The 72,089-nt window shown below is 41.3% G+C and overlaps 1 protein-coding gene across 2 annotated transcripts; it reads right to left on the reverse strand.

The window, feature by feature from the left end:
* Positions 1-22,433: 22,433 nt before the first annotated feature.
* TLE5 (TLE family member 5, transcriptional modulator) lies at positions 22,434-54,886 on the reverse strand. 2 transcript variants are annotated; one of them, XM_089667115.1, is made up of 7 exons: positions 54,581-54,886; positions 49,807-49,904; positions 45,294-45,357; positions 40,669-40,713; positions 33,378-33,440; positions 33,084-33,158; positions 22,434-26,451 (listed from the first exon to the last, which is right to left on the reverse strand). In XM_089667115.1, exons 1-7 carry the CDS (start codon positions 54,611-54,613, stop codon positions 26,236-26,238), a joined length of 594 nt encoding a protein of 197 aa, XP_089523241.1. In that variant the 5' UTR covers positions 54,614-54,886; the 3' UTR covers positions 22,434-26,235. The 2 variants fall into 2 exon arrangements, with proteins under 2 accessions (XP_089523241.1, XP_089523233.1); XM_089667107.1 differs by having other exon boundaries at positions 22,434-26,454; positions 54,581-54,882.
* Between the last annotated feature and the right edge of the window lie 17,203 nt (positions 54,887-72,089).

Genomic DNA, 72,089 nt, shown 5'->3' on the forward strand with positions numbered 1-72,089 from the left:
AAACATTGCTTTTAGGACAGAAATACATTTAATTGCAATAATGGTATGATAATTCTATTGCTACACAATTTTGGCTATAATCTGCAGATTTTATAAAGATATACATTTACAGTATACCTTGTAAATATAACATTTTTTATTATGTTTAATCCATTTCTATCGGTTTTTGCAAAGTAGAACAGTGCAATACACACAGAAAATTCTAGTACAAAATAGGACAAGCTGAAAAAGCTCATGAAAAAAAGAAAACAAACGGCGCCCTACAGGGCACAATAAAGAGTCAACACAGCATATCTTGGGAGGTAACAATACAGGACACCAAGGACAGAAACACAGAGAAATGTTGTAATGATGGCCACATCCAGTGTAACCAAATACAATATGTACAGACAGTACAGTAGTCTCCTACAAGGGAGTGATAAACATATGATCTAGCAGGGTAAGCCCATAACCTTTCAAAAGGGTCAGGGAGACAATCCTGTCTGGAGGCATGGCTATATCATACCTCCCAATGAGGGACACCTATTAACAAAAGTATGTAGACATAGGATACATCCCTTGTCACACCCCCTTAAAGGAGAATTATTCAAAAAAATGATTCATTAAACCCACACATGCTTTTTCTTTAACCACTACTATTTCAATACTATTTATCAATGCAGAAATTTAAAAACTGGATGAATTATTTAGTACTGTGAAACACTTTTTGATAGATATGCATTTTATATACAACTATATAGATTAGACCAAAATGAGGGACAAATGAGGAGGGAAGAGGAACAGATGGACTTTGGTCCTAATCATGGGCAGTCCCTCGAAATCAGGGACCGTTGGGAGCTATGGCTATATCAGTAAGAAACGTACTGTGGATATAGTAGATGAGAAAAGATAGACATGGTAGAAAAATAGGACATAAAACAAAAAAAAGAAGGGGAAGGGGGAGAAGAAGGGGAGAGTGGAAATAGAAGGAGGAAAGGGAAGGGAGAAAGGACCTCAGCACTACCCCAAGAGCTCCCAAACTATGGAACAACACCGGGGTTCAGGACACCTATTCCCAGAAAGCCTGTCAATTAAAATAGTAAGCAAGGAAGTGTACCTGAAATAAGTCCACATGGTCCATGTTAAATTATAGCCCTCTGACTTGCCGTTTTCCCAGGAGACTTTCTGCTCTAAGTGGTATAAGGAGCCCATCTCACAAGCCCAGTCAAGTAGAGAGAGGGAACCCAATTTTTGCTGGATATAACTGTACGTGCAGCAGTTGAAAAGTGGTGGAGTAAGCCCCTCTTATTTTGTTTGAAAGATCCCGATAGCATAGATAACAGAGTAATAGTAGGAATGTTAGGAACTCAGTCACCTACCAGCTTGTAATACAGTTAGAGAATTTTATCCCAAAAGGGTGTGATTAAGGGGCACATGCCCCAGATATGGGTCATAGTACCTGGGGCTGACAGGCATTGCCAGCAGGTATCAGGAATAGAAGCGTCCATGTTGTGGAGTACAGTGGGGCAATGATACCATCTGGAAAGAATTTTATAGTTGAGCTCCTGTGCCCTGATGGATATACAGGCTTTGTGGGTATATGTCAGTATCTTTCCCCAGTCTGTCTTGTCCTCCGAGGTGTTAGGTTCCTCTTGCCATTTAGAGAAAAGATGTGGGTCGGATTGATAGGCTTCTTTCATGAGAAGCTAGTACATCTGAGATAAAACATGCACAGGTCTATCAGATTGTAGGAGCACGGATTCAAAGTCAGAAATAGGTCGAAGGAGTGCCTCTCGTGGAAGTATAGATTAAAGATAGTGCTGTAGTTGGTAATCATTAGTAAGACATCATCTGAAATATGCAGTTCAATTTTGGGCACCAATTCACAAAAAGAACATTGGTTGCCCCTCTCTATACTTTGTCCAGGTCCCCAAACTGTTAAGAGGCATGGAGCAGCTCAGCTATGAAGAAAGATTAGAGGACCTGAATTTATTCTCTCTTGAGAAGAGGAGATTAAGGGGGGATATGATCAACATGTATAAATACATCAGTGGTTCATATAGTGAACTCTGTGTAGAGTTATTCACCTTGAGGTCATCACAGAGGACAAGGGGGCACTCTTTACGTCTGGAGGAAAATAAATTTAATCTCCAAATACGGAAAGGTTTCTTCACAGTAAGAGCTGTGAAAATGGGGAATAGACTCTCTCAAGAGTTGGTTCTGGCCAGCTCAGTGGATTGCTTTAAAAAAGGCCTGGGTTGTTTCTTGGATACACAGAATATAACTACATACTAACATTTATAGGTAAAGTTGATCCAGGGAATATCTGATTGCTCCTGCAGGGGAAAAAATTCCTTCTTGATCCCCCGAAAGGCAAATTGGATCATGCTTTGCTGGGTCTTTTGCCTTCCTCTGGATCAACGGGATGGACTTTTGTCTTTTTTCAACCAGACTAATTATGTAAGTTGTCAATATTTAAGCCGTGTGGTTGAAGGATTGTGACAAAGAGGTAAAAGCCTAGTGAGAGGTGGCAGGGTGCCTGTGTGCTTGGTTCATGATAAAAAGTGAGAGAGATAAAGGGCTGGGGGGAAGGCGGTATCACCCAAATAACAATATCAAGGGTCTTGGCCTAGAAGATAATAGGCCCTTACGTAGGTAGGTATCCCACACACATAGGGTAGATGTCACAAGGAAGGAGATATCTTCCATAAGGGGTCTGTAAGTGTGTGTGTGGAGGGGGCGGGGACGGTTCAGTGGGGACAATGAGGTCATCGGATCGGGGACAATGAGGTCATTTTCAAGTGTTGCACAATCAATTTACCATGAAACCAATCTACAAGGTGGATCAGAAAGGAGGCATGCATGTATGTCAGGTGAGGGAGTGCCACACCTCCCCTATGTTTAGGAAGTGATAGGATAGTAGATTTAATCCTAGGCTTCCTACACCGCCAGATAAAGTTACAGATAGTCTTTGTGACACATTGGGGAAAGCCCCGAGGAGGAGGAGGAACTGGGACTGTCTAAAATGCATAGAGCAATTTGAGTAATATATCCGTTTTTATGATTTTTTTTTTTTTATAACGTGGACATCACTCTGCTTAAGCACGGACGAAGTTGTTCTGGATTGTACAATAATTTTCTTATGCTTAGTAGAACTCTTGTATTCGATATGAGAGTAGCATGTGTAGCACCCTCTAGTGTGCTACTTGAATAGTGTAGTGTATTGCAGGTAAAATCATTGTGTATGAGGTTGGGTTATTGCAGGTCAGCTAGATGTCGTAACAGTTTGTAGCGCTATTGTCTTCTCCTGACTCTGGAGGACCATAGAACCTTCCACAAGTCAGTCAGCAGAAAGGAGTGGAGACCTAATCTGCATGTTTATGGGAGTCTGGCCAGTCCCAGGTTTGGAGGCCCTGGTAGATTGGTGGACTGGCCCATAAATATGGGAGTCTCGGGCTGACAGAGGAGTTAGGTGGAAGATGGAGTGCTGAGGAGACTGTCAGTGCCTGGGAGGGGTGCCCTAGATCTGGGGGGGGGGAGCGGCCACCAGGCTGGCTCAGGAGGATACATTCAGCAGTGCAGCATGAATGGGATCAAGACCTGGAGCAGCGGGAGAAGAGAGGACAGAATGAGTACAGTATGTAGCAAACTTTGAGCGCTGGGCTCAATCCTGTATCATTGTCCCAGGAAATCATCAGAGGAGCCAGGAGGGCTGGTAGTGTCTGCAAGCTGTGGAGCTGGGAGCAGTTCTACAGAGGGAGAGGAGACATCTCTGCAAGTAGCTACAAGAAGCTAAGCTGATTTGTTTCTGTACATAGGAAGGAAGTTATCTCCCCTTCATTGATTCAAGCCAAACTGGGCATCCCATAATCCCTATCTAAGTTATTTTCCCTTAATAAAATAACAAAACCAAGCTCACGGACTGTTCACTGACTGTGGAAGAAAGTGTGAAAAATACTTGTTGCTTGGCTCTGCAGAGCTTAGGGGTTCCCACAACACAATGGCCCTCACAAGGGTAGCGCTACACATGCAATTAAACAGGAATGATCACTCAGCAGATTTTCTCATTGTGTGTATTATGCATAAGAGTGATACAGAGCTTAAGTTATAATGAAAGCAAACCTTTGTTTTTTTTTTTTGGTTTTTTTTTAGTTTTGGATAGAATAGAGAGGGATTAGACCCCCTGTCAAATTTGTATGTGCCCCCATTAGGAGATTCACCCTCTCTATTTGATCTGTTTACTATCGAATGTGAAAGAAAATCCCAAATTTTGGGTTGCCCCAAAAACAGTAATAGAGGGAAAATCTTCCAATGGGGATACTAGTTCTATGGACAACCAGGAATTCACTCACTATGGAAAAATTTCTTCTCACTTTCTGAGACCATTGTGTAGCACCCTGCCCCAGTTAGGCTAAATTTAGTTTTTGGCTCTGCTGTAGTCAGTGAAGTAAAAATTCATTTTCTAGGTCTGATCAGGTTTCCCTAAGTTTGATGGTCAATTGCTCCTGTTTGCCTCTGGAAGAAGCTTCAAGCGATAGAGTGGAAAGGTCAGCCCCTTAAGTTATGTATATTAATTTGACTTCAGCCAGTCACTGGAAGGGGGCACCCAGAAGGTGGCTGGGGAGAAGATAAATGTCTGGGAGGACTGTTCAGCAGTGTTATTCTCTTGGGGCAGTTGAACACTTTAAAGCGGAGTTCCAGTTAGTTTTGTGTTTAATAAAAGTTAGCAACTACAAAAACTAAATAAATACACTCATATGTCCCAGGATCCAGCAATGCGCTCACTCGCACTATCCATTCTCTCCCTCTTCTCCCCTTGGTGCCGGCATCTCAACAGTGGGCACCTGGTTGTGACAGTTTGCGGCTTCACAACCGGGTGCCCACTGCACATGCACGAATCACGCTGCGCCTCCTGAATGGTTCAGCAGTCTTCTAGGACCTGTGAAATGTCTCAGAAGAGTGAGGAGGGGGGCCGAAGAGGCCAAACCTGTCAAAACCAGGTACCAGCTCCCCCCAAAAAGTGCCAAATGTGGCAGGGGGGGGGGGGGGGGAGGGAGTAGGCATACCACTGGATATTCCCCTTTTGGGTGAAACTCCACTTTAGGCTGGATATACACTAGTATACACTGTGGTTTTTGTTTGCTTTTAACATTCGAATTTTGGAATGCATACAATTTTGAACTACTTTAGAACGAAATTTGTCAAGCTGTCAAATGTACTGAGAAATTTTGTACAAATATTCGTATGAACGTTCATTCTTACAGATAGGAAAGTCCATGTTAATGCGATATTATAGTAGTATTAGTTAATTATAGTGTCTGGGAAGGGGTGCTTTCCAGGGCTGGTGTCATATTTGAATGTGTGCTGCTCTCCTCCTTTCCTACCCCTTGCCAGAGCAGAGATCATAGTGCAAGCAGACTGTAACGAATGATGTGAAAAAGAGACTACTGGAGATTCTCCTGTTGACTGCTTATAGGAATGCAGAATATATGGCTATAATTTTTAATGTTTGCATAGCTAAAAATACATTTTTTTTAGCCCTGACTCCTGACCATATAAATGATTTTTCTTTTAGTCCTGACCGTAATAAACAAAGAAGGAAAACATGTACAAAATTACTAAACTGCTTACAAATTTTAGAACAAATTTGTTGAAATAATTCACTGGGTTTCTGCACACGAAGTTCAGTGTACTTGAAAGATCTCTAAAGTTAAAGTGGTAGTAAACTACACTGCTCAATGAAATTAAAGTAACACTTTTTAATCAGAGTATAGCATCAAGTCAATTAAACTCCTGGGATCACAGCCGTGGATAAGGGGGTACCACCAGTCCTCCTGTATGGGGCCCATGCCAGCAGAGGGGGTGAATCGGATGTGGGCCGGGAGAGTGATTGGCACGGCAAAGGGGCAATTACTGTAATCGATCCCCTGTATATGGCTCTCTGCTGTAGCTGAAAGCTGGCTTCTTCTCTCTCCCTCCTGCTGGCTTTCAGGTGCTGAAAAGAGAGTCATACAGGGAAACGGTTACTGTAAATGCCCCACACCGGAGCACCCATCACCCTCCCTGTACACCATACATTTCCCTCTGCTGCCCCCACCCCTGTAATGTTTCCCGCCTCCCTCCTCTCATTCCCTCTGGCAGCTGCAAGCACACAATAGGATCCTTCAGGATGGAGAGTGGGGAAAGGGTCTGGTAAATATGTCAAATTTACCAGCCCATTCCTTTCCTGAATGATTGGTACCAATCATTGTGCTCAGTCATAATTGAAGCATAGTAAACTGTGTTTTCTTGTGGTAATGGGGGGGGGGGTCAGGTTGGCTGTATGGGGCCCCGTGGTTTTGGGGGCCCTGTCAGGTTGGCTGTATGGGACCCCATGGTTTCTAACAGCAGCCCTGCCTGGAATATTGATCTGGTCAGTTAAGTAGCAGAGGGGGGTTGTTAATCAGTTTCGGCTGCTTTGATGTTAATTAAATTAACAACAGGTGCACTAAATAGGCAACAATGAGACGACCCCCGTTTTGGTGGTGGGTCAGTGATGGTCTAGGGAGGCATATCCATGGAGGGATGCACAGACCTCTACAGGCTAGACAATGGCACCCTGACTGCCATTAGGTATCTGGATGAAATCCTTGGACCCATTGTCAGACCCTACACTGGTGCAGTGGGTCCTGGGTTCCTCCTGGTGCACGATAATGCCTGACCTCATGTGGCGAGAGTACGCAGGCAGTTCCTGGAGGATGAAGGAATTGATACCATTGAATGGCCCCCATGCTCACCTGACCTAAATCCAATAGAACACCTCTGGGATATAATGTTTCGGTTCATCTGACACTGTCAGGTTGCACCTCACGCTGTCCAGGAGCACTGTCATTGATGCCCTGGTCCAGATCTGTGAGGAAATACCCCAGGACACTATCCGTCATCTCATTAGTCACATGCCCCGATGTTGTCAGGCATGAATACAAGTATGGGGGGGCCATACAAACTACTGAGTACCATTTTGAGTTGCTGCAATGAAATTTAAGCAACATAGACTAGTCTGATGCATAATTTTTTCACTTTTGAATTCAGTCCTCTGTAGGTTGACAATTTTCATTTCCATCAAACGATGGGACACCCTTACGTTAACACATTACCCAGTCCATGTCAGTATAGATATCCAGCATGATATTTTTCCTCATTGAGATCTGATGTATTTTTAAAGTGTTCCTTTATTTTTTTGATCAGTGTATAACAGTTGTTGTGAATTAATGCAGATCCACATAGAATGCAGTACAGAGGTAGCTGCTTCTATAGTAATCAGAGAGTTAAAGCATTTGTATCTTCCTGCCAAAAAAAGCTTAATCAGGAGGTCTGAGAAGGCACTGCCAGCCCTTTGAGGATTCCTTGGCTCAGCCTTGTGGTTTAATGGTTGTGCTCTGCCAGCCAAAGCTGTGAGCTGGGCAGGACCTAAACCCACCCTCCAAGAAAGGTTGTGAACCATCAGGACAGTGGGAAAGGAGGCAGGAGGAATAAGGGTAGGCCTTGGGACATTAGACTAGCAAAAGCTACTGCAAAGCCTCTCCATGAACAGAAGACAAATGCCAAGGCAACAACTGTGATTCCAGTTATTAGGGTTCAGTCATTGGAGACACACATGTGCAGTATAGAGTACCAACCTCAGCTGTACATTTATGCTCCATTTAATCGGAATATAGATATTGGCACATGCTACTTTAAAGTGGTCTTAATATGAAACACAAAATACATTTATAGATCTGTTGCACTGCTTTTCAGGGCAGACAGTACATTTCATTATCCTGGTTATGTGCCTGCTGTACCATGTTCTTGTGTGAAAAAGTATCTTTTTTTCTTTGTGTGAAATTCTTAGTGTTCCTGCCAGTCCCTCTGCTTTTCTATAAAAAACTGACCAAACTAGGCCCAGCTTGGTCAGATTTCTAGCTGTGATAAGAACTCAGCCTGCTCTCCTCCAATGATCAGACATATGCACAGCCATTCACTGCAGACCAGTGTGATTCTGTTTCTCTTCCACTAGCTCTTTTCAGTTGACAATAGCGGGTATATGATCACTTATAAAAAAGGGGAAAAAAGGTATTTATAATGTTTTTTATATCTATCCACAAATTGTTTGCTTTTCATTTCTATTCAAACTGGCTTGGTTGTTTTACAAGGTGAGGGTTCACATATAATTTAAAAAAAATGAACTTAGTGACCTGAGGCAAGGGCTGTGAACTGCTCTGCTCATTTACTGAACCTGTGCACCAGTGGAAGAGAACCTTTCTGTACCTGTACAAGTCTGCATGATTTCCTGATGTCACAGTATGTTTTTTTCTTTATTTTTTAAATGAAAAACATTACAGCTTTAAAAAAAAAAAAAAAAAAAAAAAATCAGTAATTGAGCTCCGGTCTGGGGATTTTTGCCTGTGGTGAGGCGATGTCATCATTCTGCTGCAGGCAAAAACATATTTCATCAGTCTCCTCTTTTCCAGTTATAACAAGCAGCAACGATGTAGCTATTGACAAAATGGGAGTCTACAGAAGGGACTGTGATCTCTGAAAAATATTTGGGAACAATACTGCACAGGCAGCAGTTTTTGTGTCATCACAGAGCCAGCAATTCAGTCCAGGAACTGGATGTTGACTCTGGATAATGCTTAGCAAAGTTGGTTCTGTCCTCCTATTACACATGCACTTTTTTAACTACAACTAAAACCACACATTTGCACTTTAAAAATAAATGACCCCCCAAATACACTCTGACCCATGTCTGGCTGCTGCTTTATTGTTTAAAAAGTTTTACTTTTATTAACCCTGAATGGAGCATTGAACTTCCGGTGCTGAAATTTTCAGCAGGAAATGTTCAGAACATGTCCTGAAACACCTCTAGGGATCACTACCCAGGGTTCAGGTGTTGCTGGCTGAAAAAATCTTCCTGCCTGTTGTCTATATCTGAAATGCACACAGCAGAAGCCTGGCAGGGAAGATCTGCTCAGGACAGATTTAATTTTCCTGTTGAAGCAGACTTCTGGTTCCTCCCTGATGACAGATGTATGCCTAACAGACATCTTATACCTAGAAATAAACATGTTGGAACCATGTGGTAGTAATGAATTTAATAGACCCACGGTAAGTAGCAAGCCCTCTGGTACTCATAAAACATGGATAGCTGGTAGCAGGTGAGGGGTGGATAGCTGGAGGTGACCAAATTGTAGGAGGGAAGCAGGAACAGATCAAAGATCAACATTATATGTGGTTCTTCCCAAGTAGGAGCAGTAGTAGGGTGATGCTTCCTCAGCCCTGTAAAATGGGAAGTAGTGCAGAGTAAGCACATGTAACAATCAAACCAGCAGGTGGTGTTAATTCTAAATCCAACAGCATTAACCCTTTTAGCAGCAAAACCACCAGGAACGGAAAAATTTAGGTGCCCAGCAAGTCTATGCAAGTATAGTAACTCAGTGTTTGGCCCCACCAGCCCACTAATGGCGTCTTCAGAGACAAGGCAAGCGCTAAGGCCAATCCAGTGGCTCTGGGCCTAGTGAACATTCTGCAGTTGATATTTCTCAGAGTCTGAAAAAATTATGCCCTATCCCTGTAACATCCAGCTCAACAGATTCCAGGTGCACAAAAAAAAAATATGCAAGAAAAAAAGTGCTAGCAAAAAGAAAGGATTTTGACTTACCTGTAAATTCCATATCTTGCAGTATAGCACAAGACAGAAGCTATTCATACACCATATGTTCTAGACTTGTACCTTCAGCTCATTGGACACTGGAGTCCCCCCCCCCCGGGACTCTACCCACTCTCTGTGAATCCTCAGTGTTGTAGCAAGTAATGCAGAGTGACTAGGAGCGTTTAGGGAATGTGGCCTGTATGTTTGCTGTACTCCACATAGTTAGTCTAGTTGAGGGTGGGCAACAACTAGGCAAAACAAAACTGTACCAAAAGTCCCAAAAAACAACACTGCTCAAAAATCCAAGTTCAGAGGGCAAGAACCTTGCACCCAAAAGCTGCATGTACAGAAGAATGGACATCAGGTAAAATTTTGAGAAAGTATGAGTGGAACACCAGGAGGTGGCCTGACACAGTTGGGCAACATACCCTATATTCTCGTATGGAAAAGAAGTAATAGAACAATGCAGAGTGGGTGGGTTTAAACGGGGGGAGGGAGGTTTTATTTAGGGAGGGGGGGAAATTAGATAGAGGGGGGGTGGTAAATGGGAATAAAGATAGTCAGAAATGTTATTAATGATATGGAAATGGGTTTTTTTGTATGAGAACAATGATGAAATATGTATTATACATGGAAAATAAATCAAAATTTAAATTAAAAAAAAAAAAAGGAGGCGGCCTGACACAGTTGGGCAACAGAGTCTTTGCTATTGGTGCATGAAAAGGAAAGTGGCGGCTCTCTAATGTACAGTTATTTTATCTTCAAGGAATGTACAATACAGGACAGAAACGCACAGATCTTGGAACATCAGTAGATGCGTTTCACACTCCTTTAGTGCGTAATCATTACAACAGAGTTTTAAAGGCCCAGGGTATGCCTACAGATCTGGTAGAGTGAGTGCACAATAGTGCAGGAGAAGGCTAAGCTCTTATAATCAAATTTTTAATGAGCCGAGCAACAGTGGATTTTTAAGGAGGGTGCCCTTTGGGAGGTCCCATGGAAAGAACAAACAGGAAATCCACTTGTCTTACAGCAGCAGTAGCTTTTAGGTACACTATAATGGCACTTGTAATTGTTGAGTGTACTAGGCACCTGAATAGCTGTGTGTGTGTGGCAGCCATGTTGTTCAGAGTTCACCCATGACGGTTTGTAACACAAGGAGGCCAAATGGCAGCAGTGGTCTCCTTTTACATCCCGCCAGGAAGCCAACTGTTAACTGACTTCATTATCAATCCATTGATTGGACACACAGACCTCTCCATTACCCAAAGCACAATTTCAGTCTGGAAACCCTAATAAAACTGTCACCCTCACAAGCTTGAGCAATCTGGAGAACTAACAGACATTGGGTCATAAATACCTTAGTCTGTGGAATACACATTTCTGATAGACTGGTTATCAGCCAAGACTCTAAAACATCAGCATTTTTCAAAACTCATGAAAGAATGACAGCACAGCCATAGTATAGACATATTTACCTCCCTCAGTTATCGAGTAGCATTTTGAACCCAAACACCCCTATGCTAGGAGGTACCAGAGTGGATTAGGCCTCCACACATCTCCTATGAGAAATAGCTTCACAATGGATATAGATATGACAAGTCTTGGATATCTAATTTCATGATGGACAATAATCTGTATGGTAGCAGACTGTAATGGTAGGTATTAGGAAATATGAATTCTTAAAAGAAACTGTATTAGGGACTTGGTCATAAACATGGTGACCTCCCAGCACCCACCCATTAAACCAGATGATTGGTCGGATGGTCTCTGTCAACACCCCTTGGATAGCACAGAAAAAGGGAGTGCCAGGACCTTTTGACTAACTCTCTCTTACCATCAACCAAGGAACATCTGTCAATTTCCCTCCTCACTGGCCTGCCTCGCCACAGGCTAACCCCGCTTCAGTCGATCCTGAATACGGCAGCCAGACTCATTCACCTTACCAACCACTCCGTTTCCGCCACCCCCCTCTGCCAATCCCTCCACTGGCTTCCGATTGCGCAACGGATCAAATTCAAAATCCTAACACTGATGTACTAAGCTGTCCACCATACTGCCCCAAATTACATCACCGACCTAATATCCAAGTACCACCCAACACGCACAGTCCGCTCCTCACAAGACCTTCTCTCTAGTTCCCTGGTCTCCTCCTCCCATGATCGCCTCCAGGATTTCTCCAGGGTGTCACCCATCCTCTGGAACTCCCTGCCCCAACCCATCAGACTATCACCTACTCTCCTCTCCTTTAGGCGCACCCTGAAAACCACCTCTTCAGGGAAGCCTACCCCACCGCCTGCTAATTTGCCGACCTCCTCCACTCTTCCTACCACTCCATCCCCCACAGCTATCTCCTCCTGTACCACTATCCCCTCCCTCCTAGATTGTAAGCTCGAAAGAGCAGGGCCCTTGAACCCCTCGTGTATCGCATTGCACTGTTATTGTACTGTTGCATGTTCTGTCCCCCTTTGTAATGTAAAGCGCTGAGTGAACTGTTGGCGCTTTATAAATACTGTATAATAATAATTTATGAGAGCCGATAACACCTTGCTTATTGACCGAACTCTGCTAAAACCAAGGACTTTGTACATATTCTTCATTTGCAACTCCTTTTCATTTTCTTTGTTGCTATTTTTTTGTAACACCTTTTTTCTGTAAATATTTTATTTACACCATTTTGACCTTTTCATTATTAAACCCTATTTTGAAAAGTGTTAAAACTGTTCCTAAGGCTTTTAATGTAAGCTATAAGAACCCCAGTCTGAGAGTGCTATTGTCTTACAATTCTCTGAACATACCTGTCTGTGGTGACAGTGCCTGTTGCAGATGTTTATTCTAAAATCATAGTTGTTATTGCTAAGATTTTAAGTTTCCTCCTTCTCTGTAAAAAGTTGGTGGTGGCATTTAAAGAGTTATCTGCTTAATTAACTTAGCTCAGTGACAATTGCTGTCAGGCTGCTGGCGCCTAGACTGTGGTCCCACAAGTTGGAAAATCTTTGTGCAGGGTGCAGCTGAGAGTGGCATTGTTACACAAGTGACAGTGCAGATTGTGATTGGTCAGTCCTTTGTCACAAGTTTTTGGTAAGAAGGGCAGGGGTCGGGCACCGTGTTCCTCAGAGCACTGACTTTGGCCAGGCAATGTAGAGTCTTCCTTTGTTCTGCTATCCTTGTGCCCTGCCTCCTAAGCATTCAATGTCCTAATTGAGATAGAATGTTGAAACCACCTTTGAAAGAAAGGAGTGTCTTGAGTGTAATACAACCTTATCAGTAAGGCTGCTAGTTCAGAGACAGATCTGACACGATGGCAAGAAAAAAAAAGGTAAGGGTCATAGTTTAACTATGCTTTACAAACACTTTAACACTTGGGTCTCAACAGTTATGCTGTTAGATTAGGTTCACCTTTAGTAACATGTTACTAAAGAACACCTGCCTACAACCCCCCTCCCCAATTACACCATGACAGTAGGTGGGGCACCTTCTCCCCGCACCTACTGTCACAATTTAACAACAGCACGGCTTTGTGGGACTCCTCCCACATAGCTGCTACATTCATTCACACAAATCTGTGAATGAACGAATGACAAGTCCTGTCATTATGGCAGATGGCTTGTAGTTCTCCGTGAACTGCGAGGATGTTGAGTGTTCACATAGTTCATTGACACTTTCTACACTTCTGTAGCTGTCTGCCCGTATGGGAGGTATGGGCAGACAGCTGTACTGAGTGTCTGCAGGAGACTGCCATTGCACCCACAATCTGCCTATTGTAGGTGCAATGCTCTGCAGACTCCTGGAAAAAAAAATGCATTTTTTTTACCTGCAAAAATATTTTTTATCTTTTTTTTTTTTTTTAAAGGTGAACCAGAGTCTTTAAAGCCAGAGACTGAAGCTGCGTGGAATAGGGGGTCATGACCTGACGGGAAGAGACCAGGGATCATCTGCTAGAAGTCTGATTATGTATGTGTACCAGGCTTTCGTTAGGTAGGCTACTTATTGCATACCTGAAATGGAGCTACAATTGCAAGAAAAAGTATGTGAACCCTTTGGGATTACGTGGAGTTTTGCATGAATTGGGCATAAAATGTGCTCTGAACGTCATCTAAGTCACAACAATAGAACACAGTCTGCTGAACATAATACTACACAAACATTAAATGTTGCCATGGTTTAATTGCACATAACATGTAAACATTCACAGTGCAGGGAGGAAAAAGTATGTGAACCTTTGGACTTAATAACTGGTTGACCCTCCTTTGGCAGCGATAACCTCAACCAAACGTTTCCTGTAGTTGCAGATCAGACCTGCACAACGATCTGGAGTAATTTTGGACCACTCCTCTTCACAAAACTGTTTCAGTGTAGCAATATTCTTGGGATGTCCAGTGTGAATCGCTCTCTTAAGGTCAAGCCACAGCATTTCAATTGGGTTGAGGTCAGGACTCTGACTGGGCCACTCCAGAAGGCGTATTCTGTGCTGTTGCTGCCATTGTTTTGTTGAATTACTTGTATGCTTTGGGTCATTGTCCTGTTGCATCACCCATCCTCTACGAAGCTTCAGTTGGCGGACAGATGGTCGTACATTTTCCTACAAAATGTCTTGATAAACTCTGTAATTCATTTTCCCATCAATGACAACAATCCGTCTAGGCCCTGAGGCAGCAAAGCAGCCCCAAACCATGATGCTCCCTCCGCCATGTTTTACAGTGGGGGTGAGGTTTTGATGTTGGTGTGCTGTGCCTTTTTTTTCTCCACACATAATGTTGTGTGTTCTTCCCAAACAACTCATTCTTGGTTTCATCTGTCCACAGTATATTTTGCCAGTAGTGTTGTGGAACATCCAGGTGCTCTTTTGCAAACTTCAAACGTGCTGCAATATTCTTTTTGGACAGCAATGGCTTCCTCCGTGGTGTCCTCCCATGTACTCCATTCTTGTTTAACGTTTTCCTTGTTGTAGATGTGTCAACAAAAATGTTAGCATGTGCCAGAGATTTCTGTAGGTCTTTAGCTGACACTCGGATTCTTCTTTACCTCATGCAGCATTCTGCGCTGTGCTCTTGCAGTCATTTTTACAGGACGACCACACCTAGGGAGAGTAGCAACAGTGCTAAACTTTCTCCATTTGTAGACAGTCTGTCTTACCGTGGACACATGAACATCAAGGCTTTTGGAGATACTTTTGTAACCCTTTCCAGCTTCATGCAAGTCAACAATTCTTGATCGTAGGTCTTCTGAGAGCTCTTTTCTGCGAGGCATGGTTCACATCAGACAGTGCTTCTTGAAACCAGTAAACCCAAAACAGGTGTGTGTTTTTTAAGGGCAGGACAGCTGTCAGCAACACATCCAATATCATCACACTGATTGGAGTCAAGGTTGGCCCTTCTCCTGGCTCCAATTAGCTCTGGGAGAAGTCATTAAGCTAGGGCCTCTTATACTTTTTCCTCCCTGCACTGTGAATGTTTACATGTTATGTGCAATTAAACCATGGCAACATCTGTTTGTGTAGTATTATGTTCAGCAGACTGTGTTCTTCTATTGTTGTGACTTAGATGACATTCAGAGCACATTTTATGCTCAATTCATGCACAACTCCAAGTAATCCAAAGGGGGTTAACATACTTTTTCTTGCAACTGTAGAATTGGATGCTGACATCAGTGTTAAAACCTGCTCCAGTGCAAGGGATGCATCATCACTGAGTGTTGCGCAGGCTTTCGGCAGAGTGAATGTTCACCCTTTTTGAATTCGCTCCCTTTCACATAAGTTTCTGTCCTAGCTACAAGTAAGGTTATTCCCCTGTGGGGTACATACAGAATAGTGTGTGGGAGGGTAAGAATGGGGAAGGAGTATGCGAAAACCCAAGCGTAGACCTTATGGGAGAAAGCACCTGAGTACTGTACCATATAACAGCTCTAGGCAGAAGTGGCTTTAAACCATGTGACCAGTGGTGAGCTCTGAGTCACCATTCAACTCTTGAGTTAAAGTGTGCGAGCAACTGAAATTGAGCTGAGTGGTTGAATTTAATGCCAAGCTTGAAAAATTTTACATTGTGAAGTGACTACAAACCCCGTTTTACACAATAACTGTCAGAGATACAGGATGTCTTACCTGTGCTTGATGCTGCACTGTATATAAAAGTCCAGGCTTCACCCATCATGGAGTCAATCTGTTCGCCTCATAGGAAGAAATGGTAATGATACAGAGTTTCCAATAAGCTGTGCTTTTAATAAACAATTACACCTTCTTCCTGCTCTTTACCAGCGTGATTTGTGCAAATGGTCCCTAAAAACACAGTTAATTGGAAGTTCGGCAAGGAGCTTGGAGTGTCTTTGGCGAAGTGATACACTTGATGGATCCTTCTAAGATAATTAATGGGAACGCGCAGTTAATATATTATGCGAGTGGCTATCTGGGAGAGATTTTTAGAAAACAGCACTATATTGGTATTTTGGGTGAAATCATGCGGATTTTGATGTGAGACGACCACTGAAGGACCAGACACAAGGAGACACAGAGCTGAAGCGAATCCGAGAATAATTGATTGGATATACACCAAGTATATGAAGGGTAAGGGTAGAGCTGAAGCGAATCCGAGAATAATTGATTGGATATACACCAAGTATATGAAGGGTAAGGGTAGAGCTGAAGTGAATTTGAGAATAATTGACTGGATATACACCAAGTATATGAAGGGTAAGGGTAGAGCTGAAGTAAATCCAAGAATAATTGATTGGATATACACCAAGTATATTAAAGGTAGAGCTGAAGTGAATCTGAGAATAATTGATTGGATATACACCAAGTATATGAAGGGTTAGGGTAGAGCTGAAGTGAATCTGAGAATAATTGATTGGATATACACCAAGTACAGTTGTGGCCAAAATTATTCAACCCCCACTGAAATTGAGTGTTTTGGCCAGTTTGACATTGCTTTTGATCATTCAGTCATCTTGCTTACATTTACATTAAAGAGGCACTTGTAGGTCAGACAAATATAACATAACAGTTATAATGAAATAACCACAAATGTCTTTTCTGTGCTCACAGCATTATCAGTTTTATTCAACCCCCAAGTGACATTCAATCTTAGTACTTAGTACAGCATCCTTTTACAGTTATAACAGCTTTTAAACGTGAAGCATAGCTTGACACAAGTGTCTTGCAGCGATCTACGGGTATCTTCGCCCATTCTTCATGGGCAAAGGCCTCCAGTTCAGTCACATTCTTAGGCTTGCGCACTGCAACTGCTTTCTTTAAGTCCCACCAGAGGTTCTCAATCGGATTTAAGTCTGGTGACTGCGATGGCCACTCCAAAATGTTCCAGCCTTTCCTCTGCAACCATGCTCTAGTGGACTTGGAGGTATGCTTGGGATCATTGTCCTGTTGAAAGGTCCAACGTCTCCCAAGCCTCAGGTGTGTGACGGACTGCATCACGTTTCCATCCAATATCTCCTGGTACTGAAGAGAATTCATGGTACCTTGCACACGCTGAAGCTTCCCTGTACCTGCAGAAGCAAAACAGCCCCAAAGCATGATTGACCCTCCACCATGCTTCACAGTAGGCAAGGTGTTCTTTTCATCATAGGCCTTGTTCTTCCTCCTCCAAACATAGCGTTGATCCATGGGCCCAAACAGTTCTAATTTTGTTTCATCAGTCCACAGAACACTATCCCACAACTTTTGTGGTTTGTCCACATGGCTTTTGGCATACTGCAGTCGACTCTTCTTATTCTTTGGAGACAGCAAGGGGGTACGCCTGGGAGTTCTGGCACGGAGGCCTTCATTACGCAGTGTGCGTCTTATTGTCTGGGCTGAAACTTCTGTACCCACATCTGACAAATCTTTTCTCAGTTCCTCAGCAGTCACACGGGGACTTCTCTCCACTCTACGCTTCAGGTAGCGCACAGCAGTCGAAGTCAGCATCTTCTTTCTGCCACGACCAGGTAGCGTTTCAACAGTGCCCTTTGCCTTGAATTTGCGAATGATGCTTCCTAAGGTGTCTCTTGGTATGTTTAACATCTTTGCAATCTTCTTATAGCCATTGCCCTTCCTGTGAAGAGAAATCACCTCTTCTCTTGTCTTCCTGGACCATTCTCTTGCCTTCACCATGTTTGTAACCACACCAGTAAATGTCTAGAAGGAGCTGAGTATCACAGTCATTTTAAAGCTGCCTAATTGGTGCTTATTATGCTTGATTGCTGCTCGGTGACATCCACAGGTGTTTTCAATACCTGATGGAAAGCACCTGTATGAACCTCTGTTCTTCAGAGTGGTAGTCTTTAAGGGGTTGAATAATTGTGGCAATGAAGAAACCACATAAGAACCATTTACTACTGTATTACATAAACAATTGATGTCATTTTAGTTGCATTTGGGTAGTTACAACGTCCTTGTAGGATTTGATTCTGAATACAATTCCAAATGTACACTATAGTCCCTAAACCCCTTTACAGCATTGGGGGTTGAATAATTTTGGCCACAACTGTATATGAAGGGTAAGGGTAAATATAGAACACTGAACAAATACACATATGGTTATTTATTATAAATGTCACTGTATAGGAAGATTGGATTCATAGGAAGAAGTTGATGGATGTATGGTATCTGAGCTTCAGTTACAGAGACAATATTGAACATATTATATTGAGGGCGCTGGTCACTTCCATCATTTCCATACTGGTAGACCCTATCCTAGAATTCTATAGCATCCTGCAGCTAACTCAACGTGTTTCACTAAGTGCCAAGGAAAGGAACCCATACAGGATCCAGTGACCAAAGCAAGATCACAGGTTATCCTCACAGCATGGATCTGGGTATAGTTCCCAAGGTTCTATTGAGACTGCACTGATCCAAATACACTACTTAGGTGTAGGCTTTAGAAGACAGCAAGGGTTGACGAATCGAAAGACAAAATACAGAAAAATAATAAACTAGTACAAAGAGGTCCATCACCTTCCAACACTAGGGAAAAAAAACTAAGGACTCATGGAGTGGCTGGGGTCGGGGGGCATGCCTTCAAAAGCCAGTGTCTAATCACCTTAAGGTGGGAGTCTATAACCTATGGTTTATGAATAGGTTACCTGTGACCTGTACAATTAAATCAGTATTAAGCCCAAAAATGTACTGCATAACTGCAGCTTACCAATGCTTAAGCCTGGTTCACATCTATGTAGTTTGCATTTGATCTGTTTCTGCAGTGCTTTGGAAGGTGCATTTTTGCACTTTTTTTTTATGGGGGGTGTTTTGGGCAAAATAAAAGATGCAAAACACACTACATGCTTTTTCTACTGCATTTCCACCCGCTGAAAAAGCATAGAGGTGAACATGTCCCATAAGAAACTATATTAAATGGACTGTAGTGCATTTCTGCAAAAAGCACTAAAAAAACAAAAACAAAATTAGTTTGAACCAGGACTTCGCTTTAAAAAAAAAAAAAAAGAAAACAAATGCAGATATCACAGCTTTTTTTCCCCCTCTGTTTGCATCTGGTGACCTGGCCAGTAACTCATCTCCTGTATTAGAGTGCCCCCAACTCTGGATGAAGGGACACAGAAGACACATTTGAAGAGCAGCATTTGTTAGTGAGGGGGAGGGGAGTGTTAGGTCTCAATTTGTTAGATGTGCTAGCAGATTTGGATACACTAACACTTCATAAGCAATTACAGCAGTTTTTATCTTTTTAGGATAAAGGTTTTACATAAGAGCTGATCATGTAACCCTCCCTTGTCAGTGGTAAATAGTTTGCCTCATCAATGTAACTGTTACATTCTGAAAGATTGTTCTTTTGAAAAACAGCCTTGCTGGCCAGATCCCCAGGTAAAAATAGAAGACAGAAAGACTAAGAGAAAACAAATGCAGCCATCGCATCTAAAAATTGCTATGCTGCAATATAAATGTTTTCTTTTGGGTTTAGTACCACTTTAAGATAATAGGTTGTCATTACCACAGCTGAGCTAAAGAAAAGACATCCATCCTTCTAGGACACTAGAGGGGGAGAGAAAAAAAAAAGCTGAAACATGCTGGGAGAGGTGAACCTTACCTTCCACCTTGCATATTGTACATGCTTCTCTCCTTCACTTACTCTGATTTCTCTGCACACTGTAAGCTTGTCAGTTATTCAGGGTAGACCAATATTGCCTTGTGATAGGCCATCCCTTTCAGCAGGGATGCACGCACCCAAGTTCCCTTGTCACCTTCTCACTTCAGGAAGACATCAAATAAGCTTGCCCAGATAAATGATGTCCTTTCCTCATACCCAGATGCTGTGATAGTGCAGGGAGGTGGCAAGATGATGGCATCTGAGTAGAAATTATTTCATTGCATAGATGTACAGTAATTCAGATCCATTCCAAAACAACCTTTGATAATTTTATTATTCATTTTTTTTCCCAATTCCTCAAACACCACAAGAGAATTAATATAGCACATTCCCAATGGTTCCTACTAGTCTCTGTTCCTGTAGTAAAAAGCATGTATTTTACAGCATGAAAATGAATTTGGTTATAGGAAGGTCACTCAATGAGGCTCAGTCACATCTATGCAATAATGCTTAGTGGGTTTTTAATATATTGCTTTCTTGCATGTTTACACACACTGATCAGGCTCACAGAACTAAATGCTAAAACACACCTATCACACATACACAATGGAAAATCTTGATTCTGAAATTTCTCCCTTTCATCACATTATTAATGCAAATATACATGAATTGAAAACACATCAAACTCATCTTTGCATTTTTGTGCATTGAGGCCATTTGCTCCCTTTAATAATTGAATTTTATTTATTTTAATTAAAGAAATATATGGTCACAGCATACACTCATTCTATAACATCAACATTGCCATCGCAATACAAACAATGGTTATATTTGACAAATATAAGCTTACATTAAAAATCTCCTTTCATGTTGTGGAAAGAGATGGCCAGTAGACAGGCAGCAACCACAACCATCTGGATTCCCTGCATGCTTTGCAGCTCCTCTGCCGTTTACTTTTCATTTCTAAGAACTATATATCCCATGGTACCTTGCTGACTGCAAGCTGTAATTTCTGTACTAGCTCCATCTCCTGAAACTCCTCTCCACATCTGTGCAGTTCAGAAGGCAGCCACTGTGAAATGTGTGGGACAGCAGTATCTTCTTCCAGGGCATATTGAAAATGTGTCACAGAAATCAAGTGAGTAAATATGTGGGGATCGTCACAAAGTAACTTTACCACCTTCCAGGTCAGTCAGTTTAATAGGAGTAAGCACTATATTAATGGACCTTATTGTGTACTTACTGGGGTTTATTCACTAAAGCTGGAGGGTGCAAAATCAGACTCACTTCTGCATAGAAACCAATCAGCTTCTAACCTCAGCTTGCTCAATTACGCTTTGGCAATCCTGCAAGCTGGTTGGTTACTATGCAGAAGTGAGCTTGATTTTGCTCTCTCTAGCTTTATTAAATAAACCCCACTGTATTTAGAATCAATAATCTGCACTAATGCATGCAAAATTGGCTCTTGTATAGTAGCAATAAACAGATGAGGGATAAAGATGTCTTAGCACCCTATACCAAAGTACAGCATTATATACAGTATAACCCATTTCAACCAATAATAGTTTCTTTAAAAATCAAGTTCTACTTTGTAACAAGTTACACCCTAATACGGGTGGAAAAATGTAACCTGTCACAATATCGCTCCTGCCCACACTCCCCAATCTGTCCCACCCCAGACAGTGGGTGGGGGATCTTCTCCCCGCAATCACTGTCACCAGTTAAAAAAAAAAAAAATAGTGCTGAAAGATCTGTGACTTAACGAACTACAAGAATTGTCAGCCAGTGCGACAGACAACTTGTTGTTCTAAATGAACTATGAGGATGCTGTTGAGCACTCTTGTAGTTCATTCATTCTGCCTGCTGTCCAGCAACTGCCTACCCATACGTGAGGTATGGGAAGACAGCTGAAAAGAGTCTGCAGGATCCTGGCATTGCACCTGCTATCAACTGATTGTGGGTGCTATGTCTTAAGATGAACTTTTCCTTTAATCTTCAACCGCAAAAGTTAAAAGGGACACATAAGGAAGCCATTACCAAACTGCTTGCAGGAAATCTCATGGCAAAAAGTCCACATCAATTTTAAAGACGAGAGAGCTAGCCAAATTTGTATGCCCTGACTGCTCCATATCCATCATCTGAGCCAATGCTTTCCAAACTACGGCCCTTTGTGTTCCTACCACTGATATGAGGCACCATTTTTTCCACTTAAACCAACAGCGGAGCACTATTCCTCCCATTTACACTGATGGGGCATTATTTCTTCTACCAATACCAACAATAGGGCACTGTTCCTCCCTCTGACACAAATGATGGGACATTATTCCTCCCACTAATACCAATGATGGGGCACTATTCCTCCTGCTACTGACCTCGGGCACTATAATTTACCTCCACTGACCACTAAGTCTAAAAGCTGACCATACCATTTTCTTGTACAATTTTCCTATAGGATTTACCATGAAACATAGTATAATATGAGATCAAGCCTAAACAATACTTTCAATTTGTATCCAATTAGGGAGACCCTTGTACTACATAGTTGAAGGTAAATCTAGAAGGAGGTTACACAAATTGAAAATTTAAAGAAAATATTATATAATGTATGGCCAGCCCAAGACACTGTTTTTGTCCAGTGGGCGTCAAACGCCAGTGTTAAAAGTCTGGCCCCCAAAATCTGAAGGACCATAAAATGGCCCTTTGTCTAGAAAGTTTGAAGGCCCCTGATCTAAGCAGACAATAAGAGGCATATGTTCAGAGCAGGCATTGAAAACGATTTATTGAAAAAGGCACAGTCACACCCTCCACACAGAATATCAAACACAGTCAGTGATCAGACAAAAAAAACAAACCATAAGAAACAAAAAAGAAAATATAAAAAGTATATAAGGGAGGTGTTTTAGCATTTCTACAGGACTATACAGAGCGCACACCTGGTCTGGGTACAAGCTACTTTACAAATAGATGGAGGGGTGTCATTTTTCTTTTATCCTTTTACAATGCCATGCAAATTATTGGCAAATAGGGGTTAAAATGTGTTTTTTTTTGTTTTTTTAATTATGTAACCTTAGAATACCAGGATTAAAGATGCAGCGCTGTTATGCAGAGACTGAATAATGCAAACCGTTCCAGAACACAGAGGTTAAAGATTTTACTGAACAAACAACTGCTAATGCTGCTTACCAGATTGGGAAAATTGGAACTCACCAACAAGTACATAAAACTTAGGCCAATATCAGATGGGAGATGTACATTTTTTTTTTTCTTAAAGGACTGCTCTCCTCCCTGCTTGTGTGAGAAGAGGAGACTAGTTTCTATTCGTTTTGATGTTGAGCTGATGCCGCTCAGCAAGGGGTAAACATAATGTGTGTTTCTACTAGAAAATGCACAGCATGTGAGCTTGCCCATCTGAGACAATACTATACCTTTAACCACAGGGGCAGTACAACTGAAAAAGCAAATGCCCATTCAATAAGCAATTGTCACCACAAGTTAATTTAACCATTTGATTTTTACATTTGATGTTAATACCATTTTGCTATGCAGTTATCAAGTACCATACACATAGCAATCACATGGCAAACAATATTCCTACAGCAACCAGGCTTTGAAAGTCTCTTGTAATTTGACTAATGTATGATTGCTGCTATGGATTACTGTTTTTATCTTTAACAGTTAAATTTACCTTTTAACAAAAAATAAAATGCTAATTATTTTTTGCAGAGAAAAAAAAAAAAAAAAAAAAAAAAAAGTGTATTTACTATTCTTTTGAATCTGCAGCCTCTAAAGCTTTGCACCAGCGATCAGAATGCTGGTGCTATGCAAGTCTCCTGCAGACCTGTCACTGTCACAGGAAGACTCTGCAACGGCTTTCAGAACTTGTATTTTCTCATTCACAGAATAAGGTGAATGAATGACGCAGCTGGGCGAGCAGAGCTAGCTGTCACAACGGGGGTGTAGGTACCTATTTAGAGAACACCCTTGAATCCAGTTAAAATGTTCAATAAAACATGTAAATTTTTTTTTTTTTTTTTAATATGGCTAGTATAACCAAACCTGTCTTTAGGTTTGTTTGCTGTAATCCCCATATGAAGCAATTCTCACATTGGGGCCAGCATTAAGCCAGTCTGTGCTCTTTTGCTTTGCAAAATGTTGTCAGTCTAATAAACATGATACAGATGGGAGAGCACAAGGATGACCTAAAAGCTGCTGCACCTTTCTTGTCCAATCAGCTTTGCGAGGGGAGGTGATGTGACTTAGGAAGCAAAACACCAGCCGGCATTTTTGACCTATAGTCACTCAGATAAGTAATTGGCATTGCCATAATTACAGGGGAAGAGAATGGGGGGTTGGCTGAAGGGAGTGCACAGAAGATGCTTGCAGATATGAGAAGGAAGGACAAATTTAAGATCTTCAGATTGGAATTCTTTCCTGGGGTTTTACTTTAACTCTATTAAGCAAATAACCTGTATTGCTTTCTGAGTGAACTATTAATTGATTAACCTAGGTATCAATAGAAAGTAATCAAAATGGCACTCTAAGTACAGGATTATACAAGTAGCATGCCAGAAAAGAATCAGAAGTACTGCCATTCCTAAGAAGGTGTCACATTCAAAGCTGAAAACCTTGTCCTTCCCTAACTAATCTGAGCATCGTATGCTTGTTCCATACACATTACTCATCAAGTAGTAAAGTAGTATCCTAAACCCTACATCTACAAAACCAATTCAGTGAAAGCAGCTCCCATATTTTTATTCTGACAGATTCCCTTTATGCCAAAGGACTACAGCAACAACTCATAATTGGCAAAATAAACAAACATTAAATGTATCAATACTAAAGCAGAAACATATGCAAAAGTGAACCTTTCAATAACTTCACAACTCTCCATTAAAAAATTCCTTGTATGCTATAATAGGAAATATAATTGAAAAAAGCTGTACTTTAATTCAGAAAAACATAGGACTTCTTTCAACAGACTGCTTAGGCAGGGTCTCAATATCAGAGTCTGCTGACAGCAGAAGGAATCATTTCTTCAGTCTCCTCTCCCAAAATCATGGCAACATTTTTCTAGCATGTTCCACAGTGAAATTTTGCTGTAGGAACTATAATCTATACACAAGTCTGACTGCATGATCCCTAGGCCAGCATCTTAGTAGTCAGTAGATGCTGATCCTGAATGCTAACTGGCACAAGCCTTCTGCTGAAAAAGAAAGAAGACATTCATTTTCAGGAGGAGTACTGAGATCTTCTTGAGAGGTAATGCTACAAGTATATATAAAACATTTTTTTTTTTTCATTCGGCTTTAGATTTAAAGCAAATACAGCAGCTGACATTTCTCTCTCCAGTTTTCTTTTGTGATATTTTAAAAGTAAAACCACTTTTTTTTTTATTTTTTTAAACATTGACTTGATCTGGGCATTAAACAAATCATATGGATAAAAACCTCAGGAAAGAACATTGAGAAGATGCCTAAACTAATAATTCAGACTTCAGATATTATTTTCCTACTTGATTTTAGAAGAAAGCAGGAATCTCCTATAACAGCTCCTTCGCTTATTCTCCCCCTGATATTTATATGTGGCAACCACAGTATAAGTACTTTATCAAACAAGGGATCATAGGGGTCAGAATCAAAGCAGGCTTATACACCCTACAATCTGAATATGAAATATCCCTTAGATTTATCGAAGCAATGCATTCAATTTGTAACTAGTTAGGTAGGGTCCCGTACTGCACAATTATCTAAAGAAGATTGGTTGGATCACATTGCAAGGTGTATGGTCTGTTTAAGGGACAACTTATACTTTCCTATTGAGTAGTCACTCATTGTTTGGAATAATGACATTGTACAAGCGAGTGATTCTCCAGTGTTTTGGGCCAGTGAGGAAGAGACTATATAGGGTTAATGGCAGCCTTCCCACAATGTTTTAATGTGTGAACTGCAGCAGAATTGTCCACCTGAAGCCAGTAAAGTTTGGTTTTGAAATTGGTTTCTAGAGAACTGTTAGCTGCACACTGGTTCAACCCACTAAGTATCTACCTACACTGTGTGCCACATGTAGTCAGAATGGTTTCAATTTATAAAATTAAATGTGGGGCAAACTACTACTGCCATTGGCCAGGAATGATCTGTATAAGACAAGCAATTACAGAGTTGCACAATAGGGGCCAACCAGGTTATATTATTTAGTATATGTTCTGCAAAAAGCCACACAATACCTTAAACAGTTTAAAATGGTCCATAAACCGAAGTATTAAACCAAAGCAATAGGATGACATGAGTTTTGTATAAAAATTGTGAGTTTGTGCTTTTGGTAAAATTATTAGCCAATTTACAATACAATTTGCATTACATTCCAAATATATATAGGTTTTCATAGTCCAATAACATATACAGCGGCCCTCCTGGCTGACAGTTTCTTGCTTTGTTAACCCTTTGACAAGAGGCTTTCCAGTGCATGTTGGGATAATACTCTACAATGTAACTCCACTAGACAGTGCTAGAGTTACCACTGCGCTGCACCTTTATCCATCTAAATTTCCTCCATGTCTTAATCGGACTTGTCTCCGTCGTCATCAGGCCGAGGATCCCCATCATGACCATTCTTGTCTTCTTTGGGAAGATGTCCTTGGGAACCAAGTGCAGACAGAGAAAGAAGGCCACTGCTTGCACTGACAGGCAGAGAGGGTGCCTGCAGACCCACAGGTAGAGGGGTGAGAGGAAGGGCAAGAGCCTGTAGCTGAGACAGCTGGTGGACTTGAAGTTGCTGCTGTAAAGCAAGTAAGTAAAAACACATCACAAAAAAGGGGGTTAGACTGGATCAAACAAGTAGCACTCAAAAACAGAAAAATACAAAAACCAGCAGCCCTTAATTAAGAACGTGTGATAGCTGTAGCCTGTCCACTGTCAGTAGTAACCTGCATTCACGCTTTTCTGAAACCAAGAATGTATGTAACAAACTGCAGAACTAAAAAAAACTGTTCAAAGGGAACAGGTATCAAGAAATAAGGGCACTTCCTCTGCTTGTCTCCATCTGAAAAATAGTTGACTGGCAGTCTCTAGCTTCACTGCTTTCTAGATTACTGACCCTAATCACTATGCAAATCAGGAAAGGCAGCATGAAGCCAGATCATCTGATCTAAAAACTTGTGAAAAAAAAGTTTAGTGAATCAGTACCGTAACCAAAAGATCAGCCAGGAAAAAAAAAAAATCCCAAAACCATTTTTGATTTATGCTTTAATTACATTAACCACTTTACCCCCGCCCTATAGCAGTTTTGCTGCAACATGGCATCTCTCACAGGGGCACACAGCTCCGTTATGACAGGAGGGAGTGATCTGTGTCCCTGCAGAGCTGTGAACACGATCCATCACTTCCTCTTGTACCAGGGCCATCTAGTGTACACCAAGGCACACACTTAACCCTTTGATCACCTTAGATGTTAACCCCTTCTCAGCCAGTGTCATTAGCACAGTAATCCGTGCATATTTTTAGCACTGATCACTGTATTAGTGTCACTGGTTCCCAGAGTATCAGTGTAAAAAGGTCTGCTGCAATATCGCAGTCCCACTATAAGTCGATAATCGCCACCATTACTAGTATAAAAAAAAAATCCAGCATATATCCCATATTTTGTATAGATGCTTTGCGCAAATTAATATATGCTTATTGGGATTTTTTTTGTATCTGAATACATTTTGGCCTAAAAATGTATGAAGAAATGTGATCTCTCTTTTTTTTTTTTATTGAATAGGTTTTATAGCAGAAAATAAAAAAAATACTGGGTTTAACAAATTGTCAGTTTTTTTTCTATAATAAAAAAAAGTAATAAAACCGTAGAGGTGATCAAATATCACCAAAAAATAGCTTTATTTGTGGGGAAAAAAATTATATAAAATTTTAATTGGGTACAGTTTTGCATGACCAGGAAACCGGCTATCCCCTATGGGGACCCTCAGGAATGACAATCAAGAGAATCAGACTGAAATGGAGCTATAATTGAGATATCAATTTGAACATGCCACATTTAGGCAATAGAGAGAAACTATTGTACAGTGCCTTGAAAAAGTATTAATATCCCTTAACATTTTCTACATTTTGTCATGTTACATAAAAGCCCAATAAAAATACAATTACGTTTTTGGTTGTGATAGACCAACACATAGCGGCACATAATTGTGAAGTGGAAGGAAAATGATAAATGGTTTTCAACATTTTTTACAAATAAATGTGAAAAGTGTTGTGTGTATTTATATTCAGCCCCCCAGTCAATACGTTTTAGAACCACCTTTCGCTGCAATTACAGCTGAAAGTCTTTTAGGGGATGTCTCTACCAGCTTTGCACATCTAGAGTGACGTTTTTTGGTCATTCTTTTCAAAATACCTCAAGCTCTGTCAGATTGGATGGAGAGCGCCTGTGAACAGCAATTTTCAAATCTTGCCACAGATTCTCAATTTAGGTCTTGACTTTGATTGGGCCATTCTAACACAAGAATATGCTTTTATCCAAACTATTCCATTGTAGCTCTGGCTGTATGTTTAGGGTCGTTGTCCTGCTGGAAGGTGAACCTCCGCCCCAGTCTCAAGTCTTTTGCAGACTAACAGGTTTTCTTCAGCATTTTGCTTTTAGGCCAAAAAGTTCAATTTTGGTCTCATCTGACTAGAGCACCTTCATCCACGTTTGCTGTGTCCCCCACATGGCTTCTCACAAATGGGACTTCCTATGGCTTTTATTTCAACAATGGCTTCTTGCCACTCTTCCATAAAGGCCAGATTTGTGGACTGCACGACGAATCGTTGTCCTGTGAACAGATTCTCCCATCTGAACTGTGGATCTCTGCATCTCCTCCAGACTTACCATGGGCCTCTTGGCTGCTGCTCCGATTAATGCTCTACTTGCCTGGCCTGTCAGTTTAGGTGGACGGTCATGTGTTTGCAGGTTTTCAGTTGTGCCATACTCTTTCCATTTTTGGATGATGGATTGAACAGTGCTCTGTGAGATGTTCAAAACTTGAAATATTTTTGTATAACCTAACCCTGCTTTAAACTGCTCCACAACCTTTTTCCTGGCCTGTCCAGTGTGTTCCCTGACCTTCATGATGCTGTTTGTTCACTAATGTTCTCTAATAAACCTCTGGAGGACTTCACAGGACAGCTGTATTTATACGGAAATTAAATTACACAGAGGAGAACTCTGAAGGCAATTGGTTCCACTAGATTTTGTTAGGGGTATCAGAGTAAAGGGGGCTGAATACAAATGCACACCACACTTTTTAGATATTGATTTGTAAAGAAATTTTGAAAACCATTTATCATTTTTCTTCCACGTCGTGTTGGTCTATCACATAAAATCCCAATAAAATATATTTACGTTTTTGGTTGTAACATGACAAAAATGTGGAAAATTTTAAGGGGTAGGAATACCTTTTTCAAGGCACTGCATGTCAAACAGGACAGAGAAGACAGAACAATGTCCTGGCTATGTGAAAGGAAGTCAACTGTCTTGGTGTAGCACAAGAAAAAAGGTTATATACAGGTTGAGGACATAAAATCAAAACTTGACTCACTGAGGTATTGATAACAAGAAGGGCAACCTTACAAGTGCGAGTAGACAGAGGAATATACCCGAGGAGGCTCAAAGGGCGGTTTCTGAATTGACAGAACCAGGTTGAGATCCTATGGTGTCACTGAGTGACACAGGGAATAATGTAAGCAACACCCTGTACAAAGATCTTTACTAAAGGAGTGGGAGGCAAGTTGTATTTAAAAAAGAATCTCTAGGGCTGAGACTTGACCCTTGATGGTACTCAAGGCCAAATGTAGATTCAGACCAGACTTGAGAAAAGACCAGATACATCTTTTACAGAATACTTTGTGGGATGGAATTATGATTGAAAAATAAAGAAAAAGGTTTTGTTTCTCTCGGAGAAGATATACCAGGAGTGGGATGGGTTATACTAATCTATCCTTGTTTGCCAATGTCCAATTTCCTGAAAGCAGCAGCATAACCCAATGTGAACAAAATTACTTCATCCTGTGTCCTTTAATGTAGGGTTAAAAGAACAAATTTTGTACAGACTCTAAAAACCTCTCTTGGAGTTCATTGATGGACACAACATCCTGAGACATCTGGGTTATACTGCCATCTACAGGAACAATTTGACACTGACAAAAATAAATTCAAAACGGTCAGCTTGGTAGAATCCCTCTTAGTCCATGTTCATAATGGAAGCAGTGGCTACAAAGGAAGAACACAAACTAAATCTGGAAAATGAAGGAAGATCTCCTGCTGATATACATGAGCCAGGCAGAGTGATGAAAGTAAAATATCCTGGCTGAGATTAAAGGGTGCAGAAAGAAAGAGGCTCTAGGCCCAGCAGGTCTGTTAAATCAGAAAAGGTTCTTTACAAGACAAGGCTGCAAGTACATTGTAGAGGCGTTGGCAACAAGAAAAGCAACATTGTGAGTAAGCACAAAAAGGGAAATCTCAAATATTAAAAACCACCCTTTTGAACAGTGCGAAAAAGAACCAAGTTAAAATCCCTGAGTGAAAGGTAATGTACAGAAGGAGCCACATGAGACACCATGTAGAAAACAAAACATATTTTGGAGGCTAGCAATTTCTGGAACAAGATTGCAAGCACAGAGGTTTGACCCTTAATGGTACTTGAAGTCAAAATGCTGGTCCTGAAATGATTAGATAAAAAGGTCAGGATGCTCCCAACAGAATATGTCCTGGGATTAAAGTTTCTTGCTTCACACCATGCAAAGTATGTCTTTCATGTGTGATAGTAGACCTTGCAGCAAGTGGAATTCCTACCTTTTAGAATGGTAGGAGCCCACCAATCCTCAGAGGCCCTAATCCTATATGGTTTATGCACACTTCTGTGGCACTATCCAACCGGATCCAACCACCAGTGGGGATTTCCAGAGTTGTGGGGATTTCCAGAGTTGTAGGGACAACCAAATTGGCCAAAGTTCTAAAATGTTGATCAGGAGATGGGATTCCTCTGGCTGCCAAGTCTCCTGCACCAACAAGGTGTCTGGGAATTCTCCAAGAGACTGGAAGAATGGATTTCCCCAACTCCAGAGCTGGATTTGGAGTCCACTAGGCCAGCGATAACCTGGTACTCTTGGTCAGCAATGACAGCTTTATTATTCCTCCTACTTCCAATTTCTGTAAAGAGCAGCTCTGTCCTTCATATAAAATGCAGTCACCAAGTTCCTGTTCATCTCAATACTGGGCCATTCTACCTGTCAAAGCTTCAGTGGTAGTGTCAAAATCTGCCCACCCCCATACTGCACATTCCTGCTGACCAGTAAGGCTGCCCATCACAGTGATGGGCCAACTGAAATGTATGGAATGCAGAAGGCTCCAACACTAGCAGTTAAAGTGTTGAAGAAGCTTTACCAGTCAGAACATCTTACATTTGGCATCTGAGGTACATTGCTTTCTATTCACAACTCCTACGATCTCCCTCCTCCTCCATCCCTCCCTCACTCACATCTTTAATCTCTCCCTCTCTACTGGCGCATTCCACTCCCCTCTGAAGCACGCGCACATCACTACCATACTTAAAAAACCCTCCCTGGATCTCACCGACCTGAACAACCTTAGACCCATCTCCCTGCTGCCATTTACAACCAAACTCCTCGAGCGCTTAGTCTTTAATCGCCTAAGCTCCTACCTCAACGGCAACAACCTGCTTGATCCCCTACAGTCTGGCTTCCTTCGCCTACACTCCACCGAAACCGCCCTACTCAAACTCACCAACGACCTGCTAACCGCCAAAGCTAATGGCCACTACTCAGTGCTCCTACTCCTCGACCTCTCCGCGGCTTCCGACACAGTCGACCACTCCTCCTAAAAAAACTACACTCTTGGCCTCAGAGACTCCGCTCTCTCCTGGCTCTCTTCCTATCTATCACAGCGCTCCTTCAGTGTTACCTATAACGCTGCCACCTCCCCCTCACTCCCCCTCTGTTGGGGTTCCTCAAGGCTCTGTCCTCGGGGCCCCTTCTCTTCTCCATCTACACCTCCTCCCTCGGCCAACTGATACACTCTCATGGCTTCAACTACCATCTCTATGCCGACGACACGCAAATCTATCTCTCTACCCCTGACCTCACCTCTTCAGTTTCCACCTGAATCACTAGCCTACTGAACGACATCGGATGTCACCCCACTTCCTCAAACTGAACCTTTCCAAAACCGAGCTCCTAGATTTCCCCCCAGCCCGCACCCCCCCCCCCCCCCCAACTTCTCCATCACGAACAACAATGCCACCATCAGTCCCACCCCGCAAGCCAGAGTACTTGGTGTTATCCTAGATTCTAATCTGTCCTTCCAGCCCCAATCGCTGACAAACTCATGCAGACTCCACCTCCGCAACATCTCCAAAATACGTCCGTTCCTAACCCCGGAAACGACTAAGCAACTCATTCACTCCCTTATATCACGACTTGACTACTGTAACTCCCTCCTCACCGGCCTACCTCACCACAGGCTATCCCCGCTTCAGTCTATCCTGAATACTGCGGCCAGACTCATCTACCTTACTAACCGCTCCGTATCCGCCACACCCCTCTGCCAATCCCTCCACTGGCTTCCGATTGCCCAACGGATACAATTCAAAATGCTAACACGGACGTACAAAGCTGTCCATAACACTGCCCCAAACTACATCACCAACCTGATATCCAAATACCACCCAAAACGTACTCTCCGCTCCTCACAAGACCTCCATCTCTCTAGTTCCCTGGTCTCCTCCTCCCATGCCCGTCTCCAGGACTTCCCCCATCCTCTGGAACTCCCTACCCCAATCCATCAGACTATCACCTACTCTCCTCTCCTTTAGGCGCACCCTGAAAACTCACCTCTTCAGGGAAGCCTACCGCTCCCTCAGCTATTTGCCGATCTCCTCCACTCTTCCTACCACTCCATCCCCCACAGCTATTCCTCCCATACCACTATGCCCTCCCTCCTAGATTGTAAGCTCCAAGGAGCAGGGCCCTCGAACCCCTCGTGTATCGCATTGTATTGTTATTGCACTGTCTCGTGTATTGTCTCCCATTGCAATGTACAGCACTGAGCAAACTGTTGGCGCTATATAAACACCGTATAATAATAATAAATATTCCAGAAAGACATTATCCAATAATCCGTATAAAATACACTGTATAGTTCAGGAGTCATAGCCTTCCCACCAAGTGAAGAGTGCCTCCTTTCACATTATACCAAAAAAAGGGGGACAATGGGCAATTTTAGTGTGTTTGCAATACAGTGCCAGACATGTCAAATAAAGAAAAGGGCACACTGGATGCAAGTTTATTTTTCCCCCTTAAAACACCACTGCATGTATAATTTTTCCCCTTACAATCCAAAAAAGACTAACATACACGGATAATGGAATTCAGTTCTGGAGCAGTCACTTGCTTTGCTCTCTCAATGGCTCCCAGAACTTGTTGCTGATGCTGCAATGACAGAATTAAGATCAGTAAAGAGATAGACAAAAAAAAAAAAAAAAATCCAGCATGTAATAATGTGGTCAGGGCAAATGTACTAATGTTTTATTACACCAAAGCAATGTATACGTTTTGATTAATGACATTTAAAAGCAAGGGAACAGTACCACTACTGTCGTAACATGCTGTTTTTATGTTTTTTTATCTAATAACTGTGCAGAAACTTACCTCCTGAGAGAGGTAAGGCAAAACCTGGGCACAAATTCCATTTAACCTTTTGACAATTTCAGCCTGGAAGAAAAGAAAAAAAAAAAGTTATAGCAATGCGTTAAAAAAAAAAAAAAAAAAAGTGCCAAACTTTCATTTTCTTTACACCTTATAAAAAATGTTGGCATTAAGGTTCAACTCTAGGTTTACCTTTAGTCTTCCACTGTTCTACAGGTTCCTCTCCCGTACTGAAATTGCTCACTTTGATTTTACTGCACACATTGTGAGCACTTCACTGTGTGCATTAGAAGCTATAGTGTGTGTGTGTTGTATTGGATCTCCACACCAATTCATTCTAAAGGTCTTCTATAGGGTTGAGGTCAGGACTCTGTACAGGCCAGTCAAGTTCCTCCACCCCAAACTCACTCATCCAGGTCTACATGGGCCTTGCTTTGTGCACTGGTGCGCAGTCATGTTGCAACAGGAAAAGACCATCACCAAACTGTTCCCACAAAGTTGGGAGCATGAAATTTCCCAAAATGTCTTGGTATGCCGACACCTTAAGAATTCCCTTCACTGGAGCTACCTCAAATAAAAAACAAAAAAAACCCACAACTCCACACCAGAATCCCCCCTCCACCAAACTTTACACTTGGCACAATGCAGTCAGGCAAGTACCGTTCTCCTGGCAACCACCAAACCCAGACACGTCCATCAGCTTGCCAGACAGAGAAGCACAATTTGTCACTCCAGAGAACACGTCTCCAATGCTCTAGAGATCCAATGACTGTGTGCTTTACACCATTGCAACTGACACTTTGCATTGCACTTGATGATGTAAGGCTTGGAAGCAGCTGCTTGGCCATGGAATCCCATTCCATGAAGCTCTCTATGCACTGTTGTCGTGCTAATCTGAAGGCCACATGAAGCTTGGAGGTCTTTAGCTATACACGCTGTACACAGTTGGCGATGACTGCGCACTGTGCGCTGCCTACCACTTCGTGGCTGAGTTGCTGCTGTTCCCAGGTGATTCGACATTGTTATACCACTAACAGTTGACCGAGGAATAATTAGTAGCATGGAAATTTCACGGCTGGGCAGGTGGCAATCGATCACGGCACCACGCTTGAATTCACTGAGCGACCCATTCTTTCACAAATGTGTAGAAGCAGTCTGCATGCCTAGGTGCTTGATTTTATACACCTGTGTCCATGGAGCTGATTGGAACACCTGAATCCAATGATTTGGATGGGTATCCCAATACTTTTGGCAATATAGTACAGTGGGGAAAATTATTTGATCCCCTGCAGATAAGGTTTGCCCACTTACAAAGAAATGAAGGGTCTATAAATTTTTTATCATTAGGTGTAAAATAAGTATCTGATCCCCAAGCAAAACATGACTTTGTACTTGGTGGAGAAACCTCTGTAGTTGATTACCAGGTTTGCACACATCTCAGGAGGGATTTTGGTTCACTCTTCTTTACAGATCTTCTCTAAATCCTTAAAGTTTCTTGGCTGTCGCTTGCCAACTTGAAGTTTCAGCTCCCTCCATAAAATTTTTATAGGATTAAAGGTCTGGAGACTGGCTAGGCCACTTCATGTGCATCTTCTTGAACCACTCCTTTGTTGCAGTATGTTTTGGGTCATTGTCATGCTAGAAGACACATCTTCAGTGTTCTGAATGAGGGAAGAAAGTTCTCACCCAAGATTTTACAATGCATGGCCTCGTCCATTGGCCCCTCAGTGTGGCAAAGTTGGCCTGTACCTCTAGCAGAGAAACAGCCCCAAAAGCAAATGTTTCCACCACCTTGCTTGACTCTAGGGATGGTGTTCTTAAGGTAATAGTCGGCATTTTTCTTCCTCCAAACACGGCAAATCGAGTTAATGGCAAAGAGCTAAATTTTGGTCTCATTTGGTCACAGCACTTTCTTCCAATCCTTCTGAATCATTTAGATGTTCAATGGCAAACTTCAGACGGGCCTGTGCATGTGGCTTCTTGAGGAGGGGGACCTTGCGGGAGCTGAAGGACTTCAAACCATGGCGGCATCTTGTGTTACCAATAGTTTGTTGGGTTACTGTGGTCCCAACTGCCTTGAGATCATTCACAAGCTCCTCCTGTGTTGCTCTGGGCTGATCCCTCTCTTTTCTCATGATCATCCTTACCCCATGAGGCATAATTCTGTATGGAGCTCCAGACCAAAAAGGCAATTGATTGTTATTTTGTATTCCTTCATTTGCAAATAATCACTCCAACAGTTGTCTCCTTCTCACTAAGCATTTTACTGATGGTCTTTTAGCCCATTCCAGCCTTGGCAGGTCTACAACCTTGTCTGACGTCCTTTTACAGCTCTTTGGTCTTGCCCATGGCAAGGTGAGGTTTGAATGGAAGAAAGATTCTGTGGACAAGTGTTGTCGTTAGGAGAACCTTCTTAAAATGGACAGCACTAATCTGTGTACCACAAGAGCACATAGCCAGTCTGTGGGTGCCAGAATTTTTGCTGGTTGGTAGGGGATCAAATACCTTTTTTACTCACTGAACTGCAACTAAATTTATAACTTTTTTCTGGAATTTTGGTTGACAGTCTATCATGTAAAAGACACCTATGATTAAAAAAAAAAAAATTTAGACCCTTCATTTCTTTGTAAGTCGGCAAACGTACAAAATATGCAGGGGATGAAAATTATTTTCCCCAGAATACACACACACACACACACACACACACACACACACACACATATACATACACACACACACACATATACACACACACACACACACACACATATACACACACACACATACACACACACACACACATATACACACACACACACATATACACACACACACATACACACACACACACACATATACACACACACATACACACACACACACACACGGGTTGGACAAAAATATGGAAACACTACGTGATTTGCAAGTGTGCAAGTGACATGCTTTATGTTAATAGCGGAAGTGACGTAACATTCTTTTGCTTTGGCTGTATGAGACCGCTAGCTAAAAAGGTGGGAAGCCTCACTTTCGTCATTCACTGCGTGCGCGGTTGCTTATACGGAGTCATGTCAGAGCTTTGAGCAATTGTTAGTGCCCACTTAGCTGGTATCTCTGACCGAAGTTGCCAGTTTGTTTGCGGTTTCATGAGGTACAGTATCAAAGGTTATGACAGCATATAGTTTCCAGGAAACAGTCATCTGAGAAGCATAAGCCTGGTCCACTGACCGAGACAAAAAGGACAATGTGCAGGATGACATGGTAAGAGGAAAACTGCTGCAAATGTGACTGCACATCTCAATCTCAGTCATCCAAAGTCCACGTCCACAAAAATTGTACAAAGGGAACTCTATAAGCAAAACATTCATGGGTGGGCTGCAATTACCAAACCACTACTGACCGATATTAATGCTCAGAAGAGGAGAGAGTAGTGCAATGCCCATAAATAATTGGCTATCGATCAATGGAAACCTCTAACATGGTCTGATGAATCGAGCTTCACGCTGTTGCCAACCACCAGATGTTTTTACATGTGGCGAACACCATCCCAAGCTTACAACCTGGACTGTCTTGTGCCAACAGTAAAGCATGGGGACAGTGCAATCATGCTATAGGCAGCCATATAATGGTATTCTGCAGGCCCCCTTCATCACCTTGAAAGGTAGACTCACTGCCAATGACTATGTACACATTTTAAAAAACCATGTGCACTCCTTGGTGCAGACATTGTTTCCACGAAGACAATGCCATTTACCAAGAAGTTGTCAAATCATGGTTTGACAAGTATTCAGACGAAGTCTCGCACCTTCCCTGGGCGCCGCAGTCACCGAAACCTCAATATCACAGAGCCACTATGGTCAATTTTGGAGAACAAGGTTCAGGCTCGTTTTCCATCTCTGGTATCTGTACAAAACCTGGTTTTTGCATGAAAACCAGGTATCAGATTTCATTATCCACCATCCAAGACTTATATTTGTCAATTCTCAGGAGCATTCAGGCCGTCCTGGATGCCAAAGGCAGTCCAATACCATATTAGCTAAGTATTTTGTTTTTACTTGGCGTTTCTGTGGTTTTGTCCAACCCGTGAGTGTGTGTGTGAGATATCTATCTATATCTATCTCCTCCTTACCGCGACTCACTGGGCCAAAATAATTCGACTTGAATTGCTTCATTAGTGATTATTAGGGAAGAAAGTTTATTAGCGATTGCTCCCTTTTAGTATGCATACTTTAATTAGTGGCATTTGATTTGGATTGATCATTAGTGACTTGTAGTTATGGGTGTCACCATTCGTTTTTATTATTTTTTTATGGATCTTACACCTGAATTTTTATATGTGATATGAATTAACATATTATATAATTATTTGTTTTAAACGTATTAGGGTTGATGAGGAATATAATATGTACACCTATGGTATGAGTGTAACTGCATGGATAGGGGCTTATTTTTATTTATTTTATCCAAAAAGATTTTTATAGTACGTTTTTAGGATATATTTTTGATCAGGATTTGATTATCTTCTTGACCTTTTTTTTTTTTTTTTTTTTTTTATTTAATTGTGATATCGGTTCTTATATGGATATTTATTCTTTTTACGGTTCTGTAAAGTGAAGTTAGGGTCCTTGTGTTTTTATATTTTATTTACTTCATATTTAGGTAGATTTAAATAGACTTTATAGTATCTTAATAAAAGTTTTTTTATTTAATTATTATCTTAATATATGTGTAGCATTATTATTCCAATATATTGGGATTCACCTCAATGGCCACCGGGTATATTGACATAGTATTGTTTTTTGAGCCTCTATTTTAGTTTAGTTTTTTTTTTGCCATTGTCATTTAGGGTAATCAGGGTATCACTGCTTACCGTTATTTATAATGTATAAAGACCCACGACACATTTTTCTTACCGGCCGAGTACTAACATAAGGGAGATGCAGTGTTATTAGTTTACCATGGCATTGGACCTCAAGAAAATTGCCGCGGGGGGTCTGCCTCCGGGGTTTTGATTGACATTTGGTCTCCCTATAAAGATGAGAGCTTGTCACCAATAGTGTAACCCTGAGGAAGTCACGTGTTGAGCGTGACGCAACGCGTAGGTGCACGGTGACGTAGTTACGGCGGACACCATCTTGGTACACCTGAAACCCATGCAGATTACACCCATAGCATGTGGTTTGAATGCCTATGTATATCTGCTACCGAGTGGGAATTTAGCGTTTTCTCTGCTATACACTTACAATAAATAGTGTTACACTATGGAGGATCTTTCTTGTCATTAATTGTGATCCATGTGAGTGAGCTGTATTGCGGTACCTATTTCTGGAGGGGAACCTGTGATGTATAAGAGCCACCATTGATGGGGATTTCTTTGGATATCATCTATTGAGGAGTTACTGCCCGTGAAGGATCCTGGTGTGATCCGAAAGGCACGTTGGCCCTGTGAGTCGCAGTAAGGAAGTGGAGGGGGCAATCTAGCCATTTAAGGATTCACATTGGCTTGTACACACATGCACAGCATCACCTGCATGTTTTTGAATATTGGATCACATCTTGCAGATTTGCACCATTTTGGACTTTCATATTATTTACAATTTTTATATGTATATTTCACTATACAGTATTTTTCTAAATGGATTGTTGAGATTTAAAAGTTTTTTAGGGTGAGGTTTTATATTTGAATGTTGTATACTGGGGTCTGAGCACGTATCACTTTATTCAGGAGATATATCCCCTTTTGAGGGATTCACTGTTTATTGCACGAAGATCTATGTTTTATTAATCCCAATTAGGGATTGGGGGTTTTTGTTGGTGTCATTTTGATGATTTCACACTATATTGGGTCCAATTGAGACCAATTCGTTTATTCATGTATTTTGTGGCACGTGTTAAGTGTGTCCTAATTGGATCCCTGGAGGATCAGTTCACTTTTGGATTTATCATTTCATTTATACACTTGTTTGATATATATTTATTCTTATGATATAATTACATAGAGCGTTACATCAATTTCTTTATTGCATGTATTTTCACCTATGGGTATAGGATTGGGTGTTAGCAGCTTGTAGTTATCACCAATAGTATTTATTTTGAAGCGCAGGAGGATCATTATACAATATAGATAGAGATTATATATAGATATATACACACACATACAAATTGTAAATTTCGGAGTATGGGGAAAGTAGATATTTTATCTTTCACAATCCATAATGCAGTGCTCAATGTCTAAATAACCATCGCCATGTTGAAAGTCTGTCACATAAGCCTGTACTCATTTTCAAATCCAAAATTTGCCTTAGATACTTTAGAAGCCACATATGATCAAGAAAGTGTTTTTAGTACACAAAATGTTCTCAGAAAGTAGACCATGCATTCCTATTTGTATGGAGAGGATAAAGTGTCTCAGGACCTTCACTCATTGTCTAATGCACACATCAATCACCTAGGCTACTTTTATTGTTTCTAGTACAACAAATTCACAAGTCCTTTACAATAGAACTATTTTTAGTATCCATGCAAGTCCATTCTGCTCCTATTATAATACACAGAAATTCATAAGTACTCTCTGTCCCAAGAACCTTCCTATTATACATAGATTGACTGAGTGACAATTTATACACTAGAAGCAAGGAGGCATCCTCAAAAAGTCCTGAAGTGTTTAAAAATTATGTTTTGGAAACTAGCTTCTTCACAGCTTTTTGTTCCCTAATTATCATTGAAACAGATCCTAAAATTTGTAATGTGTTTACATGATAGGGTGCTGTAGGGGAAAAGGAGAGACCAACCAATAAAGTCTTTTTTTTTTTTTTTAATAAAGAAAACATTCCCTCCAGGGTAAAGTTTGGAAGTAATGCAGCTGGAATCTACCAATACAGAAGCACTTGGACTTAGGAAGACCTTTTCCCTGATAATCGGCCTCTGACTAATAAATCTAAATTCAGCAGACAGAAAAGGAACATCTCAGCCAAATCCTAAGCTGGATGTGGAATTTTGCAGAACTCTTTAAAACAAGTGATCCAAAGACATCTGATGATTGTGGGTTTGTGCAACTGATTCAGAACAGCTGTGCAGCCAGGTTATTGTGGTGGTTGCGTTTGTGTCTATTACTTAAGTGGAAGTTCCTAGGACTGCAAAAACAAGGCAGGCTTTGCTGGCAAAGACTTCTAGCAAATCTGTACAAAATTTCCAGTTTTGGAAGATAGCTAATTCTAGGGTTAGATTAAAAAAAAAAATAAAAATGCAGGCATCATACAAATACAAGTCTACCCAAACGACACTGCACTGTGCTTACCTGTTTGTGCATTTCAATGTTTAGGCCATAGGACATCTCATAATACTGAGAAGAGAAATTATGTTGTTAATATCAGAGAATATATTGACATACATCAATATGACAAACTATAGAGAAAGTAAAACTGAATGAAAGAATGTTTCATAAAACATGACTAACTACCAAGAAAAACACATTTTTCAAAAACAATTGTGATGGTGCTAAAGGATATCCAAATGATGCCTCCATGCAGGGAATGTGCGCACAACTGCTCAATCATCTTGCAGTGGTAAGATATAAGCTAAAATGTAGCTTATTATAGCAAACTGCTTAAGAATTCCACTACCATAAACTGATTTCTCACTGACAATGGCAGTCTGTTGCAAGGATCACTTGAAAAGTGGGACCATGGTGAATGAACGTACCCACCCTCTGGAGAAGGCCGAGAGCAACAGAAGCCACTTTCTGAGTTACAAAGGCATACTTGAATAGAATTTTTCATTTTTAAACCAGAAGTTTAATGTTACTCTAAAGTGGACCTTTACCCCCATAGCAAATTCCATATCAGCATGCAACACTGTATTCTGATGTAAAAAAAAAAAAAAAAAAGTTTCTGGTTTACTTTCCTTTTGTGCATCCACCTTCTAGTTCCCCTGAAGGCACCAGTGACATAGTCCTGGCTGCACAGATGCCCCCTGGGAAGGCAACAGCACCAGTGCCTTCAGAGAGATCTCCTACTAAGCTCTGAGATCTTGCAGTAACCGGATACTCCACATACACAACATGAAGCTTCATCTCGCACATATGCTTGTATGGCATCAGATTCAATTGCTGTTTCAACAAATGAAAAACCCCTTTCACAGATTTTGGTGGGTACAATTGTGCAATCCATCTTCAGCATGTGCAGGCAGACATTTTCAAAACAGCAGAGCGGGTACAGGGGCACCAGCTGCACAGAGGCAGCCTGAAAAAAAGAACCAGAAGACGGAAAGGCAGCACTGATATTGGCAAGTATCCCTGTTAAAGTGGACATATTTTGATCCACTCATGTGCCCAAATTATCTTTTTCAGAACACATTCAGTTTTTTTGTCATACTGATGCTAGCTCCCTATCCTTCCAGAGAGTCTCATCAAGACAAAATGAAGCCGATTTAAAACAACTAAAAAAACCTTCAAACAAAAAGCAACATTCACTCATAAATTCACTGTGTGAACACATTTACCATGGTTACTTTTTTGAATCCACAGTTTGGCAGTAAAGTTTCATCTCAGTTCTAAGCAGGCAATGGTTCCAGAAGTCTGAAAACTGCTTCCCTATGTGGGCATCACATGTTGTATTTCAATACTACCCCACCCCCCAATGAGTCAAAACATTGCTCTAAAATGTCAGTACAGATCCTCCTGAAGTTCATAACAAAAACAAAAAGGATTACCTGCACACTAAGATGTACTGTAATCATTTTTATTGACAGCCCACCTACCAGGATACATTTTTAAAACTATAATGCACGCAGGCTACTTTTGCAGTAGTAAATTGGGCTGCATTTTTTTTCTTCTATGGGCTACAGCAAGGGTTAAATTAACCTGTGCCGACAGCAAGTTGGACTCACACAAACAGTAACCCAAGTTTCCAGTGGTCCTACATGCCTCTTGCACAGTGCTCCAATCATGGAGCCAACGTGTGGTTGGCTAAAGCAATATGCAGGGAGAAGGTTAGACCACTGGTGCCCTCACATGCTATGTTGTCTACAACAGCAGTGGCCCAAATATTCAAGGCACTGGCATAAGTGTATTTTAATTGCTGCAGCACTTAGCAACTAAAAAAAATGCAGAACAGTGCATTACTGTAAATGCAGCCATATAAATACAGACAGTTCAATTGGTATTGGCTAAATTTGGTCCTGATTTCTTCCTAAACTGTATGTAAAACATTACATGGGCCTGTAATATCTATTACATTTCTTTTCTCCATAGAAGTGAAGCTTTGTTCCAGGATACACAGAGGGAACCCCCTCTTCCTTTTTACAACTCTCCTCAAAGTATATGCAGGACTGATTGCCTCCATTGCACAATTATATCAGAACTTTGAGTTATGACACTGCAGGTGACATAGAATGAGGTCATCTGCCAGAGCTTTTCACTACAGAAATGCTGTCCTAAAACTGGCAACAAACAGATTGGAATTTGGCAGATTCAGCAGGGACCAGATTAAATTTGATCCATGTGTGGCTGGCTGTCCCTGTTGTAGCCAGTAATAAAGTTTTTTTAGCTTGATCAACTTATGCTAAACTGGTGATCAGTGTATTCACAGCTCTGAGTCCTGCTGTCAGAATAAATTGTTGTGGGGGGTGGGGATTCCTCCATCCTCCTCATTTGCATGGAGGGAGGAAGCGGTTAGTCTCCCCCGCTACCCCCCCTCTTTTCTATTCAGCCTGCAGCAAAAAAAAAAAAAAAAAAAAAACAACTACTCATCTAGGGCCAGCCTTAAGCGGAGTTCAAATCTGGACTGCTAGCTCAGAAATTAAAAGTCTAATTAAATTATACCATATTGATGTTGCAAGTTCTGACTCACAGTAAATACACCAATGTAACCTGTTGGTCTGAAACAGTTAAATTACAATGATCCCCTGTCTGGGAAGCTGCCCCCTTCACCTCCTCCCCAGAGTCTGACCTCTTTGTCTTACAAGTCCCAGAAAGATTTTTAGGCAGATTTACACTCTGCCCTGGCCCTCTCCCCTCCCCATCCTGTAACAAGCAGCTGTCTGGAAGAGTGAATGAATGGCATAACCCCACAAGAGAGGGATAAGCCAGGAGACCTGCTGAGAGGGGAAGGAGGGTGGAATTATTTTTTGGCAGGCAGCTATGCACTACTCAAGCTCCAGTTTTTCCTGCTTCCACATCTTGGAAAGGCTACAGCCATCCAACATAACCCCTTCCTTCCCAGCACTCTGATAGAGACAAGCTGATTTACACTTGTGGAAAGAAATTTTAAGCAGGATTTTAACCAGAAATAAAGAATCCATGCACACAAGCTCTGCTTGTTTATGCTTAGAATTGTTATGGTCCCTTGAGGTGGATTTTAGGAGGGAAGGATCATTACTCCATATACAAACAGGAAGGTTTCTGTAATTGCCCTCAGGGGTTAAAGTGAAGCAGGAGCATTGCTGGCTGCTTAACCATCTGCAGCTACATCTTGGCAGACATAATTAAAGACCTAATTGCCCTGAACTGAGGGAGTAAAGAGCTTCTCCAAGGGGATAAAATGAGGAAGGCCTCCTAAATTGATCACAAAACTCTTGGCACCAGAGAAGACCCTTAATTGAGAAGCTGGCCTCTTTAGCAAGTACTACCATGGGTCAGAAATGTGCAAACCAAGTCTGAAATACATTTTAAACAACTAGGGCTTCAATGAAACAAGGCTTGCTATGCCCCATTATTGAGGCACTTGAAGGTAAACTATGGGAAACTAATTTATGGTGAAACAGCAAACAGAAAACAAACAAAGCAAATCTAGACAGAAAGCTACACACGATAATCTGTGTTAGTCATTGCTTCAAGGAATGATGACAGTTCACTGATCAACTTTTGTTTTAACTGGAATTAGTATGTTTTGTTATCAGTGCAAAAATGGTGGGGATGAGCTCAGGCACGTTCAGATCCTGGTCCGAACCCACCTGAGCTATCCTGCCAGGAAGGTGTCATTGCACAGAGCCAATCATAAGCAGCCAAGGTCCACGCCTCTCAGGTATATGTATACATACTACTTCAGGGCAGGGAATGTCTCTGCCACTTATGACTGGCATAGGGTTGCCACCTCATCCCTTTAAAACCAAACACATTCAATTGGCTCTCCCAGGACATCCTGTGTTCATTGGCTGACAAGAACCTGTGTAATAATGTGTTCAGTTTTAAAGAGATGAGGTGACAACACTAGAAGTCGCAAGCTGTCACAACCGGGTGCCCACACTGAAGATGCCGGCGCCCAGGGAGAGAAGATGGCCGGTAAAACAGGCGGCAGGGGACACACCGCGGGCCCGAGGGACAGGTGAGTGTGTGTTTTTTAAAAGTCAGCAGCTACAGTTTTTGTAGCTGCTAACTTATTTGTTGACAGCGTGAGTGGAATTCCGCTTTAAAAAGGCACAAACAGCAAGATTGTTTATAAATTCAAAATAAGATTCTACAGCACCCAAGCAATGCAGCGTTCAACAACAGATGGCTTTGAAAATATACTGGGGTTGATTTACTAAAAGTAAATATACTCTGCACTGTAAGTGCACCTGCAAGTGCAGTTGCTTTAGATTTGAGGGGAAGCTCTGAAATGAGGCAAAGCTCTGCCGATTTCTCTTTCAATCATGTACAAGCAAAAATGCTGTTTTTGGTTTTATTTTCCTTATGTGTTCCATTCAGATCTACAGCAACTGTGCTTGCAGTGCATAGCCTATTTGCCTTTAGTAAATCTAAAGTATAATCCAGGTGTCTAAATAACAATGGAAAAAAGGTAACAAGTTGAAAATGAGAGAACATGCCACTCGATTGCAAACACCGTATCCAACACAAAATCATGCATGTAATGCTGTAAGCATTAAGGTAACAATATTTGTGTTCAAAGACTGACAGTTTTCTTGCCCCCTTTCCCAAGAACTTACCATGACGTAGTGTCGCTGCATCTCAGATTTCTCACTGGCCAACTTGTCACATTCCAATTTTAGACTGGAAAACATAAATAATCTGCTAAAGAGGCTGTACAGATGCACTGCTAATCTAGTAAATCTCTCCAAACTGCATCCCATGTACCAAATATCTTGCAGACAGGTGAACATTTGCAAGCACCTTGTTTGCAACTTGAAATTGAACACTCAATGACAAATTCTATTTGAAGTAGAACTACAGGACTGGTAACCCCCCCCCAAAAAAAACAAAACAAAAACAAAACAAAAACAAAAAAAAAAAAAAAAAAAACACACAAAAATAGTAGCTTAAGCACAACTAAACCTTAAAAAAGTAAAAAGAAAAAAAATAAGTTGCCTTCGGTGCTACTTTAACCCTTGGGGAGCATCTCACCATAAGATACACTTCTGTTGCAGAGATACAAGATCCAAAAATTGGACTTGTATCTTAGTGCAGACTTCTGAGAAAATCAGTGATTCAATCACATGAGGAAATTACATTCTGGAGGTGTTCCGTGCACCAAATGATGTACAGAACATCTCTAGGTTGCCATATTGCAATGAATTTTACTGAAAAACGACATCCCTGCAGAATAAAATGGAAATGTAATTGTTAAACTATGCTATGGTTCGTGTAACAACTATACATGCTATATTTTGTTTGCCATTATGGTTTTCTAAAAAAAGTGGAGTTACCCTTCAGAAAGAAAGCCATTTGTTGTCACAGGAAGTGACAACTACATTTCTGGCAAGATCAACAGGTGGTTTTTGTACTTGAATATGGCCCAAAACACAAAACAAAAAAAGCCAACAACAATTCAACCACCACATATAGGGACTGATAATATGCTTTGATGGTTTAAACTAGGTAAGAATTCAAATGAAAACTGCATTGTTTTGTTTCTACTTTGATATCGTAATCTTGTCACTAATACCTGGTGATTCTGCCTGTACCTATAACATTTAAAAAAGGAAGAACCTGCTACACCATTATATGTTGCAGTGCTAGGCAGAGGAGGAGGGTTCTTATTCCAATTAATCTCTATAGCTATGACCATTGTAGAAAAATTAATCTTCAAATTTCACAACACAGGCACTGAAATGTGGCATGCTGCTAGTGCTCTAATATAAATTACCAGTGCTCACTGTATTGTATCTATGAAGAAAAAAAAAAACTGTCAACCTAGGACAGTACTACAATAACCTCCATATCTCCTCTTCTCCATTACAAGCTGGTTCTGTACTACTGGCAGAGAGTGCAGGAAGTTATCAGCCAACAAGGTTTAAGGCAGATCAACTTTTTTTTTTATTACACTTCTCATACAGAGAAAGAAAAAAAAATAAAATAAAAAAATAAATAGAAGCTTTTTAAGTGTAATAACAAACATGTTATACTTACCGGTCTCGTTCAATGGTATTGCACATAGGGGCCCTGATCCTCTTCTCGGGTCCCCCACCAGCTCTTTCCACTTCCTATAGGGAAGGGAAGCACCTACGGGCTTGTGCCCGAGCTGGGCTGTGTATGTCTAATAACACACACACCAGGAGCCAATGGCTTGCTGCAGATGGGCACAACGCTGGACTTAAGTATATAGCAAGGTAAAAGGGGGCACTACATGGAGACACGGAGCTAATGGCTCCCACTGCTGCAGAGCCTTCTGAAAGAAGAAAGGGGAGAAAAGATGCTGCAAACAGGCACAGCGCTGGATTGAGATCAGGCCTAGGTAAGTGTTTAGGGGGGCTGGGAGGGAGGAACATTTGAAAGGTTTTTTTTTTTAACTTTTGTGCAAAGAATACATTACAGTCAAAAGAACAAAAATTAAACAAACACTTGTGACCTTTATAACAATTTGAATGCAGGCAGTTTATTAAGGTAAAACATCTTGCCTTTAGAACCATTTTAAGCCACACTGGCGATTTGGGTATCCGAGCAATACACACATTGGACCCCTGGTTTCTACAATTAGTTGCATAAAGCTTCTCTTTAACCTGTGTATTGATTGCCGGTAAAAATGATCATTACTAGTCATGGTGTTGTATGATCATTCAGTACCACTTCAGGATAACCTCAAAACATTGCCATAATAAATTAAAGTGTAATCAGTCATAAGCAACTTTTAGTTGCATGAAAACTGCTTATGTGGCTTTGGCCTAAATGTGAAATCCAGAATCTAGGTTAGATTTCATAAAATTGTCCATCCGCCAGGGTAGATGCATTTTTTTACCTGTCTAATACTAAAACCACCGAGTGCAGAAAAATTATTTTATTACCTATGATTTCATAGTAAAAAGTGGCTGATATACTTGCTTTGGCTGGACATCACAAGGAAGGTTCAGTGAACTGCTGTGGCTAACTGAACTTCATGTCCCAGGATTTCTTGGAACTTCTGTTACGTTGGTGGGCAGTGACAGGGAGTTCTCCGCTTTTATTTTTAATTTTTCACTGCCCATATAGATGCCCACAGCTATTATCAGCAGCATACCATTTCTTCCACAACAAGGTTATGTATTTTACAATGTATCTACGCTGCTAATCAATTGATGAGGGGCAGGGTCATTGTGGGAGATCTTTATAAAAAGGATACTCCCACTAATAAATGGAGATGATGCAAGGATGGCAGCATAACCCTTGGAACTACAATGAGGATGTTCATGACTGGTCGCTGTGCACTATAGAGAGTAATGTTGGCAGTCATGAGAGTTAAAGTCTTCCCTACGCTAGTTGAGGGGCATATTGGAGATAAATTTTAAAAACACAATAAATGGAAACCATGTTTATATCAAGGTAAGCTTATGGCTTTACATAACTTTTCAAACTGACTGAAGTCAACTAAACCAAAAAGTGAATACTTCAGCGTTCCTGAAAAGTCACATATCTTCTTATAAATGTTCAGCAACCCTCTGTGGGACCACAATTCTCAGTTCCATCTGAATAGCATGACTGTAACAAAGCCAAATTATGGCATCGAAATTATGAACTCTCCAGTATCCAAGCAAAATTAGGCACATGGACATTTACATAAGAAATATGTTTGGGAAATTTGTATGTGTGGGCAATCAGCAATGCAGAGGAGCATTGGCATTTACAAGTGTACAGACATTCAGTTGTTAGGGCAGTTGTAACTGGCTGAGGCGGTGCTAGAGCTCTGACATCACACACAGGTGCGCTGGATGATCCCACTGCCATGCTTTTGGTTGTGTATACCACCTGTATATTTCTTTCAAATGTAAGTGCAATTACCATCCATTAAAGAGATTTTTTAGTACTGCACTATAAGGCTTCTTTTTCATGCCAAATACATACCATGCTGGAGAGTTTGATTGTAGTAGAAGCTAAGGCTTGCATTCTGGTTGTGAAGACACCACCACTGTATCTTACCAATATGGTCACAGAGCTACATCAGAGGTCTGATAGCGAGAGTGTCGGCCCTCCGTTTGGAGAAAAAGGGGCAAGTGATCTCTATAATTTGAGATCATTCCTGTCTGGTAAGAGGCCTCATTTGAGAAGCACCTTTAACAATGGAGCACTTTCATATTTCTTTGTGCACTTTAATGGCACTTGGATATTTCAGTATGGACTATGTGTGCATTTAATATGAACTTTTAATTTTTTATTTGAGGGTATGTATTTTTATTAATTATGGTTAGATTTGCACTTTTATCAATTAAGGGTTTCGATCTGCATATTTTATAACGGATTTATAATACAGATTTTTTTCCCACTGATTATTTAACCTTCTTTAAAACACATGTATGGATTTGCATGGATAATGATTTGTAACTTTTTTTTTTTACAATTAAAGAGCACACTTTTCCTAAGTTTTTTTTAAGTCCAGTATTCAGGATTTTTAAGATGCAGCAGTGGTATACTTACAATTACTGAGCGTGAGGTTTTATTATATAGAAGTAGTTATACCTGGCTCCCTGAGTGCAGGAAAGTGCCCCAAATTTAGGTTAGAAGACTATCCATCATATATATACGTTTTGAGTTTGAGGCCCTAAAATATCAGCTTTATAGCATTCCCCTACAAATCATCATTGATTACTAGCAGATTAGGACACTTGCATGCAGAATGAACATCAGAGAAAAAAAAAGAAAAAAAAAAAAAAAAAAAAACAAAAAAACAAGGAACAATTTGCAACTTTTCTCACCCAAAAATAATCTGCTCTATGTTCTAAACAATCAGTAAGCATAGTGTAAAATCTAATGGCAGAGGGAACAATAGTTCATTACAGAAACAGGTTTGGCAGCTGGCCATAAGTAAGGTGATGTGACAATCATGTACATACAATGTTCAGTGCATGAGAAGAGGTTTCACCTTAACCTGCATGCAGAAAAGCTCAAACCCCTTTTGTGGACTGGTGCTACATTATGTATAGCCACCAGGTTGTAGAAGAAACTGTTGGGAGGAGTGTAGCTTATAGTGGTTCCATTACAGTGTTAAAGGGAAAAAAAGGGTTGTCTGAGGGTTATGACTGTACCCACTCCTACCTGTGATATTGTGCCTGAAGCAACTGGAACTCATCTTTAATCCTATCACAGGAATCGGAGGTTGTGAACTTGAGTTGCTGGGGCAGGTGAGAGGAGCCCTGGGGAGAAGAGATGAGAATTCAGACAATGCACACAAATCCTCTCTTATCTTTGTACCATTTTTTTCTACGCTATTGTGACAAGGGCAAGAAAGAACCTAACCCAATGTGGGGGATTCATCAGACAAGAAACCAGCCACAATCAGGTCCTAATCTAGCACAAATGCAGCTAGCATTCTTTAAGCATATTGGTGAAGGTTGTTAGTCTATTTGCAATCCAAGATCGCCAATTCAAACAGTTTGGAAACCATTAACAGATTTAGCAAGGTACTTGGCACCAAACTTTCACAAAAACGCTACACTGGGAAAAGTAGTCATGTTATATTAGGGCAGTGTTACACTGAAAAAGCAGAGGGGGGAAACTAATGAATGTCAAGTATATATTGTTAAAGTGATATTAAAGGCAATTTTAAAAAAACAAATGTTATACTTACCTGCTCTGTGCGATGGTTTTGCACAGAGCAGCTCTGATCCTCCTCTTCTCAGGTACCCCGCTGGTGCTCCTGGCCCCTCCTTCCAGCCAAATGGCCCGAGCGAGCAGCTTGCTATGTGGGCATGCTCCTGAGCCACTGCTCAGTGTGTCCAATCACACAGAGCTGCATCTCAAGCCCCACCACCTCTCTCCTCATTGGCTCACTTCACTGGCTGTGACTGACAGCATCCAATGGCTCCCGCTGTGGTCTCAGCCAATGAGGACGGGGGGAGTCCCAGAAGAGCCAAGGCTCTTGTGTTCTAGGCTGGATCGAGAGGGGGCTCAGATAAGTAATAGGGGAGGGCTGCTGCACACAGATGGTTTATAAACTTTATGAACAGAATACATAAAAGGTAAAAACAACATGGAGCCTTTACAACCACTTTTAAGCTTTTTTGTGTGTGTCCCCACAGGACAGATTCATCTATGTTTGTCCTGTTGGCTACGGTCACCAAAACAGAATGGGGGGGGGGGATGCAATTTTTACAGCTACCTCCAGAAGAGGAATAGAGGGGGAAATCTCCCCAATTAGTACACCAGTTTCAGGGATGACGGTCTAAGAGGGATGTTCCCCTTTATAGGTAAAGATTGCTCTCACTTCCTGTTCTGTCTCCAAAACCAGAAAAAAGGGTTATACACTATAAAATCTTACAGTAATTAGTTATAAATCAACCCCAAATCTAAATCTGACAATTCATGTTACAGTCTTATTGCACAAGAAACTTTTACTAAAATTAGATCACGTGAGGCTTACCTAAACAATCTATTCAGTTAGAATCCAATCAGGAAAACCCGTGTACTACATAGTTGTTGGTATAACTAAAGGAGATTGTTACAATAAGATTGTAGAATGTATGGTCAGTTTAAGCCCCCATTCACATCTGTGCAATTTTTTCACCTGTCATATGACATCAAATAACTAGAAGAATCACATTTTTCTATGGTGTCTGTTTAGACCTTAGCAATTCACTTGTCTGCCTTTAAAAAATGCTGTATGTACAATTGTTGTGATTTTGGCTCAATGGACTTTAAATGAATTGGATCAAAAATGAATACACATCTGTTTTAGTGTGCTTTGACACTTGTTTGCCATAACAAAAAAGGGTTCCTCCCTCAGACAGGAGATATTGCTTGTCGGTGATCCCAAAAATAATGCATGAAAACAAAATATGCACACAAAAAAAAAAAACACAACACAGATGGACAAGTGTGAACCTAGGCTTAGACCTATATGATTGTATTCAATAGACCAATCAACAACTCTGGCCACAATACAAACTATGTTGTGCAGAGGAAGCTTAAGAATATTAAAGCCCCCCCCCCAAAGAACATCCTATAGTAGACACGTGCTGTTGTACTCATTTACATCCTTTTTTGGGGGGGGGGGGGGGGGAGTAATTTCACAACTATTTGCATGACATTTTCAGCTCACAAGTTATTTTGATGCCAAGAGTTTAAAAATACGTTAGGGAAAACAAATTTTAAATGGTATGTCAACTTATTGCTAAAAACAGGAAGTGAGAACTCTCCAACAGCAACAAAGATAGACAAAAACATTTTAGGTAGAGACAGAAAGGGTTAGAACCCTTTCCAGAATTCTGTGTGTCCCCATCTTCCTCACTTCCTGTCTGGCGAAATGGTTGTCAGAAAGACAGGAAGTGAGGGTATATCTTTCTAATCGAATAGCAGACAAGTTCTCATCCCTCTTCACTCAAAGTAAGCAAGAGTTTTGGGCTTGACATGACTGTGAGGTGTGCATACAGCCATATTTCATATATATACATATATATATATTTATTTATTTATTTTTTTGCGTGTTGAGCAGAACATGGAAGAAACTGAACCCTTGTCAAATTTATATTATATGTATTCCCCAACCTATCTGCCCTACTGACCACTGTAACCAAGGCAGAGTTTTAGGATAGTCACCAGAAGGAGAGAGGGTAACTTGGTACACATGCACCCCTTTTATTCTTATTCCCCTCTACCGTTCCCTTTGGTTAACTAGCGAATCCACTGTTGCTGTGCTGAAATCTGCTGTCTCACGCCAGGTCTCATACTGCCATCCTCTTTACTTATGTAAGCACAGCTACTTAATGTTTGCACTTGTAGTATTGGGGTCCATGGGTCGAGTCCTGATCAAGACACCATCTGCATAGAGTTTCCCACACTCACGTTGGCAGGGTAATTGTTTACTGTCTACATTGGCCCTAGTATGATATTCTACTGAGTGCCCCCAGATGGCTCCCTCACCATCTGTTCCAAGGGCAGATAAAGCACCAAGTCCTAAGAGAGAAAGGCACTATTGAAATATATAAGAAAAAAATATAATCAAAATCACATGATCAGAGGGCCAGCTACAAGAACCAGGAAGAGACAGCGAGTCCCCTGATGATGCACTGCAGTCCATGTGCAGTACAGTACCCAGAGTAGGGATAAGCTCAGGTGTGATTAGACAAGTCTAAACCCGCCATAGCTGTCAAAACCGAGAGCCAATCGTATGCGGCAAAGGCATTTCCTGCCCTGCAAGCGCATGTATGTGTGGCGATAGGGAGGGCCTCCGCTGTCTCTGTCTCTCGGCTTTGACAGCTTCCAAACGGGCTAGCTCAGGCAACTTTTAACTTATGTTCGAATATGTCCAAGCTGACTGGGAAGTGTGATGTAGGGTTGCCATGAGGCTGAGGGCAACTGGGACATCATTTTCACCCAGACAAGAACCCTGGAAGTTCCTGGGAAAAAACAAAAAAAGTATTTAGAAAAGATAAATAAGTGTGTGGTTGTTAGAGGAGTGAGGCTTTCAAGGATAAAACATGGGTAGGAATGTTATATGTGTGCTTTAAGGCTCCATGTGTGAACGAATGTTATCCTATGTGTCCATGCACATTAGGTAATCTAGAGGCGGTTTTTTTTTCAGCGTTTAGAGTTTAAAAAAAAAAAAAAACCCTTCTGTTTTGTGTTTTTGAGAGTAGTTTTCTAGCGCAAAAAAAAAAAAAAAGCGCTTAACGCTAGTACAATAAAACAACACTGGAAATTAACCATTTTTTTAAGCTAGAGTGCATACACCTTCAAAAGCACCCTGCATCCAATTAGCTGCAACAGGGGTTCCCATGATCAGCTGCAAGAGGTAGCCCTCATAGCTTGCATGTAATCTCTCATGAAGTAGTCAACCATGGACATAGACTGCCCATGTCAAAGGCCCATCACTCACATGTGACCGCTGCATGAGCAATTACACACTGTGATTAGCTGTGAGAACCTGCAACCTTCCAATGCTTTTAATGCCTCTGGCAGCTAATGGCAGCACAGTGGCTAAGTGGTTAGCACTTCTGCCTACCTGCCTGGAGTTTGCATGTTCTCCCTGTGCCTGCGTGGGTTTCCTCTAGGTGCTCCGGTTTCCTCCCACATGCCAAAGACATGCTGGTAGGTGAACTGGCTCCTGTCTAAATTGGCCCTAATATGTGTATGTATGAATGTAAGTTAGGGACCTCCGACAGTACACCCCTTAAGGTTAGGGACTGATGTGAATGTACAACATATATGTAAATTGATGGAGCTATATAAGTACCTGTAAAATGGGTGCAGAGTGCATTCACAGGTGTAAATACAACCCAAACAGGAACTTCAGACGCTCCCCCCCCTTACCTGTTACATGGAGTTCTCTTCCAAATACACAATCACCTGCCCAGCAGATCCAATTCAATCTGCTGTCTGCACCTGTGTCCTACGCCGCCATTTTGGTCCTCCTCATTCAGGGTCAGGAGGCCCGGCAACTGATAACACAAGTTGTGTGGACGAGCGCCTGCTGCCTCTTGTGATATGTGATGGGTACATTCCAAGAGGGAGCAAAGCATATCATTTTCACCTAGGCCAGAAAAAAATACAAAACAAAAAAGCCCACAAACAGGTATTGTAATTGAGGAGATGGGGGAGAGTTTACAAAGGAGCGGCACCTTCCTTTCCTCACTTCCTGTTGCAGATGTGTGACAGGAAGTGTAGAGAAATCGCCTCCCTGCCAAAGCTACTGACAAGGGCTGTAACCCTTTCCTAATCTCCCTCCAAAAGGAAAGGCACACAAAGTTTGGCGTGTACATGCCCTGTGAAGAAGGTGCGGGCCCCATAGTCAGCAGCGTGCTCTCCTCACACCTCAGCCCTGTACACGTCATAAGAGCACACACCACACACACTGTCCGGGCCTTGTCCTCACCGAGTGTCGGCTGTTGCTTTGAGGAAACATCATATCCCCCGGTGTCCCCGCTGTGTGTGGCTATGACCCGGAGCCTGCACACCGGATGCCCCAGCCGTCTATCCCGCTGCTTGTGACAAGGAGGCTCAGCGCGCGCCCCCCTCAGCCCGGGCCTTCACGACCTCTTCTCCTTTTCTGTGGGCCTGGAGCGCCCCGCTTCCGCTTCCACAGCACACGGCTCGGCCCGATCTTTCACCCGATTCTCCCCTCCCCTCAACCCCCGGCCTGTCCCAGCTCTGCTCCTCTATCCCAGCACTCTCCCCACAGGGGATCCTTTTGTTTAATGGCGGCCGCCGCTAATGCGAGTCTTTTGCGCCCTCTGCTGGCCAAGAGCCGGTGGAGCTCTGGAGGCGCTCATGCGGCACAGCGTGCTAGGTGTGCTCACACCTGAGGGGTGTTTTTTTTTTTTTTTTTTATTAGGCCCCATTCACACCCGAACGGAGCTGAAATGTGTGCTAACGCGTTCACTTGCATGGTGTGCTAGGGCAACAAACATAGTTACATAGTCTGGCTGAAAAAGGATAAAAGTCCATCCAGTTCATTAAATAATAATAAAAAAAGTTATAATCCTATACCCACAGTTGATCCAGAGGAAGGCGAAAAACCCAGCACAGCATTATACAATTTGCTCCTGCAGGGAAAAAAATTCCTTCCTGATCCCCCAAGAGGCAATCGGATATTCCCTGGATCAACTTTACCTATAAATGTTAGTATCCAGTTATATTCTGTGTATCCAAGAAAGAATCCAGGCCTTTTTTAAAGCAATCCACTGAGCTGGCCAGAACCAACTCTTGAGGGAGTCTATTCCACATTTTCACAGCTCTTACTGTGAAGAAATCTTTCCGTGTCTGGAGATTAAATTTCTTTTCCTTCAAACGTATAGAGTGCCCCCTTGTCCTCTGTGATGACCTCAGGGTGAATAACTCTGCACCGAGTTCACTATATGAACCACTGATGTATTTATACATGTTGATCATATCCCCCCTTAATCTCCTCTTCTCAAGAGAGAATACATTCAGTTCCTCTAATCTTTCCTCATAGCTAAGCTCCTCCATGCCTCATATCAGTTTAGTTGCCCTTTTCTGTACTTTCTCCAGTTCCCCAATGTTCTTTTTGTGAATTGGTGCCCAAAACTGAACTGCATATTCCAGATGAGGTATTACTAATGATTTGTACAGGGGTAATATGATATCTCTCTCTCTGGAGTCTATACCTCTTTTAATACAAGAGAGGATTTTGCTCGCTTTAGAAACTGCAGCTTGGCATTGCATGCCATTATTAAGAATGTGATCTTCCAGAACCCCCAGATCCTTCTCCACCATTGATTCCCCCAGTTGTACCCCCCCTAGTATGTATGATGCATGCATATTCTTAGCTCCCAAGTGCATAACCTTACATTTATCAACATTAAATCTCATTTGCCACATAGTTGCCCAATTAAACAGTGCATTGAAATTGGCTTGTAAATTGAAGACATCCTGTAAGGACGTTATTCCACTGCACAGCTTGGTGTCATCTGCAAAGACTGAAATGGGATTTATAGTCTCAGACCCTATATTATTTATAAATATATTAAAAAGTAAGGGTCCCAACACTGAACCTTGGGGTACACCACTGACAACCCTAGACCATTCAGAGTATGAATCATGAACCACTACTCTCTGAATACGATATTTTAGTCAGTTTTCCATCCATTTACGTACAGATTTTTCCAAGCCTGTAGACTTTACCTTACACATTAGCTGTGTGTGGGGAACTGTGTCAAATGCTTTTGCAAAATCCAAGTATACCACGTCCACCGCCACCCCTCTGTCCAAGGTTTTGCTCACCTCCTCATAAAAAGAAATCAGATTTGTTTGACAACTTCTGTCTTTCATGAATCCATGCTGTCTGTTGCTTAAAATATTTTTTTCCAGCAAGAACTCATCTATGTGGTCTTTTATTAAACTCTCCAGTATCTTCCCAACTATAGAAGTAAAACTATGCCAGTCATTAAAGAGTCCCTAAAAATTAGAAACAATGGCTTTGAAATGACAGAGCTCAATTCTATAAGGACCCGTGGGTGTATGCCATCTGGTCCAGGTGCTTTATTGACCTTTATACTGTCTAAATATTTTTGGATCATATAAATTGTGAGCCAATGTGGATCATCTGGGGCTGTGTCAATACCATGCCTATTATGGACAAGAGCTCCTCCATGCTCCTTTGTATACACAGAACTGAAGAAGGTATTAAATAAATTTGCCTTCTCTTTGTCCCCAGTCACCCACTCTAGTTTATTTTGTAAAGGGCCTATAGTGGGGCAAAAAAGTATTTAGTCAGCCACCAATTGTGCATGTTCTCCCACTTAAAAAGATGAGAGAGGCCTGTAATTGGCATCATAGGTAGACCTCAACTATGAGAGACAAAATGAGAAAAAAAATCCAGACAATCACATTGGCTGATTTGGAAAGAATTTATTTGCAAATTATGGTGGAAAATTAGTATTTGGTCAATATCAAAAGTTCATCTCAATACTTTGTTATATATCCTTTGTTGGCAATGACAGAGGTCAAACGTTTCTTGTAAGTCTTCACAAGGTTGGCACACACTGTTGCTGGTATGTTGGCCCATTCCTCCATGCAGATCTCCTCTAGAGCAGTGATGTTTTGGGACTGTCGCTGGGCAACATGGACTTTCAACTCCCTCCAAAGGTTTTCTATGGGGTTGAGATCTGGAGACTGGCTAGGCCACTCCAGGACCTTGAGATGCTTCTTTCGAAGCCACTCCTTCGTTGCCCGGGCGGTATGTTTGGGATCATTGTTATGTTGGAAGACCCAGCCACGTTTCATCTTCAATGCCCTTGCTGATGGAAGGAGGTTTGCACTCAAAATCTCACGATACATGGCCCCATTCATTCTGTCCTGTACATGGATCAGTCGTCCTGGTCCCTTTGCGGAGAAACAGCCCCAAAGCATGATGTTGCCACCCCCATGCTTCACAGTAGGTATGGTGTTCTTTGGATGCAACTCAGCATTCTCTCTCCCCCAAACACAAGGAGTTGTGTTTCTACCAAACAGTTCTATTTTGGTTTCATCTGACCATATGACATTCTCCCAATCCTCTTCTGGATCATCCAAATGCTCTCTAGCAAACTTCAGATGGGCCCAGACATGTACTGGCTTAAGCAGGGGGACACGTCTGGCACTGCAGGATCTGAGTCCCTGGCGGCGTAGTGTGTTACTGATGGTAGCCTTTGTTACGTTGGTCCCAGCTCTCTGCAGGTCATTCACTAGGTCCCCCCGTGTGGTCCTGGGATTTTTGTTCACCGTTCTTGTGATCATTTTGACCCCACGGGGTTAGATCTTGCGTGGAGCCCCAGATAGAGGGAGATTATCAGTGGTCTTGTAGGTCTTCCATTTTCTAATTATTGCTCCCACAGTTGATTTGTTCACACCAAGCTGCTTGCCTATTGCAGATTCAGTCTTCCCAGCCTGGTGCAGGTCTGCAATTTTGTTTCTGGTGTCCTTTGACAGGTCTTTGGTCTTCACCATAGTGGTGTTTGGAGTGTGACTGTTTGAGGTTGTGGACAGGTGTCTTTTATACTGATAACAAGTTTAAACAGGTGCCATTGATACAGGTAATGAGTGCAGGACAGAGGAGACTCTTAAAGAAGAAGGTACAGGTCTGTGAGAGCCAGAAATCTTGCTTGTCTGTAGGTGACCAAATACTTATTTTCCACCATAATTTGCAAATAAATTCTTTCCAAATCAGCCAATGTGATTGGATTTTTTTTCTCATTTTGTCTCTCATAGTTGAGGTCTACCTATGAAGCCAATTACAGGCCTCTCTCATCTTTTTAAGTGGGAGAACATGCACAATTGGTGGCTGACTAAATACTTTTTTGCAACACTGTACATGCTCGGACCGAACCTTTTTACTATTAATATATTTGAATAATTTTTTGGGGTTGCTCCTGCTATCTTTTGCAATCTCGTTCACTTTCAATTTTTGTGGCCTTTATTTTCTTTTTGCATACTCTGTTATATTCTTTGTAATGTTTAAATGATGATAGCATTCCTTCATTGTTATATTTAATAAAAGCTCTTTTCTTATTATCTATAGCTTTTTTAACTTTGACCGTAAGCCACATAGGTTTGATTTTTAGCCTTTTAAACTTGTTGCAGTGTATATGGGAATATATTTTGCAGTGTGTTCACATACAGTCTTTTTGAAGAACTCTCATTTCTGTGTTGTGTACATTGATGCCAATATTCCCTCCCAGTCTGTCTTGGAGAGCAGCTCTCAGCTTTGGAAAATTAGCTCTCTTGAAATTGAGCATTTTTATTTTTCCCATATGTGCTGGTTATTTACAGCTAACAATAAATGAAATCATTTTATTGTCACTGCTACCCAGATGTTCTTTTATATGGACATTCGTAATAAGCTCTGCATGGTTTGAGATTACCAGGTCCAGCACAGCATCATTCCTAGTTGGGGCCTCTATGAACTGTACCATAAAATTGTCCTGTAGTAGGTTTACAAATGTTTGCCCTTTAACTGTTCCTGCAGTACCATTACTCCAGTCAATTTTCGGGTAGTTAAAATCCCCCATTATTATCACGGTCCAGCTCATGCAGCCCTTTCGATCTGTGCAATGAGCTTAGTCTTCACCTCCTCATTAACACTGGGAGACCTATAACAAACTCCAATGAATACCTTTGTAGTACGCACCCCCATGTGCAGTTCCACCCATAATGCTTCAGCCTCATCACACTCTCCATCAACTAGGTCCTCTTTCACACTCGCTCTGTGATCACTTCTCACATAGACACAGACACCACCACCTTTTCTATTTACCCTGTCTCTCCGAAAGAGAACATAGCCAGGAATATTAATGGCCCAAACACCAAAGTATCTCCAGAAATCTTTCAGTCATGGAGCGCTGGGCATTTTTTCAGCGCACATTCTGTCGTGCGACAAAACACATCTGCATCCTGCACTTTCGGGCTCCAGCGCTAACAGTTTGAGCAGTGCTTTACAATATGAAGGAGGGCAGTACAATGACAATACAGTTAAATACAGAAGGAATAGGTAATTAGGCCACATTCACACCAGAGGGTCATATTTATGCACTTTTTTTAGGGTGTTTGCATTTTGAGTGTTTTTGTAGATAATTTTCCAGGCGTTGTGGAGCTTTGCCATTTTTGTATTAGACAATAGAGAATACTATCATCTGTTACATTATTTGTTGCTATGTGTTTCTGCTTTCAGCTGCTTAAAAAATGCACCAGTCTGCCAAAACTGAATTACAAATGTGGGTCCAGAACATTTTGGTCATCAGGTGTTTGGCTTCAGGCGTATCAGGGTGAAGATGTGAACTACCATCATAGAGAATAAGGCAGGCCAAATAATGGGTCGAATTCTGAACAAATTTTCTTTAGAAAATCAGACATTTAGTGCGTTTTATAATCTGATGGTGCCACAATTGATTTTCGAAATTTGACCAACCAAGCCTTTAATTTCACCTTATGTTACTACAGAAAAAAATTTTCGTGACCAAAAATGTTCTCTTTCCAGGTCACAACTCATGCTCATTTCTTTTTCGATTATATTTCTCGCACGATTCTTCCATCATTGATTAGAAACTCATTAGTTTTTAAAAAAATTTCCAACATGCCTGATCACTCAAATTCGATGGTCGCTCAAAAATTGCATGTTTCTATGGCCCACTAATGGTGTGAAATTCGAAAGAAAATTCTTTCAGAATTCAACCCATGTACAGTTGCAAGAAAAAGTATGTGAACCCCTTGGGATTACGTGGAGTTTTGCATGAATTGGGCATAAAATGTGCTCTGAACGTCATCTAAGTCACAACAATAGAAGAACACAGTCTGCTGAACATAATACTACACAAACATTAGATGTTGCCATGGTTTAATTGCACATAACATGTAAACATTCACAGTGCAGGGAGGAAAAAGTATGTGAGGCCCTAGCTTAATGACTTCTCCCAGAGCTAATTGGAGCCAAGAGTGAGCCAACCTTGACTCCAATCAGTGTGATGATATTGGATGTGTTGCTGACAGCTGTCCTGCCCTTAAAAAACACACACCTGTTTTGGGTTTACTGGTTTCAAGAAACACTGTCTGATGTGAACCATGCCTCGCAGAAAAGAGCTCTCAGAAGACCTACGATCAAGAATTGTTGACTTGCATAAAGCTGGAAAGGGTTACAAAAGTATCTTCAAAAGCCTTGATGTTCATGTGTCCACGGTAAGACAGACTGTCTACAAATGGAGAAAGTTTAGCACTGTTGCTACTCTCCCTAGGCGCGGTCGTCCTGTAAAAATGACTGCAAGAGCACAGCGCAGAATGCTGCATGAGGTAAAGAAGAATCCCAGAGTGTCAGCTAAAGACCTACAGAAATCTCTGGCACATGCTAAGATTTTTGTTGACACATCTACAATAAGGAAAACATTAAACAAGAATGGAGTACATGGGAGGACACCACGGAGGAAGCCATTGCTGTCCAAAAAGAATATTGCAGCACGTTTGAAGTTTGCAAAAGAGCACCTGGATGTTCCACAGCACTACTGGCAAAATATACTGTGGACAGATGAAACCAAGATTGAGTTGTTTGGGAAGAACACACAACACTATGTGTGGAGAAAAAAAGGCACAGCACACCAACATCAAAACCTCATCCCCACTATAAAACATGGCGGAGGGAGCATCATGGTTTGGGGCTGCTTTGCTGCCTCAGGGCCTGGACGGATTGTTGTCATTGATGGGAAAATGAATTCCAGAGTTTATCAAGACATTTTGCAGGAAAACATACGACCATCTGTCTGCCAACTGACGCTCCGCAGAGGATGGGTGATGCAACAGGACAATGACCCAAAGCATACAAGCAATTCAACGAAACAATGGCTGCAAGAGCACAGAATACGCCTTCTGGAGTGGCCCAGTCAGAGTCCTGACCTCAACCCGATTGAAATGCTGTGGCATGACCTTAAGAGAGCGATTCACACCAGACATCCCAAGAATATTGCTACACTGAAACAGTTTTGTGAAGAGGAGTGGTCCAAAATGACTCCAGATCGTTGTGCAGGTCTGATCTGCAACTACAGGAAACGTTTGGTTGAGGTTATTGCTGCCAAAGGAGGGTCAACCAGTTATTAAGTCCAAAGGTTCACATACTTTTTCCTCCCTGCACTGTGAATGTTTACATGTTATGTGCAATTAAACCATGGCAACATCTAATGTTTGTGTAGTATTGTGTTCAGCAGACTGTGTTCTTCTATTGTTGTGACTTAGATGACGTTCAGAGCACATTTTATGCCCAATTCATGCAAAACTCTATGTAATCCCAAGGGGTTCACATACTTTTTCTTGCAACTGTATGGCTGGCTTTTGGCATCATCTACACTGGACATTTGTAACATGGATGTTAAGCTGCATTCACACCTTAGCAGAGTGGTTTTCTGTAGTGGTGCGCCGAATACGAAAATTCAAAATGCACTTGGCCGAAAACCGAAACAGAAATGCAGTTTTAAAAAATGAATATATATTTTTTGGAAAAAAATATACAGTGATTAAAAAAAAATTTTTTTTGTAAAATATGAAAGAGGATGTTATGGCGAGTAAATAGATACCCAACATGTCACGCCTTAAAATTGCACACGCTTGTGGAATGGTGTGAAATTGCGGTACTTAAAAATATCCATGGGTGATGTTTTAAAAATTTCTACAGGTTAGCAGTGTAAAGTTACAGAGGAGGTCTAGTGTGAAAATTATTGCTCTTGCTCTGACGTTCGTGGCGATACCTCACGTGTGTGGTTTGAACACCATTCACATATGTGAGCATGGCCTACGTATGCGTTCACCACTAGGTGCAAGCACGGGGGGACAGGGGCACTTTAAACTTTTTTAAAAAAATGTATTTAATGTTTTTTTTTGTGCAGTGTCTCTTTTCAAAAAATATTTAATCACTTTTTTTCTTATCACAAGAAATGCATGCATCCCTTGTGATAGAAATAATTAATGACAGGTCCTCTTTATGGAGAGATATGGGGTTAATAAGACCCCACATCTCTCCTCTGCAATGTAAAGCATTGGATCGAAAGAAAGCATTGATCTAGTGCTTTAGAAAAAAAAAATGGCCATAACTGGAAGTGATATTGCTCTGGTCCTCCAAGGGCATAGAGATGAGTGGAGGCCATCTTTCCTTCACTCATCTCTATGCCCAGCACCAGGATTGCTCGATAGTTTCTCAGGTAAGGCTGAGAACTACCGAGTGGCGGCTGGTGGTGGCAGCGGCAGGCGGGCAGCAGCGAGGGGCAATGGTAAGGGGCGGGGTTTTTTTCGGCACCTGTATCAGTGCTTTTTTTCATTTCGGCTGATGGCCGAAAGGGGTGGTTTTGGCCACCGAAATTTCGGTGCTGTTTTTATATGTGCTTTTTGGGCGTTTTAGCCTGTGTATACAAGCATTTTACATGTGTATCCAAGCTTCAGACTTTTTAAGTTAAATATATATTTATTGAAGTTGGACAATAATCCAGTAAAAAGTGTAAGATACAAAAGTATGAAATGAAGGTTGCAGTACAGCACATGTAGTTAATCATATGCATAGCCAATATGAATCATAAAAGTAACACATACAAAAAGTAATAGTGACTGTTAAAGACATGGGCTTGGAGGCCAGTGGTGTGTTCCACCAGTAGTACCAGGAGAGTGGACTATGGGGAGTAATTATAAACAAAATAGAGATAGTGAGCGCTCCTAAAAAAAAAATATATATATATTTTTTTTATAGACCTTTCGTGTTTACTTACACTATGTCGATTGCCCCTGTGACTCCTCCACCTGCACAGGGGAGTGTCTAGGATGGCCCATGTGACCTTTGGTTTAACAAGTAGTGAGCATATAAAAGAGGGAGCAGACATTTGGTCAGTTGGCTCTGAGGAAGAGGCAAGTCCTCAAAACGCATCAGCCTTTTGGATGTCTAAACTCCCTATTGCGGACTGTTACTCAGCGCGGTGTTGATCCAGCTGTTCTTTTATGATGTGCCTTGACTATATTGTCGTTTGTGAGTACAACACCTACTTTATTTTTTATTAAACATTTTTTATGGTATATGGAATATATTTAAAAAGGGGTCAATATTTAAAAAGGGGTCAGAATCTTTACCAAGTAATTATAGACCTGTTAGTTTTACTTCTATAGTTGGAAAGATACTGGAGAGTTTAATAAAAGACCACATAGATGAGTTCTTGCTGGAAAAAAATATTTTAAGCAACAGACAGCATGGATTCATGAAAGACAGAAGTTGTCAAACATATATATATATATGTGTGTATAAATAAAACCATTGAAACTAGTGACAATCATAAAATCATATGAACCATAAGAAGTGTGCACAGTGAAAAATAAATAAATGGAAAGTTACACATATATATAAAAAATAGGGATTGGGCGTGCAGGCTCATTTAAAGACCACAGGTGCGCAATCTCTCTGTAGTCGCAGCAGCTAACATGCACATTATACCCAATCTGGGGGACCACTTTTACAATAAATTCTTCAGAAGTTTAATACCACTTTAACCTCTTGCCGTCCGCCTGCTGTTTATAAACGGCAGGGCGGTGGCAGTCCAAGGTCGGGTTGCCGTTCCTAAACGGCACCCGCCTTTTCTAGCTGTGCGCGCTCCCTAGGAGCGCGCACCACCGCGATCCGGTGTCCGCTGTGTCCTCCGGACACAGTGAAACACCGATCGTCGGACGGGACCTCTGTACGAGGTCCCGGTCATGTGATCACTGATTGGCGAATCAGTGATCACATGCAAAGTAGTAAGCAAGATGTCACTTGTGACATCATTGCTTATTACGTGTGAAATCTGTGAATGATCACAGAGGTCACATGGTACAAGGCTATTCACAACAGCCTTGTACCATGTGACAAGCTGTGACCAATCACAGCTCACTCAGTATTTCTCAATGACTGCAAGAATGCAGACAGAGAGAAAGAGAAATGATTGCTTTTACATCCTATATGGGTGTAAAAGCAATCAGTGTAAAAAAAAAAAAAAAAAATCTTCATCACCCCCCACAAGTAGTACAGTGTCACCATGGTGACACTGTACTGCTAGGGTGACAGTATGTAAAAATAAAAAATAAAAATAAAAAATAATATAAAAAAAATAAAATAAAAATGTAAAAAAAAATGTTTAAAAATTATAATGTTTGGTTATAAACTAATTTGGATTTTTTTTTTTTACTAAAAAAATAACGGAATAAATTTTGGCCAAGATTTAGGATGAAATATTATTTATTTGCAAAATTTTATAAAAAAAAACACTTTTTTTCAAAATTTTTGGACTTTTTCATTTACATAGTAAAAAAAATAAAAATCCCAGCGGTGAATAAATACCACCAAAATAAAGCTTTATCTGTCTCATAAAAATGGTAAAAAATTCATATGGGTACAGTATTGCATGACCGCGCAATTGTCATTCAAAGTGTGATAGCGCTGAAAGCTGAAAATTGCCCTGGACAGGAAGGGGGTAAAAGTGTCCGGACTGGAAGTGGTTAAAGGATAAGTTCACCTTTGGGAACATGTTTTTAGGGTGGAATATGTACCATGTTCTCAATGCTGCAGCGGCTGCCCAACACCCCCTCGCCTGTGACAGCAGTACCGGGAGAAGTTCCCTGTACTATTTGTCAGTTTTTAAAAACAGTGTGGCTGTGCGGAGCTCTGCCCACATGGCCGCGTTATGAACTACAAGTCCCAACAGCCTTTGCGGATGACGGCTTGTAGTTCTCAAAGACCTACCATGGTGCTGTGGAGCTCCATGGTAGTTTATTGATTCTTCCTGTCAGTGTATCTGCTTGCCTGTATGGGATGTAGGAAAGAGAGAGGCAGGAGGCAGAAAAAAAAATGCCAAACACTCCTAAGGCCCTCTACACACTTGAGCGTTTTTGAGCTTGTAGCCCAAAGCTCAAAAACGCTCAACAAGCAAAATCATATTCATTTCAATGGCCCCTGTTCACATCTGAGCATTCTGTCACTTGTAGAAAAACATGAATGGGGAAAGAACAAAGAGAGGGCGCACAGGCCTAGTGCATTACCATAATGCAGCTGAAACACAAACTGTCTGCCAGCTGCCTGATTGTAGGTTTACTCCTCCGAATCCCCTAGAGTATGTGGGAAGTGAGATTGGTAAGGGCACTCTTGTCCTCAGTGAATCTAAGGATTCAAAATTCCCTCAAACTGTGGTCTTGTAAAAGTGTTTACATATTGTGCATGAAGTCAATATTTCTTGCTTTTTCTCTATGAAATAATACACTCTAATTTTGATTTCTTAATTAAAAACTGCCTTGTCTCTTTTGAAACTACAGCTTAATAAAGTAAAATGTTTACATAGTGTGCATCAAGTCTGTACAATATTTCTGTTTTTTCTGTGGAATAATACACACTAATGTTTTTATCGATCACCACCTCTGATCTCTTCCTTTGTAACTGTGGTCTACTAATGCTGCTTACATAGTATTGTACAATGTTTTTGACTTTTTCTGTGAAGTAATACCCTCTAATTTTGAATTTTTAATTAAACCTGCTGGGTCACTCCCTGTGAAACCGGAGCGTAGTAAAAATACTTACACAGTGTACATGAAGTCTTTACAATAGTTCTGGCTTTTTTCTGTGGAATATTATACTCCAAAGTGGCTTTTTAATTAAAACCTGTCTGGTCTCTGCCTGTGATACTGCAACTTAGTAATGTTTGCACAGTGTGCATTAACTCGGTACAATATTTCAGTTTTTATGGGCACACGCTAATTTTGGTTTCTTATAAAAACCAGCTTGGTCTCTCCTTTTGAAACTGTGGCCTAGTAGATATGTTTGGATACTATGTATAGAGTCAATACAATATTTCCAGCTCTTTTCCGTGAAATAACACACCCCAATTTTTTCTTGATTAAAAACCTGCCTGGCCTCCCCCTCTCAAACAGCAGCCTTGTAAAAGTGCTCTGCAAAGAGTCAGTATATAATTTCTGTTTTTTCATGAAATTACGAACTGCAGTTTTGATTCCTTGAATAAAACCTGCCTAGTCTCACTCTCTCAAACTGCAGCCTACTAAAACTGCTTACAGTACGTACTGTTCATCGAGTCTGTACAATATTTATGGCTTTTTTATGTGAAATAATACACTCTAAGTTTGATTTCATGGTTAAAGAATGCCTGGTCTCACCTTTTGAAATGGTGGCCTACTAAATCTATTTACATAGTGTGCATAGAATCTGTACACGGTTTCTCGTTGTTTTCTCTAAAATAATACCCTTTAATTTTTATTTCGTAAAGACACCTGCCTAGTCTCTCTTAATTAAATTAGGGTTTACTAAAGTTACTGATGTAGCATGCATTAACCTAGTACGGTGTTTCTGGCTACTGTCTCTGAAATACTCCAATCTGATTTTTATTTCATTGTAATACCTGCCTCATCTCTCCATATGGAGTTGGGGCCTATTAAAACTACTGATGTGTTCTGGCTGTTGTCCTGAAAAAAAAGCACTCTAATTTTTTGATAAACACTGCCTCATTTCAACCTCTTACATCGCTGCCCAATCAGGTTGTCTACATACTGTCTGACTGCTGCACTATATATGTAGCTATTGTATCTGCAATATTGCACTCTGTTTTGACATTTAAACTTTAAGACAACACAGTGTGGTACTAAGAAAATCAATCACATGTTATACTATGAAACTATTCTGCTTTGGCCAATTAATATGAAATTGAGGGCTTTAGCTTAACATTTTCTTTAGGAGAAAACTTGCTAGTAGTGTTTAGTAGTGTTGTGGCTGCTACTTTCAGCCTTCAGTTCAGGCTTATTACTGCTGGATAAAAATAAGGCGTTGCAACTAAACCTACCTGAAAACCTTGAATCAGATTGGGGTGCTGCTGTTGTATTTAATTCAAGTGATAACGTAAAAATTAAAAAAAATCAGTTACACAGCCAAAATATGTAGTGTCTTATGGTATCGCTGACTCCATAGTGCTCCATAACACCACATACACCTTAAAGGTATCTCTTAAGCATGTAATTAGGGAAAGCATGTAATTCACATTCATAGTCTCATAAAAAAGGAGGATCCTCTTCTCTCTGTTTAGTTTGAGTTAGTACATGTCCCCAATGGCTGGCAGTGCCAAGCTCCATACTCCCTTTATTTGACAATCCCTTGCCTGTTAGGCTTGAAAATGTCCAGGAATAATTCTTAAGATTCATAGGCTTAATGGGGTACAGAATAAAGTGTGTAATTTTAGACATTCATTATGGGTTTGACGAATGACCTAGGACATGAACCTAGGCAGATATACTATCAATCAAACTGGAGACCAGGAACACGAACCACCTAAACATATTCAAAGAATCAGAAGGCCTCCTGCATGGCCTAAGGATTCAGTGATGTAAAAAATGTATAGCACTGTTTTGAAAATATAAATCTTTACATTGTTGTTGTCAGTTGCCCACTTCTGATGAAATTTGTGCTGTTCATACCTTTCGCCGGTGGATGTCACTATTTACAGTATTTATGTGTACAATACTTTCTATACACTATACAAGTTAGTTCCTGATGCCTGAGTATGTTAATAAAACACTCTATGACTACTCTGCCTCCCAAACTGCAAGCCACAACACTAGGGGTTACTTTGAGTCAGTGTTTCTCAACTCCAGTCCTCATGGACCCCCAACAGGTCATGTTTTCAGGATTTCCATTATTTTGCACAGGTGATTTGATCAGTTTCACTGCCTTAGTAATTACCACAGCTGTTTCATCTGAGGGAAAACCTGAAAACATGACCTGTTGGGGGTCCATGAGGCCTGGAGTTGAGAAACACTGCTTTGAGTAATGAGCAATTTCAGCCTCTTACTTAATTTTTAGTCTGCATGTTTTTCTGGCAATTCTTATTATTTATTATTTAGTTTCATTATTATTACTGCAAATATTTTGCTGTATAGTAAGGTTGCTGTTCATCCTAGTTTACCAGAGACAGTACCTATTTCAAGGAGTATTTTTCTGGAAAACACTCCCGGGCACTGTCCTTGCCAATATTTTTATATTAACAATGTACAGGCGCCATTCATTTCTTGGGCAGCTGATCAATTTTGAGGTCTCAGGCTAGTTACATGTAACTTTTTAATGTCTGCTGTGGACAACATATTTTTGTTGTCCAAAATTGCACATCTGCCACCCTGTATTGTACATTACTGTATTCTGGCATCCACATTGTGTGCATTAACACACTTCTCACCCTTGCACTCTATGGTTACTTCTGAGTCCTGTGTTCTGTATGTTTAGCACTCCGAAGCCCTATGCTCCATGGATTATACACTCCTGACCCCTGCAAGCCATGTGTTAGCAGGTTGTTGCATCCTGGGTTAGCCCTGCCAGAGGAGTCCCCTGTCTGAGGGGCACTGCCTTCTGGCCAGTCTGCTGAGATGCTGTGTGGAGATCATCAAGGTCCCAGCCATAGCTTAGGCTGGGGGGCCTATTCCTTAAAAATATGGGGTTCTCGCATATGGTCTGGAGAAGCACTCTGGAAGATACCCAGAGCAGGCTGGAAGATGATCCAGTGGTTGGTGGTATCGTGAGCCTGTGTCTGTACAGCCGAGCTCAGGCTTGGGGGAATGGGTGGTAGTGACTAATGAGCAGCACAAGGAGTCAATCAGTTGTACTGCAGTGGAGCATGCTGAGAGAAGGAGAGAGCAGGTGGTGGAGACATGCTGCTTCTCCTTACTGTCCAGCCACAGGTAGGGATGGGGGAAGATATGTACATTTTTTCTGAAATGCAACAAAATAAAAACAAATTAGATTGGAGATTGATGGGAGCTGGAGAGATACTAAGTCTCACCTGTCATTGTGTGAAGGTTTTACAGGTACCACACCCCTATTGGAACAGTGAAGAAAATAATCCCTAGTAGGAGAAAATAATGGGGCTTTTAAGGTACCATACCATTATGGGTATAAAGATGCATAATCATAAACAATATTGGATATAATAGAGCATATTTTATTATGACATTATAAAAAATCCACACAGAGTGGTAAGCAGACAAACACCAATGTAGGCACATACATAATACATAACAAAAATATAAAGAGATAATAGTGGGCAAAGTGTCAGGGCAGGGCTGTGGAACGGACAGGTAGGCCTAGTGGCAGGGTAACGCACTGGCTGATGACAACCACCACCAACAGACCGAAGTCCCTCAGGGCGCGGAGTCTAAGTCCCAGGCTGCCCTTCACCAGGGCCCCTGATGGTGGGGATGGACTTGACGCAGCCAGGAACCAGGTCGCGGCCCCCGAGACACCCCGGCTGCGGTAATGGCCGCCGCCAATGGCGTGTAGCTGGTGAGAATGACAATAGCGTAGTCAGGCAAGCCGGGTCGACAACAATGGGACAAAACAGTACAGAACGGTAGACAGAGAATCACAGGTCACGGGCCGGGTTCAGCAACGGAAGGTCAGATCGAAGGAAAACACAGAGAATGGTCTTAGTCACAAGCCGAGTCAGATACCAGAAGAGTCACGAGCGTATACACAGAGCTGTAGCAAGACAAAGACACAAGACACAAGTGCAAAGAGCATGTGCGGATCACAGGCTTATATGTACTCAGCCACACCCCTCTGGGGGATGGACCTCAGAGACCTGAAGGCATAAAAGCTTCCCACCATGCTCAGCAGAAATCCAAGATGGATGCCAGCACATGGAGTAACATAACATCTGGGAAAAGGTAGGACCTTGACACAAAGACTCTGGCTCGGGATGTGAGAACATCACGGGCAAGAATCCTAAAACCCTATTGATATCATCAAAAGAATTAATCATCATCAAACTGGTAAAACGATTACAGACATGAAAGATGAAAAATGTTGGTAATTAGTGGAAATATCTAAATTAATATAGACTACCCAAATGATGATCATTGGGTGTATTTTGAGAAGGGTTGTAATTCTACTAGACACCAAAATTGCTTTTCCATAAAATTGAATCCAAAACTGGATAATCAATCAAAAGATCCGATGCGTTTCGTGGGATGTGACCCACTTCTTCAGGGAAAGTGGAAAAACTGAGCAACAATGCCAGTCGATGAGAGCACTCTGTTCAATAGCAGCACCTGATATACGTGAAGATCAGTAGTGATTGGATACACAAAGGGAGATTTTCTGAGCACCGCGGAGGAAGCCACCAGTCCGGGAATACCTCAGATCAAATTGGGTAGAAAACGCCAAACCGTTGTTCGTTCCAGAGGAAAAAAGTATAGTGACCAACTGATATAGGTTGGTGAATAAACACCCATCTTGGTTCCTCCTGAGCAGTGAAGAGGCAGAAATGTTAAGGAAGCTAAAAGCAGACAAAAAAAGGGCAAAATTTGCCCAAACACATGCCCCAGTGTAGTCCTAGGACGTTCTCACGTCCCGAGCCAGAGTCTTTGCCCACTATTATCTATTTATATTTTTGTTGACTCGTTATGTATGTGCCTACATTGTTGTTTGTCTGCTTACCACTCTGTGTGTTTTTTTTATAATGTCATAATAAAATTTGCTCTATTTTATCCAATATTGTTTATGATTATGCATCTTTATACCCATAATGGTATGGCACCTTAAAAGCCCCATTTTTTTTTCTCTTACTAGAGTTTATTTTCTTCAAAATAAAAACATACCTCCTCCCCTGCAAGACAGGGTTGTGTTTTGTGGTAGAGCAGTGTAACTCTCAAACAGATGAACAAAAATAAAAATCTGTTTGGCAGAAAAAATGGCTCCCCTATATTTATTTTATCTGTGTACTTTTTTTTTTTTTAAATAACAAACATATCATTATTACCTACTTATAATCCTATACCCACAGTTGATCAAGAGGAAGGCAAAAAAAAACCCAGCAAAGCATAATACAATTTGCTCCTGCAGGGGAGAAAATTCCTTCCTGATCCCCCAAGAGGCAAACGGATATTCCCTGCATCAACTTTACCTATAAATGTTAGTATCCAGTTATATTTTGTGTATCCAAGAAAGAATCCAGGCCTTTTTTAAAGCAATCCACTGAGCTGGCCAGAACCAACTCTTGAGGGAGTCTATTCCACATTTTCACAGCTCTCACTGTGAAGAAACCTTTCCGTGTTTGGAGATTAAATTTCTTTTCCTCCAGATTTAAAGAGTGCCCCCTTGTCCTCTGTGATGACCTCAGGGTGAATAGCTCTACACTGAGTTCACTATATGAACCACTGATGTATTTATACATGTTGATCATATCCCCCCTTTATCTCCTCTTCTTAAGAGAGAATAAATTCAGTTCCTCTAATCTTTCCTCATAGCTGAGCTCCTCCATGCCTCTTATCAGTTTGGTTGCCCTTCTCTGTACTTTCTCCAGTTCCCCAATGTTCTTTTTGTGAATTAGTGCCCAAAACTGAACTGCATATTCCAGATGAGG

This window comes from Staurois parvus, unplaced genomic scaffold (genome assembly GCF_062004578.1).
Source record: "Staurois parvus isolate SC_StPar_1 unplaced genomic scaffold, SC_StPar_1.0 ptg000053l, whole genome shotgun sequence".
NCBI lineage: Eukaryota > Metazoa > Chordata > Amphibia > Anura > Ranidae > Staurois > Staurois parvus.

Excerpts from the sequence above, each read along its gene's own strand:
- TLE5 (XM_089667107.1), bottom strand. The coding sequence starts at position 54,613 with ATGATGTTTCCTCAAAGCAACAGCCGACACTCG. Across the intron at positions 33,441-40,668 it reads ACATTGAAATGCACAAACAG|GCTGAAATTGTCAAAAGGTT; the intron begins GTAAGCACAGTG and ends CTTTTCTTCCAG. Across the intron at positions 26,455-33,083 it reads AACTGAATTCCATTATCCGT|CAGCAACTTCAAGTCCACCA; the intron begins GTATGTTAGTCT and ends CTTGCTTTACAG.